General features: G+C 39.5%; 3 protein-coding genes across 5 annotated transcripts; 2 read left to right on the top strand and 1 right to left on the bottom strand.

Moving 5' to 3' along the window:
- Nucleotides 1-31,233: 31,233 nt before the first annotated feature.
- LOC113354362 (pentatricopeptide repeat-containing protein At2g36980, mitochondrial-like) lies at nt 31,234-34,867 on the top strand. Its single transcript, XM_026597709.1, has 4 exons — nt 31,234-33,475; nt 33,579-33,687; nt 34,175-34,285; nt 34,522-34,867. Exon 1 carries the CDS (start codon nt 31,515-31,517, stop codon nt 33,363-33,365), a length of 1,851 nt encoding a protein of 616 aa, XP_026453494.1. The 5' UTR covers nt 31,234-31,514; the 3' UTR covers nt 33,366-33,475; nt 33,579-33,687; nt 34,175-34,285; nt 34,522-34,867.
- A 211-nt stretch (nt 34,868-35,078) lies between these two features.
- LOC113352570 (F-box/kelch-repeat protein At1g57790-like) lies at nt 35,079-36,774 on the bottom strand. Its single transcript, XM_026596380.1, has 2 exons — nt 36,621-36,774; nt 35,079-36,081 (listed from the first exon to the last, which is right to left on the bottom strand). Exons 1-2 carry the CDS (start codon nt 36,671-36,673, stop codon nt 35,079-35,081), a joined length of 1,056 nt encoding a protein of 351 aa, XP_026452165.1. The 5' UTR covers nt 36,674-36,774.
- Nucleotides 36,775-59,204: 22,430 nt separating this feature from the next.
- LOC113350190 (protein BONZAI 3-like) lies at nt 59,205-64,248 on the top strand. 3 transcript variants are annotated; one of them, XM_026594293.1, is made up of 16 exons: nt 59,205-59,746; nt 60,409-60,456; nt 60,913-61,061; nt 61,167-61,215; nt 61,319-61,375; nt 61,539-61,718; nt 61,825-61,959; nt 62,187-62,248; nt 62,362-62,461; nt 62,547-62,661; nt 62,763-62,839; nt 63,027-63,164; nt 63,249-63,413; nt 63,501-63,614; nt 63,715-63,811; nt 63,905-64,248. In XM_026594293.1, the coding sequence occupies exons 1-16, from the start codon at nt 59,570-59,572 to the stop codon at nt 64,003-64,005; spliced, it is 1,764 nt and encodes a 587-aa protein (XP_026450078.1). In that variant the 5' UTR covers nt 59,205-59,569; the 3' UTR covers nt 64,006-64,248. The 3 variants fall into 3 exon arrangements, with proteins under 3 accessions (XP_026450078.1, XP_026450077.1, XP_026450079.1); XM_026594292.1 differs by having other exon boundaries at nt 63,246-63,413; XM_026594294.1 differs by lacking the exon at nt 60,409-60,456 and having other exon boundaries at nt 63,246-63,413.
- Nucleotides 64,249-72,089: the final 7,841 nt, after the last annotated feature.

The raw sequence follows: 72,089 nt of genomic DNA, 5'->3' as shown, positions 1-72,089 counted from the left end.
TGTTAGAGGTTTGAAAGTAAATGATCTTTGTTGAGGGGTAAATATGAGTTTGGTCATGCACATCCTAGTCATAACGATTACAACACCTTTTCCTAGAATAGAATGAGAGATAACTCCCTTTCCATTGTACTATGTCCTTCCTTATATAGGATTTTCCCAAAACCCTTCTTTCCATGACATCATGCCACATGTCATATAAGCTTCCTTATTTACAACTATTGTCATTCCTTCTAATATAACCTTCAACTTCTCCATAAATCCCTTCCTTGTCCTTTTCACTTCATGGACTTGGGCTTTAGTCCCCAAGTCCCTTATGTCTCATGGTGGGTTTGTCCTCCATTTAGGGGATTCCTATCCCTACCAAGGGGTAATGATTTTCATGTATAAACAATTTCAGTATATTTTTTTAAGCTTCTGGTAAATTCCAACTCATATTCTGATATTAATCAATTGGTAATTAAAGGAAGCATATTGTCAGTAATTGAAAACATGATATCTTTTCCTCTGGATTTGGAAGAATCAACTAAGGAGTTATCCTTTGAGGTAAGTCCCAAACACTTGGAGTAATAAAAATAGTCTAGAGACATGTTTGTACGTGAATACAGATTCTACAAGATTTTCAAACACAGATTTACAGTAGAACCTCTATATAAGAATATCCTAGGGACCACAAGAAATTATTCTTATATGGAGGTCTATCTTGAAATGATCAATAAAAATTTATTATATATGTATCTAGGAGAAAACATAATTACGCACAACAAACATCACAATGTACCTAGAGAACACAAATACTAGTTAAATTTTTGTTTAGTTTCACATGTATGATACGTAAGATAAATATAGGAAGTTTGCTATGAATACCTAGGAAATACCTAGGAAAATATAAATTTTGTTTAGTTTCACATGTGAAATTCGTTTAGTTTCACATGCATTAGTCAAATATACAAAGTTTTCTATGTAAGGCAATCCACAAAAAATTCAACAAGAAAATTGACAAATGAAATCATATGATCAAACATAGTTGAATGGTTCATACAAAAAGAAAACAATATACCCACTAAAAAGTAAAAGGATTTTTTAAATTGGTTTAAAGAATCTCTTCTTCTTAAATTTTGATGTACGATATGACCTATATTATCTAATACTATTGTGAATTATTCTTATATGGAGGTAACTTATTTTAAATGGGACCGAAAAAATTATGACTTATTCCAATGTGGAGTTTATTCTTACATATAACTGGCCCAAATCGGGACCAAATTTTTTTATTCTTATATGGAGGTTATTCCTATATGGAGTATTCTTATATATAGGTTCTATTATATTAGGTCTTTGCGTGTTTTCCTGCTCTAATACCAACTGAAAATACTGGGGGTACCAAAATACACTACCAACTTTTTCATAGGCAATCTGGATGGACAAACTCAACACGACTCCTATAGCTAAACTTAATCAAGTAATAGTGTCTAGAGTTCTCTCTCTATCTTTCTTGCGATTAGAACGTTTACAGAACCAAATCCGTGAATCTAATCACAAAGAGATTACTTGTACGGTACCAAAGACTAATGTCCAAGAATCAATCAAGTCGTATCCAGCATACTAGGTCAGACGTATCTACTTTGATTGATCAACGTACAACCTGTGATATTTCAATTATAAAGATAAACAATATAATGCGGAAAAAGAAATAACACAAACTCCAGAAGTTTTATTAACGAGGAAACCGCAAATGCAGAAAAACCCAGGGACCTAGTCCGGATTGAACACCAAACTGTATTAAGTTGCTACCAATGTAGTCAATATCGGCCGTATCGGCCGATATATCGGGGATATTTCGGATATCGGCCTTGGAGCGGTAGGATAAGCATTATATCGGCGATACGATATTTTGGCGATAATATCGTCCAATGTAGTCAATATCGTCCGTATCGGCCGATATATCGGGGATATTTCAAGATATTCTTGACGGAACTTTGGATGATTTGCAAGATATTCTTGGTGAAGAAAGTAGACCAGTTGGTATTATAAGTGCATGTAGCTATCGAAGTAAGTCTACTTACCCAACCGACTCTGAGTATGATGGATATGATACTGATTAATTGATGTTAGAAACTGATTATGGACTACTTGATGGAGCTAATGGAGTTCCTGAAGATGATGATATCTAGAGTGGCTCGTATGATTTTGAATAAGATTGTAATATCCTTGTTTAATTACCATTTAAGGTAGTAAACTTTAAAGTTGTTGAAGTTACTCTTTTGTTTCTAGTTTGAACTTTGTACTTGTTTAATTACCATTTTACGTAGTAAACTTTAAAGTTGTTACTCTCCTATTTCTAGTTCGATCTTGTTTATTTATCATTTTAGGTAGTAAACTTTAAAGTTATTGAAGTTACTCTTGTGTTTTTGATAAAATTGATGGTATCTATAAAATTATAGTCTCTAAATTTGGAACCTATATTATACCGATATTTGAACGATAATATCCCCGATATAAAGTCGTACCAGTGTATCGGTCCTGGCCGAGATAAACCGATGTCTGATATTAACTACATTGGTTTTTACAGAAACTAGCCTACTACCGATTAACTTCGCTCTAGAATGTAGTTGATCCCTAAAGTGTATCCCACCAATTAAAGTACAGTCGTGCTCCTTAAGCCTCTTGAATCCTAGCGGGACTCTACGCAATTGATTCCCTCAGATGTCGTCACACCAACTAAGAGTTGCTTCAACTTAATTGAAAACTTTGAACCAATCTTCCTCCCATAGATTAATCATATATAGTTGATTTCCTTTACGATCAAAATGTATTTCGATCAAGGAGGTTTGGAAATCGATAACAATAAACAAAGTTTAGCTAACCTCGAAATCCGGACTTATGCAACCTGAAGTGCAGCCTAGATTATTATTCACCTCACAAGTATAAAACTTGTGGAATCATAAAGTTTGAGACGAAGAGAACTTTGTGATTTCTATCTATCTTGTTCAGGTGATAAATCAACAATCGAACAAGATCAGGATACTCGAGTTATCAAGACAAAAGATAACTGGACATGGATTCACAAATCCCTGTGAAGTCTTTGTAATCGCTAAACCCTAAAATGGTTTCTGGAGACTCTAGATACAACTAGGACACTCCAAAAAGTAGTGTCGGGATTCAAAGATCATAGTTGCTTGGATTTCCACTTTTATAGACATTCAAAGCATAGGTTGCTTTAAGTTTAAGCTAAGATAGCTTTGGAACCAAGCAACAATATCCACTGTTAGATGAATCTTTGAATCTGATTTACATAAACAAGATATACACTATGATTAGGTGAAACCGTAACCGAACCATGTACAAAGACTATGTTTAACATGGTTAACCGAAACTATCCGATTTGAACGTAGGATCTTAATATTCATTTTCATGAACATATAAGACATTAACCTCGAGTCACAAACATGTGATTAAATAAGTCTAGTATTTTTAGAGAATTAATCAAATGCTAATTATCTCGTAGAAATAATTTAATCACACTTGAAAATATAGTCGACATAGTTAGTAGGTGTACAAGGTACAAATATCATTGTCGTTCGTGAGTCGGTTCAGTCATAGTACGTGTACCAGTTTGTAAAAATTTAATCAAACCAAGATCCGGAGTTAACATGACTATTTAGGTTTGCGTACCGGTTTGGAAACCTTAAGACTGTCACCGGTATCGGAGTTCACTAATCTAATTGGTTTGTGTACCAGTTTGGATACATAGCCGAGTTCGGGAACACATAACTATTTTAGTTTGCGTACCGGTTTCGAAACTAATCCCGGTTCCCCCATAGTTCAATAATGGTTTGCATACCAGTATGCATACCGATCCGGTTCACGAGTTAAACAGATTTTCACATGATGTGCATAAGAATATACGTACCATAAACTTGTAAGTCAATATATAGCTACTCCACTACGTGTACGAGTACATGTAATACGGGTTCAGACTTATAACAGTTTTCCCAGTTTGTAAGACTGATACCACTGTCTTGTATTTGAATCTATAGTAGTTTTATAGTTTTCTCTAAATCGATTCGAAATATTCCTGAATAACATCAATGACACATATCATTGTTCCAAGCTATTTTCAAATGATAAAACTTGAATCACGATTTTGATTCTAAACAATAAATTTTCCTTAACCAAAATTCATCAAGTATGAAAAATGTTCATTAAGCTTAGTCATTATATTTCGAGAACTAATTATCAAGATAAACTTGACTCGAAATTCTTGTTTATGCATCATAGTCTAATTAGTTACGCGACAGCGTCTTAAGGGTATAAAAGTGAATAAACTTGAGAAATAGGTGGTTCACTCTTCACTTACCTTTTGTTGATGAAGTTCTCCAAAAGCTTTAGTTGATCTTCGCCTTCAAACGGTAGAACATAATGACGACTGGTTCGTTTCTCAATTACTTCTATAATAGACCGAGACTTACTAATTCTAAACTAGAAATCAAGATATAGTTTTGACAACTGAATTTGACAACAAGCTCGAGATAACAACACTTGTGAGTTCGACCGAGCAATGCTCTAACAGTACTCTTGATGAAATAAGATATCTTACAAGTTGCTTGGAATCAAAACTTGAGATGAAAAATGTAACACCTACACTTTTTGCATGATGTATGCTCAAAGATGTGTCAGTGAACAAAATCAAGCCTCGTATTAAACTTTTGGGAGTACTAATAATGATGCGACACCATTATGTTGTGAGGCTTCCCAAAGGAAGTTGAGGATATTCTTCAAGGAAGTTTCCTCAAGAAATTTTGAGGATGTTTCCTCGAGGAAGTGGTAATTGGTGGATATATATATATATATATATAAGGAGGGATATTTGGTTGAAGGTGCATTAAGGAGGATTGTGCCAATAAGCTTATAGCTTAGCCGGTAGAGCATATATGATACGAAAGCATCATTATGATGCGTTGCTTACTCGAGGAAGTTTACCCGAGCAAGTTTACTCAATGAAGGTACTTGGTTGGTAGTGTTCCTCAAGGAAACATCATTTATGCACGAGCTTGTGCATATCTTGCGGAAGACCCTTTTTGGCTTATGCATACTAAGTTATGCTTGGATTTGGCATTGCAACACGAGTTGGCTTTAGTTGTTTGTCCCTACGATAGATGCATTAATTTTGGTGTTTGATCTCTTCGAGCCACGGATAAAAGTACGTAGGGAGCCGCAATGAGTTGTGGGATTAGTGGTCCAGCATCTTGTCGTTCTTGTAGACTGACAAAAGGTTATGAGAAGCTTTTGGAACTAGTAAAATATTTTTGAGAAGAAACGAATGATCATTAACTATTATATTATAGCTACCAGAATGAGTAATAGACATACCTTCTCTAATAGCAGTTTCAATGACATCTGAACCATCATAAGCAGAAGTATTGGTGATTGATGAAGGATCGGCTGTGATGTGATTTATAGCTCCACTATCAGTATACCATGGCTCTTTATCAAAGACATTTGTAGCATCTAACATATCATGCAAATTAACAGGTGGACATCTTCCTTGATATGAAAAATTAAATTTATAACACACACATAAACAAGTGACAATATTTAGAACATATCTGACACAAACTTATAAGATCAGCACCACAACCATATGTTCTTGAAAATAGATTTTGATTTGGATAAGCTTTACCACCTTTTCCTCAAAAACCACCATGACTAATACCAGAAGTAGATAGTAAACACTAACAGAATTAGGTTATTGTTGGAAAATCCTCTTTTCCTATAATTTGAAATATGTGAAGCTGCAAAAGCTTTACTTTGATCATCAAGCCTCGAGGAAGAAACAACCATTTATCCATTCATCAACAAGTTGTGTAACTCCTTACAAATTACTGGTGGTTAGTTTTCGTATACAGGACTTACAGTCACTTGGTAAACTAGGTAAAACAATACACACTAATTCATTACCGGTAATATATGAACCAGCAACAGCTAATTGGTCTTGTATATGTTTGACTTCCATTAAAAAAAGGTGTAACACTAGATCCAGTAACCCTAAGAGTTTGTAAATTAGTACGTAGTTGAATGACATGAGTAGGGGAAGTGATGTAGGACATCCTACTCTATGTCCTATTATAGTTCTTCTTAGAACTTCCTATCATATTTCTTTATTTAGGATTTCCTTTCCTAGTTTTAGTGTGCTTCCTAGTTTGGTTTGATTTCCTTTTCTAGTCCTAATTATATTTAGAATCCTTAAAGCCTATATATGAAGGCATAGGCATAGCAGATATATAAAATTCTACAACCAACATTATTATTTGATTAATATCAAACTTATCTTTTATTTTTATCTTTATTTTGTTATTACTTTTGTGAATCTATTGATCTCACACTAGTTTCTACCTTTTATCGGATCTTTGATCCAAAACATACGCTTCCGCTACGTCAAGTGGCATTAGAGCCACGGTTGAGATTCTCTTTTGAGTTTCTTGGCTTTGTGTTCTATCCACGGTTAAGAGCCTCCATTGAGTGCCTAAATTTTCAAGTTCTTCATTATGGAAAAATAATTCCTGCTAGATTCAGGGTAGATGGAATGATCACTGACTTTATTATTGATCCATCAAGTCCAAAAAACTATATATCTATTGGAGCAGAAAACTACTTTAAGAAAAGGAATTACGGCGAATGGTATTTCTTTGGCGGTCTTATTGAATTTACCTTCAACAACGGTAAGTATAGCAGTTTTGCTTATTGTGAACTATCTTGTGGAGAAAATTTTCATCTGATATTAGGCGAGCCTTGGCTTTCGAGTTTAGGTGATGTTTATAATGAAACTTTGCATAGTTTTGATTTTCGTCAAGGCAACAAAATACATCGTTTAATGGGATTACATGAACCAACACCATTACGACGTTGAACTGAAAAAGAAAAGTCAGATTTTTGGAAAGAATTCGGTGAGATACTTGCCTGTTTCCGAGAGAAGATATATTTTGAAGATCCTACACCAGCGTTAGATTTCCAAATGCTTATCTTAGAAGAAGAAGAAGAAGAAGAAGAAGAAAATAAGAGTGACGAAGAGAACTCTAGTGTTGCTGAGATTAATCATCCACGATCCATTTTTTTCGCATGTTTTCGACATAGCTATCTCTGTTCCTAAGAATGTGCATACTCATGAAATACTCGATAACGCCGTCAAGAATCCACCTCAGTGTTTTCAGATTGTTGATTTTTCTAATACTCCCATCGATCTAGTTGTGCCAAAGCCAAGCTTCAATAACCTCAGTTGTTATGTGAAGTTTCTGAATTTTCCTGCTTTATGGCCTAAACAATTCAAGTCAAAAAAGGAATCAAAATGCATCGTTCGTTGGGATGGACGCTCGCAGTACTTACTAGATTTGAAGGTGAGTCCTTCAAAATATGGCGGGCTTGTTCCTTCTTATGAATCACTTGAACTGATTCCAAATCGAAAGTATATCTCCAAGTTGATTTCGCAGGTTACCATTGATGTGGAACAACACTCAGGGCACACTTACTTTGAGAGATGAACTTGTTACTATACGTAGGGAATTGCACGGAAGAAAAGACAATGATATGATACGAGGGAATTTTCCTGCCGGCATCGGCAATACGAGAAGAAGATTAATTGAAAGGAAAGAGGCAGAGGATAACAACTTGATCAGGAGAAAGAAAGCTAAAAAATGGTTTCAAACAGCAGATGATAACAATTTCACTGATCGTGCTCCTCCGACAAGGGATTTCGGTGTTCTGGAGAAATATGTTCCTCTTGTTCATGTTTCTTGGATGTTTTAATTGTCTGCCTCAGTAAGCATTAAATATTTGTCAGTTCCGCGAACAAACTTGTACAAGTTCAAATCTCAGCTGGATACTTGCACTTGATTACTGATCTAATATCTAGTTCTTGTTTGAACTCTTCAAACTGGATGAATAGTTATGAAGTTTCATCTAAGACGTTTGAAATTTCAAAAGTATGCCAGGAAGTTTATAAATTTCTTCAGGGTGTTCTCAACCAATATTTTGATATCCCACGAAATCCTTCGTGGCTTGTGTCGTGTAAATTCTTTAAAGAGAAGAACAATTAAAAGAGACGCTACTGCTCAGTCCACTCTATGCCCTGCAACAACAGTCATGGCGAAAGGTTTATCTGAAGGTTTCCAGATGATATTGGTGGCAGATACACATCTTAAAAATGTTAATCTCCAGATGGAAAGATTCAAGGAAGGATCTAGCAGCATTTACTTCATACTTTGTGGAAAAACAATGGAGAAGCTTATGATGGCAGCTAGGTTTATTGAAAACCCACCAGATGTTTTTATTCAGTCTACTAGAACGTATGGGAAGGCGAATGTAATGAGATTTGCTTCTTATATTTGTGCTCATACACGAGCCGGACGACACGCCAGGAAACTTTCACTAATCAGATGCAGAAATCCTTCACTGAGCCGCATATTACCAACACAATAGCTTTTCTTAAGAGCCAACTCACTATTGAAACCGGTAGTTTGGCCATTGACCTCCTTGGTATAAATGTTGCAAGGTTGAAACGTGGTTCTTTGCTTTGCAGCAGGGAAAACTTCGGTATTTTCACTACAAGGGTTATAGACATACCGCTTGTTCTTATATGTACCGATGGATGTACCTACGGAATTACTGGCAGGAAACTTTCATCATGCCATCTGTGCAAGAATGTGCTTGTCCATGACCTCATGGGGAACAGAGCTTCTTCGAATTTTCTTATAAAACAAAGAGAATGTTTTATAGCTGTACTAAAGGTACGTAATCCAAGTAATCTGATGGTCATTATATTGAATTGGTCGAAGTACTTTTGTGATTTCTTGGAGGTGAAAGAAATTCATCATGGTGTTCCTATCCATGATTATGAGATTCCACGAAAACCTCTTTGGGTTATTCGTGTTGGTTTTCGCAATCTAAATCAAAGTTTTGCAGGAATTCTAAGACTTACTGGTTTATCTACTGCAGATTCCTGGAATGAGGTATCCAACACCATTAATACTTTGTTATCTTGTCTGCCTAAGTTGGTTTGTATGGTCTGGTCAACGAGATATTATATGGAAAGCTAGCAATATTGGTATACCATATGTGCCTGGGTACAAATTCTGTGTCAAGCGAGTACTGCATCCTGGAGTACATTTTCTTCACAAGCGATTAGATTGCTCTTTCAACATATGACTCGAGTTTTCAGAGTTAAGGAAGTCATAACTGATTGTCTCTTTGATGCTTTGAGAGTTGCGAATCAGAATCTCTATCGTTTAATTCAAGAAGCAACCAATTACTTAAACGTGTCTTATAAGAATCTGGAGACATTACTATTAAAAATTTCTCAAGTGCACCAAAATGAAGAATGCTTTTATGTTGTATGGTGCACGTCTTTATTTAATCTAAATCAGTGTCCCAATCGGTTCGTTTATATGGTTGGATATGCCGATCGTAAGATGGATATATGGGAAATGAAAATTGATCAGAGATTTCTAACTTGCATACAAGGAACTGGTTATACTTATGATGCACATCTTTATGCACACTGGTTCTATCTTTGTCTTCGGTATAAATATGGTTCAAGGTCTCAAGACAAGTTGGATTACTACCTCGTGGGGCAATCAACGTCAACTATTGTGTCTTCATTTCTAACAAGAGACTTTACCTCCAAGATGTCCCTGGAAAATGGGCAGAAAAGTTCTCCATCGAAAGGATTTGATAAGATTATTTTTCTCAACATATACATTTTTAATGCTAGCTTATTCGAGTATACTGGTGCATGTTTACAGAAGTTTCTACAAGCTAGTGATGCGAAGAATCTAATAAATGATGATCTTCATCATCGTTTTCTACCATATGATCCTGGAAAAGATGCTTGCTTTATTATGGCGAACTTAAGGTATCTGATTGATGACCAGAGTATACAAGTGGACTTTATTCAGAGTTTATCTAAGCTATGGTCTGAATTCAAGCATAAAAATCATCAAACTAGTACGGGGAAAGGATGTGGTACCCTTAAACGCATTAACAAAGATTGCGTTGTGGACCTGAGATATAAAGCACATGGCAGTGAATATTCGAAAAGTGATGAAAGTAGGCATGAATATCTTTGTCATTGTTTTCAACCTTATGACCCTAGCGGCGACGGTGTTGATCATGTTATACCGAACTCATGGTATCTAGTAGATGATGGTCTTCGTCGTTGTTTCCGACCATATGACCCGGGCAAGGATGTTTGTCTCCCTACAGTGAACTCGTGGTCGAGTTCTTTTCAAGAAGGGGGGCCTGATGTAGGACATCCTACTCTATTTCCTATTATAGTTCTTCTTAGAACTTCCTATCATATTTATTTATTTAGGATTTCCTTTCCTAGTTTTAGTGTGTTTCCTAGTTTGGTTTGATTTCCTTTTCTAGTCCTAATTATATTTAGAATCCTTAAATCCTATATAAGAAGGCATAAGCATAGCAGATATACACAATTCTACAACCAATATTATTATTTGATTAATATCAAACTTATCTTTTATTTTTATCTTTATTTTGTTATTACTTTTGTGAATCTATTGATCTCACACTAGTTTCTACCTTTTATCGGATCTTTGATCCGAAACATACGCTTCCGCTACGTCGGGAAGTTTGAGAAAACCTTTATTCGAATGTATCCCGTAAACCTTTTGAAGTATCAGATCTAGCAACATAACCAATAATAAAATCAGAAATTGTCGATTGAATCCATAGAATCAGAGTAGAGTACTTCAAATTGCCAGTTATAAGCAGAATTAACTTCACCATGATATTCGTCTTTAGGAGTGAAAAAATAAGCAGGACAAAATGAAGTTCCATCAGTATACTTTATAACTTGAAATCAAAGAAACAAAGGCACATTTAAAGCTCTCCATTACGGTCCTTCAACTTAATTGGAATAACTTATGTAATGGTATCGATCGAAAGAGTAGAAATTTTATTAGTGGCCATTATTGAGAAATCTGATTTAAAAACTAAGAGACTAAAACAAATCAGTTGTACGAAATTCAACAGAGAATCCATAAAAGATGTGAAGGTTTATATAACCTAAGACAAGAAAAGATAACTCAAAACAAGACGATAAGAATAATTCAATTGTGTGATTTCATTGATAACAATGACTCCTATATAAAGGAGTTAGGGTTACAAAAATATTCTAAAAGATATTCTAAAAGAGGTGAATATCTTCTCAAAACAAGTAAGTGAATATATACAAATATACAAGAATATACCCAATACCCCCCCTCAAGTTGGAGCATGAAGATTCAAAATGCCCATCTTGAGAAGAAGATTTTGAAACTGCTGACGACCCAAGGCGTTAGTCAGAATATCAGCTAGTTGAGAGGTAGTATGAATATAAGATGGACGGATAGTACCTCGAAGTATTTCGTCACGCACAAAGTGACAGTCAATCTCGATATGCTTCGTTCGTTCATGAAAGACAGGATTATTAGCAATATGTAACGCAGCTTGACTATCACAATGAATCGAAACTGGTTTTGTATGTCCTATACCAAAATTCCGTAATAATCCTTTTAACCATATAATTTCACAAGTTGTGGAAGCCAAAGCACGATATTCTGCTTCGGCTGAGGAATGAGAAACTGTGGTTTGTTTCTTCGTTTTCCAAGATATAGGAGAACCCCCGAGAAAGATAAAGTGAGACGTGAGTGAACGTCGACTAAGTGGACAGATAGCCCAATCTGCATCACAATAAGCGTCAAGAACTAACTTGGAATCAACACGAAGTAAAATACCTTGCCCCGGGCTAGATTTCAAATAGCGCACAACTCGAAGTGCAGCATCCCAATGTGATTGAGCTGGATGTTGCAGAAACTGGGAAAGAATATGAACAGAGTAACACAGATTCGGCCGTGTAAGATTAAGATAAATCAGTCTCCCCACCAACCTTCTATAACGAGCAGGATCAGGCATAGGTGAGTCTGATGCAAGAGCCAGCCGATGATTTTCTTCCATGGGAATATTAGCTGGTTTTGAACCGAGAAGGCCTGTTTCTGTCAAGATATCTAGAGCATATTTGCGCTGACAAAGGAAAATTCCTTTGGAACTTCTAGCTACCTCAATGCCAAGAAAATATTTTAATTTCCCCAAATTCTTCATATGAAAACATCTGCCTAGATATTCCTGAAATTCGCAAATAGCAGCTGTGTTGTTACCAGCAATAACAAGATCATCCACATACACAAGAATATACATGATAATATTTCCATGACGATAAAGAAATAACGAGTGATCAGAAGCACTGGTAGAAAAACCATATGTACGCAAAGCAGTTGCTAGCTTAGCATACCAACACCGGGGAGCCTAGCGTAAACCATACAAAGACTTACGAAGTCTACAGACTTTGCCAGATAATCCATTACTGAAACCAGGAGGAAGTCGCATATAGACTTCTTCATTTAAATCACCATGAAGAAACGCATTGTGTACATCCATTTGAACTAACTCCCAATTTTTTATTGCAGCAACCGCAAGAAGAGTTCGTACAGTAACCATTTTTACTGTGGGAGCGAAAGTTTCAGTGAAATTAATTCCTTCCTGTTGATGATTTCCAAAAACAACTAATCTGGCTTTGTAGCGCTCAACTGAGCCATCAGATTTTCGCTTAATGCGAAAGACCCACATGCAACCAATTGCAGACTTGTTGGCAGGAAAATCTTCAATTGTCCATGTACCATTGGAGATTAGTGCAACAATTTCAGCCTGCATTGCCTGACGCCATCGTGGATCAGCCGTTGCCACTTTAAATGATTTGGGTTCAACATCATTTGAAATAGCTGCAACAAAAAAACGATGTGCAGTAGAAAATGCATCCCAATTCACAAAATGAGTTATAGGATAGGGAGTACCTGAGGACTTGACTGGTATAAGTGAAGCTACAGGGGAAACCAAGGTCGTGTTAGACTTTTTTGAAACACCCTGCCAGTGAACAAAATCCTTATGCCTGACGTTCTCAAATTTTGTACGTTTACCCCGGCCAAGTTCCTCGTCTGCAACTATATTATGATGATCTCGACTATCAGCATTTTCTGTGGGAGAACGAGTAACAAATTCTGTACCAGACGCAGGTACAACAGAAGAAGAAGACAAGATACCATGAAGGTTTCTATAACCTAAGACAAGACAAGATAACTCAAAACAAGACGAGAAGAATAATTCAATTGTGTGATTTCATTGATAACAATGACTCCTATATAAAGGAGTTAGGGTTACAAAAATATTCTAAAAGATATTCTAAAAGAGGTGAATATCTTCTCAAAACAAGTAAGTGAATATATACAAATATACAAGAATATACCCATTAAGATGAACTAAAGAAATCAAACATGAAAATCAAAGATAAAATCGAAGACCAAAAAATTCAATAATTGACAGAAATTAAATCGAGGAGAAGATTGATGAAATGAAAAGCAGAAAGTCTCAAAAAATAACGGAGAAAGAAGTAATAGATGAAGAACCTCACATGTTGAAATTAATGAGTCGAAGCTTGAAAAGCAAGATAAATCTGATACCTTGATAGTATTTGATTATAGATGATAAAACCAAAATGTTTTTGAAAGATAGAAAAATGAAAAACAATAAATGTGAAAATCATTATACAGTCTATAACTTCTTCTTTTTTTAATATAGGCAAAGCAGAAAAACTAAGCTGCTCTCTCAATAGGATGAGGAGGCGCTGCATTGCTTTCGTGGACAGTAGAATCCTCATGGGTAGCGCTACTTTTTTGAAAATAAAATGTAGAGTCATTACTTAAAATATTAAAAAAAAATTAAAGGCACATCTGCTTGGGTGAAAGATGTTGTTCCGGTCTTCCTTCCATATTTGGAAATCCATTCTGCTCCGTCGTTGCCATCTCTAGGTGTGTACACATATATCTCACTATCAGACACGTGTATATAAAAAGATACGTGGAAAGCATGCAGGCCAAAACATCAAAACATGATGCGCTGCGAAACACCAAATAAACCCCGAGGAGTTACTTTATCTCATCCCCAAAAGAGAAGCTAAGATCAACGGTGGAGAGAAAGTTAGCTGACACGGACGTGACAGGGGCAGAAGACACTTGTCTGACACGAGCAGACCTCTCAACTACCCACATTAAACACTCTGAGCAGTGTACGTGTCGATCAAACTATGGAACGAGCGAGGATGCATCTGCGGGATCAAGGGGCAAACGCAGACCTCTGCGTGATAGACGCAAGAACACAAGAAGATAAGGTTCCAACGGCTTTCAGAGATGGGTCCCACATTCTAACCTTATAAATACCCCGTCTCCACCAAGAGGAAGAGGGATCGGAAAAATCAGGAAAGGAAGGAGAGAGAGATTGCAAGTGTAAGTTAATCCTTTAGAAGAGAGAAACATGTAAACCCAAAAGTCATTCGACTATTCGTGTAACCGTGAAGAATATAGTAAAACAACAAACCCCGTGGACGTAGGCCTTAGTGTTGAACCACGTAAACCTTGGTCTTGTTTACATTTCAGCACTTTATATTTATTTAACCCCGTGGATCTTTACTTATACGTTTTGCTTTCTTTGTTTGTACTTATATCCCGTGCGCAAACGCCTCGCATGGAGTTGTTAGATGAGGCTATGATAAACCCGAAGGTTTTGAGCCAAGGAATCAACACTAGGATATCATCATCACAAATCTCTTTAGATGATGAGGATTGATTGTGAGTATTCGGATGCCTTCGTGATTTGTGTGTTCACAATTTGGCGCTAGAAACAGGGACTTCGTCCCGGTAAAAGATTTATCTTGTCCTGTGATTTCATTTTAAATTGGCATATGATTGCTCTGATTTATCAGCTCGGACCGTATAGTTCATTTGTTAACTGTATTGTATTCAAAAACCCACCTTTTATCTTCGATAAGATTTATTGTTTTAATCCGTGGATTTACGATTTTCTTTAGATCTCGTACGAACCCGTCTCTCTGGGGGGTTTTTCGTAGTTTTTATACTAAGGATCTCCTTTAATAAAACTTTAACCCGTATATTGTAACTTGCGTGTATTAACCCTCTCCTGGAAGAATGTATTTCGCCAACTAACCCGATTCACGCGGATATTCCCGTTTTTTTGTTTGAAATTCCTTATGCAGAAAGAACGTATTGTGAGTAAAGGAGGCGAGTTTCTGCGAGATTTCATTGTCAACAAAAGGACACGTGATGGAAAAGACGCAGGAAGCAGGAAAATCCAAAGCTTTGTCAAAATAAACACCCAGGATAACCCCGGTCATCACCCGAAGCAAGAAGAAACGAGACAAAGCTAAAATGACCAGTCAAAGGCAAGATACTGTGGAAATCACTTCACCTATGAACGCTAATTCAGTTGCAGCGGCGGCTCTCAGAGCAGCGGCAACAAAGTACAGTGCGGCTGCGGTAGTCCCGAAGGCTGCAGAGGCTAGCAATACTTGCGCCGTGAATCAACTTAATCAACCAAGAGAAAGGGTGGATGAATCCAGAACATTCCAACCCGTGCACCTTCTAACTTTTGGAATGCCACCAACGAATGATCAAAATCAAACCATACCGGCGGCTCTAGCACCGCAGAGGGGCACTCACCCCAATTTGGAAATGCCAGCAACCGAAGCTGAACCTCTGCCACCTTTAGTACAGACCGTGGAGGAAGGCGGCACCATGGCCGTAGTATCACGCGCTGGGACTCCCAATCAGGGGTCCAACCAATCACATCGACTGATGGCTGAGCTTGAGGAACTGAAGAAGAGCCAGCAGGTTTACGCAGATGTTGTAGCCCTGTTGGCCAGAGAAAATCAAGATTTAAAGGAGCGGATTGCTCTAAGCACGAAGACCAGCCAACAACTTGATGAAGCAAACTCCAAAGCACCAGAGCCAAACCGAGACTGTAGAGTCGTCATAGCGGCTAATGAAGACGCGACAAGGGGAAGTAGCGTATCCGACCCGGATTATGACGACTGAGAGTCAGACGGTAACGAGCAGAAGAATTTAGGGCACCACTGCGCGATGGAAGAGCTACGAGATGAGATGATGGCCGAGATCAGGCAATTAAAAGATAAACAAGGCGGGGGGAGGTTAGAAGAGGTCATGAGAGAAGCTAACTCCACGCCCTTAACTCATCGCTTGGCCAACACCCCTATTCCACTGAAATGCCCTGTCCCAACGTTCGAATGCTACGATGGATCCAGTGACCCTGCTGCACATATTCGGTACTACAACCGTGTCTTAGCTAGATGGGGTCAGAACGACGCCGTACTCTGCAGATACTTCCCGTCAAGCCTGAAGGGATCGGCGTTATCATGGTTCGATAATCTGCCACCAAACTCCATCCACTCATACGACCAACTCGCAGAGAAATTCTTAAGAACATACATGTACAACAAGACTGTAAACACCGGAATGGATAAGCTATTTTCACTAGCGATTGGCTACAAGGAAACCACGAGGGAGTACACTAACAGATGGCACAAGATATGCCAAGCCATAGGAAGCGTGGACCCAGTGGTAAGCATCAATTGCTACAAATGGGGCTTAGACCGAATGAGTCCCCTATTTTTTGAAATTCATGGGAGCGTGCCTAAGACAGAGGGAGATCTTCGAATAATTATCGAAAAGCACGCTCGACTTGAAGAAATTCAATGGGAAAACCCGAGGGCATATCCGCAGAGGTCTCACCGCACCAATTCAGCGGAACAAACCAATGGGGCCAAAAGGAGTTGCTCAGGGGAGAGACCTCACGAAGATAGGAAGGAACGAAGGGATGAACGAAGAGCAGGTGACCGAAAAATCGAAGATCAAGTTTACACGAAACTCAACGCTAGCTATGCTCGTATCCTACGAGAGATCAAAGGGAGGGAAAACTTGGAGTGGCCATGGTCTAAGGGAAAGCAGCCCCCGAGATCCGAGAAGTCTAAAGATTACTGTGAATATCATTTTTTCAACGGACACCAGACCGAAAAGTGCAAGAACCTTAAAATAATGATCCAAAAATTAATTGATGCGGGAGAGATCAAACATTACGTACGAAAGGATGTTACCGAGGACAGATCCAAGCGAACCAAACCAGTCCAACTTCCGGAAGGAAACCGAACAATCAACACCATCTCGTGTTCTGAAGCCACAGGACCCTCACTTACAGCGCAGATAGGAAAGAGGTTACGGAAGCAATTCGAAGACCGCTGCGAATTATATAAGGTCGATGGGATAGTGGTGGACGAACACGAAGAATGGATGGAATCTCCTATCATCTTCGATGCCGAGGATATCGAAGAAGATATGGAAGACCATAACGATCCCTTGGTCCTAACGCTACCAGTAGCTGGATGTAACCTCAAAAAGATCCTCATAGACGGGGGAAGCTCCGTAAACGTCCTATTTTACGATGCATTCAAACGGATGAAGCTCCATGATGAACAGTTGATGACCTCTTATCGCACCATCTACGGATTCAATGGAGCACCCACGAAGCCCTTGGGAGACATCGTGTTGCAGGTTAACGCAGGGCCCATGAAACTGGAAACCCGATTCAGTGTGGTGGACACCCCTTCCCCCTACAACGCTATTATTGGACGAAAATGGATACATAAGCTCAAAGGAGTTGCGGTAACATACCACCAATATCTCAGATTTCCAACACCTGAGGGAGTAATGGAAATCAAGGGAGATCGGATCACTGCGCGAGAGTGCCAGGCCACTCAGGATCATATCAACAACGAGCAAGAAGAGCAGCGAAAAATCCGAAGAGTAAAAAATCAAGAAACCGCGAAAGAGAAGGCCATAGACCTGTTCCTCAAGGAAACTACAGGGAAGGGCTTGACGAAAGATGATAATGTCCTAAGCACAGAAACAAGTACTTCAACAACCAGCGAAGAACAGAAACACGCTAAATAGCAATTAAAGAACGTCCCAGTCCTCGGAAACCCGAAGCCTGTGTTCACACCAGTGGAGCCCGTAAAAGAAATCAACATAGGAACGGAAGAAAACCCGAAGATGATCAAAATCGGGACCATAATGGACGAAGGAAGGGAACATTCCTTAACCAAATTACTTAAGGAATACGCGGATGTGTTCGCCTGGAAGCTAGGAGATATGCCGGGGATTGACCTAAAAGTAATCCAACACGAGCTACGCATCAAACCGGGAACGCCCCCGTTCAGGCAGAAAATACGAAAAGTAGCTCCAGAGTATCATGAGGCAGTAAAAACAGAACTTCGGAAACTACTAGATGCAGGATTTATCAAGGAAGTCAAGTATCCTACCTGGATCTCCAACATGGTCATTGTTCCTAAGAAAAATGGAGGGGTTAGAATATGCATCGACTTTACTAATCTCAACAAGGCATGTCCAAAGGACAGCTATCCCCTGCCGAGCATAGACCAACTGGTAGAAGCAGTAGAAGGATATGAAGAACTGTCATTCATGGATGGACATTCTGGCTACAACCAAGTAGCCATGGCAGAAGAAGATCAGCCACACACAGCGTTCTACACCCCACATGGCCTTTATTGCTACACTAGAATGCCTTTCGGACTTCGAAACGCAGGGGCAACATACCAAAGGATGGTCGATGCTATCTTCAAGCGATGGATTGGAGGAACCCTAGAAGTCTACGTTGACGACATGCTCGTCAAAAGCAAGCTGCGTAAAGATCACCACCAGGACCTGAGGAATATCTTCGAAGCAATGAGACAACATCACATGAAAGTGAATCCGGAGAAATGTACTTTCGGTGTCACCTCGGGGAAATTCCTCGGTATCTGGTAACAAAAAGGGGCATCGAGGTAGACCCAGCAAAGATTCAAGCCATAGTAGAGATGCCGTCCCCAAAGAATTTAAAGGAAGTACAGAAACTCAATGGATCTATAGCAGCGTTGGGCAGATTTATTACCCGGTCTTCGGACAAATGCAAACATTTCTTCAATATTCTCAAAAAAGGGAGCAGGTTCGAATGGACCTTTGAATGCGAGGAAGCATTCCAAAAAATATAAGAACACCTAGCCTCAATCCCGATCCTGCAGAAGCCAGATCCTGACGAGGTTTTGGCACTGTACATAGCAGCAACAGAGGACGCAGTCAGCGCGGTATTGGTCAAAACCAATACAAAGATAGAACAACCTATCTATTACGTCAGCAAGACCCTCAATTCTGCGGAAAGAAACTATACTAAGATTGAACAGCTCATCCTCGCATTGGTGTGGGCTACTCAAAAACTGAGAACCTGCTTCCTAACTCACCTCGTCAGGGTCCCATGCAAATCACCATTGGAAGCAGTCCTCAAAAGCACGGGAAAAGTGGGCCGAATAGCCAAATGGAACACCCATCTGGACCAATTCAACATCATTCATGAAATTCAACATTCTCGGAAGTCCCAAGTTCTGGCGGATTTCTTAGCAGGACTCCCCCTTGACAACGACGAAGAGATTAAGGGAATACCAGAAGCCGAGGAAGAAAACAAGGATCCAATGGATATCCTCGAACCTGCGAGTCAAAGACAATGGGAAGTCTTCGTCGACGGATCCAAAAATAAGGAAGGAGCAGGAATAGGCATTGTCATTATCACCCCAACCGGAGAAAGGATTATACAGGCACTTAGGTTGGAATTCAAAGAGCATACCAACAACATTGTTGAATACGAAGCTGTCGTACATGCCCTCCGTATAATAATAGAGATGGGGGTAACTGATGTAAGGCTGACAAGTGATTCGCAGCTTGTCATACGACAAATAGGGCTCGAGTATAATGTGTACGATGACACCCTCTCAGCTTACATGGCCTTGGTCCAAACATTGGCATCACAAATCCCGAACATTAAGTTCCGGCACTTATGCAGAAGAGACCTCAGGCACGCGGATGCCCTAGCATATATATCATCCATGCTGAGGGATAAAAATGTCGAAGCTATTAAAATAGCAAGGGTATACGAGCCTTCGATTGCATCTCAATTCTCCTTCGCTACCAATCAAGATACAGTAGAAGAAAATATCGAAGACCAGGTAGGAGAAGACATCCATAATGACTTTGACGAAGAGGATATCCTGTCAAGAGCAAATCAAGACGAAGACTTCAGCAACGAAGATGACTGGAGAGTGACGATCCATGCCTTTCTCGAAAAAGGAATCTTACCTGCGGATCAGAAACAAGCTAGGAAGATACTCTCCAAAGTGGGAAGATATGATCTTCGGGATGCGGTCCTGTACAAGAAATCCTTCCTTGGACCATTACTACGTTGCTTGTCCCGGAAAGAGGGGCATCGAATTCTAAATGATATCCATTATGGTGACGCGGGGAATCATAGCGGCATGAGATCACTAGCTGACAAAGCAAAAACGCAAGGATATTACTGGCCGACAATGATACAGGATGCCGCGAGGATGTCCCGACGATGTGAAGAATGTCAGCGCTTCGCAAAAAAGATCCACGCGTCGGCGACAATGTTAAACTCCGTCGATAGCCCGTGGCCATTTGCAAAATGGGGCGTAAACATCGTCGGGCCTTTCATCGAAGGATCAGGGAAAAGACGATTTTTGATAGTATCCACGGACTACTTCAGTAAATGGGTGGAGGCTAAGGCATTGGCCAGGATCAGAGACGCGGATGTGTTTACTTTCATATTCCAGAACATCATTTGCAGATTCGGTATACCCGCTGAAATTGTATCTGATAATGGCAAGCAATTACAGGGGAAAAATATAGACATGCTCTTCGATACTTTCAAAATAAGAAAGAACAAGTCCACTCCCATATACCCTCAAAGCAACGGACAAGCGGAAGCTACCAACAAGACCCTCGCCCTTATACTCAAAAAAAAAATTAGACGAGCATAAGGGAAGATGGTGCGAACAACTTCACAATGTGTTATGGGCATACAGGACAACACGAAGATCTGCCACCGGGGAATCCCCGTTTCTTCTAACTTATGGAGCTGAAGCAGTCATCCCTACGGAAATCCTCATGCCAACCACGAAGACCGAAGCTTGGGAGAAAAATCTCACAACAGATATGATGTTAGAAAGGTTGGACGACTTGGAAGGAAGAAGGGAAGTATCATTACAAAAGATGGAAAATTATCAACGAAGACTAGCAAGGGAGTACAACAAAAAGGTAAAGCTTCGGAATTTTGTAGAGGGGCAGTATGTGTTGAGAACAATCCCACGGTATCAGCAAGAAAAGAAATGGGGAAAATTAGCACCTACGTGGGGAGGACCTTTTATAATACACGACGTTGCGGGTAACGGTTCCTACTACCTTCGTAATCTAAAAGGCGAGGTCCTCCGGCATCCTTGGAATGCTAAGTGGCTCAAACCATACTTCCCATAGAAGCAACGCAGACTTGAATCTGCTTGGAGTGTACCAGAAGAAGAAGGGAGCCTGACCGCTCCACATGTTTCTATCTCTGGAAGAGGAATTGCAGGCCTCAACCTATCAATCAAACAAGCTTTCAAATTATCAAGTCAGCGGAATCTATCGACAATATTGGGGAAATTAGTTAATCTACAATCTCTCAGGGCTCCCCCATCAGTGTCCATAAGTGTAAGACCAGGGGGAAGGCACCCAGCAGAAAGAGATACCCAACCAATCTTAAGGCAACGGGTCGACGGAATGGGTGTGTAAATATTTTAATCCCATATCCTAGAACGTTGCCCCGGCCCCCACCGTCTGGGAATCCTCTAACCCAGGATTCGCCAGCGGGGTGACAGGTCTCAAGACGATCACGAAGGTGCCTTCCTTCAGTATCGCACCCAAACACTTAAAAAACTTTGTTTTGTTTTTTCACAAATGCTTAAAATAAAAACAAACCAACATTGCAGGTATATCAAGAAAAGGATCCATTTCATAAAGGATGATTACAAAAAGTGAAAGGCCAATTCAAGGATACACATCAAAAAATATTCCTTTTACAGGATATTGGCAAAAAATATTCTTGTTACATGATTATAAAAAGGGAAGGATAATGATGCCGCGGTCTCTACAAAATGTTGCGGTTTCTACCTAGATTGCCGCCCCATCGGCAGGATTGTTCCGAAGACTTGAAGGGACGCTCCCACCAGAAGAGGGTCCCGAGGAGCCAGGCAAGGCAGAAGGAACTGGACGACGAGGATAGTTCTTCACGAGACCATGCTCGTTCTTTAGGCCAAGTTCTATCCTCTCCAGCATCTTGTTCGTCTCCTCGGCCAATTGACAACGAGCCTTGTTCTTAATAACTGTTGTCCGCTGTTGGGCTTGGGATAATAACGAAGATAGCCGATTCACTTCTCTAGAAGCAGCACCAACGGCCTCCTCGCGGGTTGCCGCTAAATTCTTGAAATGATGGGTCTGTTCTTCCTGCTGCGCTAAGGAAGATTGAGCCTTTTCAAGTTTTTCATTTGTGACGCGAAGGTGTCCCTCGAGCTTTGAAAAAGACAACACCACGGAGTTAGCGCAGAAAAAACACGGTCACACTCGATGAAATAGGATTATACCTTCGACACAAGCCGAAGCCTCTTCATACTCATTAACAACCGCATCTCGCGCTTCATCAAGATGGTCATATTCCGCGGATAATTTCTTATAGTCTAGTTGAAGGTTGGTGAGAGTAAATTGACAGGCATCTAATTCTACCTGCTTCATCGAATCCATGTGACGAAGGTGGTCGACCTCTTTATTTATCTCTGAGACCCCTTTGCTAAGTCTGTACATACACACTTCAAGATTCCTCTCAGACTCAGCCTGACGAGCTACGTCGGCACGGGACGCGGCAAGAGCATTGCTGAGAGCGCAGACTTCGGCACGGGCATCATCTCTTTCTCTGACAAGACAGAGCATACTATCCTTAACTCCTGGAAGAGGAATGGATCGAGCCTGCTGTAATTCTTCTTCCAGCAGCTGAATACTAGACTCCAGCAAGGAAGTACGCTCACGGTCTTCCCGCAGACTATCACGTGTCTACAGCAGTGTGCCATTAAATAAAGCACGATCATGGTTGTACAGATTTTTCATGTCGACCATCTGAACATGCCTCGCGCGCCATACCTCAGCCCGAGAATCCCATTTCTTGGCTTCATTCTTAATTTTCTCAACAAGATCTCTAATACGAGATTTTTGCCGAGCTCTTTCGTTTCGAAGCCATATCAGCTCGGGGACGCCACCCACTGGAGATAGGGTGGGGAGACTCAGACAGAACAACTAAGAAATAGAGGAATGACGACATGCTGCGAGGGAAAAAGAACCAAACCTGTGAAAGATGAAATTTGACTGCGAGTTTTCTCTAACTCAGCGCGAACAACAACAAGCTCGGAACGAAGACCGGCCTCTGCTTCACCCAGCTTCTCTTTCTCCTTGAGGCTTTTCTTCAGCTCTTCTATTTCCACCTCGGCCGCAGATAATTCCTTTTCTCTGTGACGAAGCTTAGCCTCGAGCTTCAGAGATTTCTCTTTGAAGAACTGATACAACACGTGGTTATAATGCTCACTCCTCATCATCTACACATCAAGACGACAAACATTATTTCACCGAAGCATTCGATCGTCACGAAGAAGTATGTACGAAAATTTACCTCCAAGACACGCTGCTGCGGAAAGCCATATTGATACCCGTCGGCGATGGCCATCATATCTGCAACGGAAGCAGGAGGCTCCGGCACAAGGGTAGCTTCGGGAACACTCAAATTTTTTCCCCAGGCTTCAGACACCCGCGCCTTCGAAGACATCTCCATCATGCGATGGGTATACGCAGTAGATTCCTTTTCCCCAGCAACAACAGGGGCGGGATGAGGGACAAATAGAAGATTCTTTTCTTTGAACCAATCCATTACGGCGTCCTCACCCTCAGACGTCGGCGACTGTGGAAGATTACCAACAGGCGCATCAATCGAAGGCTGACACTCCACGACTTGCGGTTCCTACTATTGACGTAATCACCGAAGGAGTTATTGAAATTCTCAGGAGTATACCATTCCTTCTCCGCGGGATTGGGGACGTAGCAAGTCATCGACGTCTCCCCCTTACTCCGCAGATAGCACTCCTTCAGGGCGCGGAGATAATTCCCCGATAGTTGGGATACGGAACGGCTGTGAGTATTGGTGGAAGAGCCTTCACGACTAGCAAGCACGTCATAGTAGAAGGAATCACCTGATTTGTACAACGGCAGCATAAGACCAGCTTCGAACGCTCCAACCGTCGTTAACAAATGAAATTCATCGAACTCATACTTTGAGATAAGCTCATAAGTAATATCATCCTCAGGGGCATAGAAACGAACCCCGAAGGCTTGAAGCTCATGCTTTTCCTTGAATATTTCGAGATCAATATGCTTGAAGGTTACTTTTTTCTTACTAACCGAAACACTGCGTATCAAGGGGGCAGCCTCATCCTCCTCGGCGGGGCCGGATGAACTAATGAACGCTTCAGAAGCTTTTCTCTTCACAGGAGGATTCTTTGAAGATTCAGCCCTCGGAACTACACCCTTCGTATTCTTCCCTTTAAAAGTTGGAGGGGACGGCAGATGATGCTCGGGCACTAACGAACGTAGAGGAGGAACATCAAAAGCAACAGCACGAGGCGGAGCCTGCGTACTCCTAATATCATCACGAGGACGAGACGCTGCGCGATCGAAGACTCTTCGGGACCCAGAAGGATTTGTCGGAGGAATCTCTTCCCTAGAAGACGAGGCCTTCGCTCCAGAAGAAACTCGACTTCGACGAACATCATCTTGAGACTCTCTACGCGGAGGAGATCTCGATAGGCCAGAACCAGGAGTCTGATAAGGAAGCCGCGGACGGTCAGACATGGCTGCGAAAAGATTAAAATCAAGAACAAGTTACACACATTCAAAAACATTACCAAAGATCAAAAAACCACATCAATAGCAATACACACACGATAACGCAGAAACCCTAAATTTAATATACATGCTCAAAATTCCATAAAATTCACACCCTCAAAAACTCAAATACAAGCAAAACAGTGGCCTCCTTGATTTAAGATGAAGAACAGGGGCAAACTAGTATGCAAGCATTAAAAGAAGTTCTTAATCACAAACAAGGAACAACAGTAGCAGAGAATTTACAAATCAACACAGCGTAAAACAGTGGAAACAAAGAAAAGAAAAACTTACCGGCAAAAACAGAAGCAGAAGAAACAAACAGTGGAAGCGGGCGTGATTAATGCTAAGGTGGAGAGAATTTAAGGTCACAGGTTCAATGAAGACTGACAGAGAATTTAAGGTCACAGGTTCAATGAAGACTGACAGAGAATTTAAGGGCTGAAAAACAAAGAATGAAAACTGAGAGAATGTTTAGGAAGAATGAAATTAATTTTCTTTCTCTCCTTAATATACCCGAAAGAAAGAGAAGGAAATTAATGGAGGAATGGGAAACATGCCCGTTACATAAGCAGTTAATGCACGAATAAAAGACGTGCCCGAGTATCTAGGAGAAGTTATTAGGAGTGAGAAGAATATGCGACGATGGTTTTTCTTCAAGGCACCCATTAGACATTCAAGCACGAAGAAAAGGGGCAAATTGTGTACACATATATCTCACTATCAGACACGTGTATATAAAAAGATACGTGGAAAGCATGCAGGCCAAAACATCAAAACATGATGCGCTGCGAAACACCAAATAAACCCCGAGGAGTTACTTTATCTCATCCCCAAAAGAGAAGCTAAGATCAACGGTGGAGAGAAAGTTAGCTGACACGGACGTGACAGGGGCAGAAGACACTTGTCTGACACGAGCAGACCTCTCAACTACCCACATTAAACACTCTGAGCAGTGTACGTGTCGATCAAACTGTGGAACGAGCGAGGATGCATCTGCGGGATCAAGGGGCAAACGCAGACCTCTGCGTGATAGACGCAAGAACACAAGAAGATAAGGTTCCAACGGCCTTCAGAGATGGGTCCCACATTCTAACCTTATAAATACCCCGTCTCCACCAAGAGGAAGGGGGATCGGAAAAATCAGGAAAGGAATGAGAGAGAGATTGCAAGTGTAAGTTAATCCTTTAGAAGAGAGAAACATGTAAACCCAAAAGTCATTCGACTATTCGTGTAACCGTGAAGAATATAGTAAAACAACAAACCCCGTGGACGTAGGCCTTAGTGCTGAACCACGTAAACCTTGGTCTTGTTTACATTTCAGCACTTTATATTTATTTAACCCCGTGGATCTTTACTTATACGTTTTGCTTTCTTTGTTTGTACTTATATCCCGTGCGCAAACGCCTCGCATGGAGTTGTTAGATGAGGCTATGATAAACCCGAAGGCTTTGAACCAAGGAATCAACACTAGAATATCATCATCACAAATCTCTTTAGATGATGAGAATTGATTGTGAGCATTCGGATGCCTTCGTGATTTGTGTGTTCACACTAGGTATGTGACGGCATTCAAAGTAATCAAAATTCCTTGTCAGCTCCTTGGGTTCCTCCAAAAGAGTTATGCGCTGCCAGTCGATGTTTTCGTTTGTTCCGTTGATGTAGCTTATCACCTCCATGCTATCTCCTTCTAGAATTACCTTTTTTAGCTGATGCTTTGTGGCCCACTGAATGGCTGATAGTGTGGGTTGACTTACATCCATATCTGGTGATGTTACGAGTGCTGAGATGCATTCCGCGTTCCTAAACGTCCCTGTAAAATCACGACAAATATATCCCGACCCCACTGGACCATTAGCATCCACAAATGAACCATCAAAATTCAACTTAACAATACCCATTGGTGGTGGTATCCAGTCCGTAATAGTAACCATTTTAACCTCTTTAGTTGTATTTTTCATTCTTTGTACCCATCCGAGTGAACTAGTATCTTGTTTTCAGTCAACCTAATTGTTTCCGATGGGTTTAATTTAATATCAGTAAAGACCAAATTACACCTAGCTTTCCAAATATGCCAAGTGATAATCGCAGAAGTTATGACCCAATCATATGTGTTTTCCTCCCACTGATCCGGATTAGTAAACCATCCAGAAGTCCATCTGTGTAACTTTTGACCATCTCTAATTCTCGAAGAGTGAGAGAGCCCAAACCAAACTTCCCTTGAGAATGTACACTCCATAAAAAGATATTGGACTGATTCCATATGGTTACTCCACAAAGGGCAGTTTAACGATTCTAAGTAAATTCTAGTACCTAATACTTCTCTAACTGGCAGATAGTTGGAAAGACATTTCCATAAGAATTGCTTGCTTCTAGGGATAGTCTGAATCTTCCATAATTTGGCAAAAATATGAGAGTCTACTTGCACTTCCATGGGGTCCATGAGTTATTTTGTACATCGAGCTAGTGGTGAACTTGCCAGACTTGGTAGCGCCCATCTAAGAGTGTATGGGCCTTGTCTAAGATCGATGGACTTAATCCTGGTGCTAGTTTGTTCATCAAATAACGAATCAACAAAAAGAGAGTTTCACTTTTTCCGATCAATATTAACCAAGTATACGATTTTGAGATGGGGAAATTAGGAAGAGGTCCAAAAAAGATAATATTCTTATTGCCAAGCCCACAATTAATTTTGGGTACCGTGAAACCCATAATTATTTCCGTGACACCCATAATTATATGAAATTCTTAAAAATGTATGCATGACGGATTATGCATCCGCATGACAGGTTATGCATTAGGGGTATAATTGGCAACGCAACTTGGATATAACATATCTAAAAATCCGTGCCTTGGAATGTTACAAATTTTATATCGTTGGAAATCTTTTTAAAAGAGCTACGCAACGAGTACAAACAAGAATATCAAATTTTTGTTTTTAATGAAAAAATCGGAGGTGATCCTCATTTTAGGGAAATTTTTTGAAAATTTGATACTTAACCATTATGCAGTCACCAAAAACAATGCATAACACATTCTGCAGACGCATAACGAATTATGCAACCATTTTTTCGACTGCATAACAAGTTATGTATCTGCATAACAAAGTTATGCATCTATAATAAGTTATGTAACCATTGTTTTGGTTGATTTTAGCCGTACATATAAAAAAATGATGCATAATGCAGTATGCATCCATATTTACGGATGCATATCAGGTTATGCATCTATTTTCTCGATGCATAAAGGATTGTGCAACAATTTTCTCGATGCATAATCCATTATGCAGCCATGTTTTCGTATGCATAACAGGTTATGCATCCATTTTCATGACTGCATAACATGTTATGCATATATTATTGTAGGTGCATGACAAGCTATGCAGTCCTTTTTTTTGTTGGTTTCTATACCAACAAAAAGGTTGTTGCATAACGTGTTATGCAACTATTTTCTGGACTGCATAACAAGTTATGCAGCAATTTTTGTAGATGCATAACATGTTATTCATCTGTTCACTGTACCAAAACCTATTATGGTGCATTATCATCTCTCCACCCAACCACAACACCTTATCATCTACCCTTTTCTTACTAAGAAGCAAGCTCTGCTCCTCCATTATCGAGCATCACTACATATCTGTTCCACACCAAACTCATCTCTCGGCGAGAACCAAGTCTTCCTTATCTTCCCATTATTCCTCTCTGCCATCAGTGAACCACAATAGCTCAGCTTCGTTGAACCCACTATTAACCATGAACAACATTCATTGCCATCACCAGCGATCTTCTCGAGCTCTTCATGCTTCCTGCTATCCTTCGTAATTCTTGGTCACCGCAGACTAGGCTGGAAGCAGAGGTCGTTTAGGCCTTTTTACGAACACTTCTCGTGCAGTTTGATGGTAATGCAGATATACAACTTTATCTTGATTTCGAAGGCCATTCCATCTCCTTCCCCGCAAATTTGGATTACATACAAACCCAGTGTACTAAACATTCATACAAACTCTGAAAACATTCATAACAAAACCATCAATATCAGTAGCAACAAGAACAGTTTCCAGCACCAACTCGTTCAACTTCCTCTCTCGATTCATTCTTCACTGAATTCTATTTCGAATTCAGCAAAACCCATTCATCTTAACCCAATGAAGGACTCGAATCTCTTCTTAGCCTCCTCCGTTAGTTCACTGCAATAAGTTACGGCAACAGTTTGAATTTCTTCAGCTGCTTCTTTGGCCATAAACCATATCAAACTCTGATAAATTCTGACCAGAATCCCGTGTCCATCTTAACTTCCTTTTTGAATTCGAATTCCAGCCATTGCAGACCCTCAAACACTCAAATATATTTTAATCCTCGCCACTCAGCAGCGGGAATCAATGGCATCAATCTGTTCTTCATCCCCGTCTTGTCTCGGCTAATAATCATATATGAATCTTCTCCAAGTTCTGAACATCAGAAGCTATAATTCCTCTTCATCTTATTCTTGACTGCAACATATTTGAAATCCCCATCGATCTCAACTCGACTGAATCTTTTCTCGTCTGTGTTCTTCTCACAGAAGATGATGAAGAAGAGAAAAGAACGAAACATAATTTCAGAAATTATGGGTTTGAGAATAATTTTCTTCCATAAAATGGGTGCGCGCCCGTGTTTTTATGAATGTGGGTTTCATAGTAGAAAAGTCTGGGAGAATGGGTCTCCCTGTAGTTTTCACTTTTGAGATCAAAGTCAACATTTCCATATTCATTTTTTTGGCAGAAGTGGCCCCACCATCCCGGAACCCAGGCATTGGTCCAGATGTTGAGGGTTGATTGAAACCCGAAGTCCTAAATAGAGTTAGTAGCAACCTTTTGAAGTCCTTGCCTGATGCCACTCCAGGCAATATAGCCTCCTTTAACATTTTTTCCAGAGATAAGACAGGAGTTAGGGAAGTGTACAAATTTTAGAACTTGTGCCACAGGGAAGTATGTTGTTTTACCATTGGCCATGCCAGTTTTGTCAGCATATTCATTGACCTTTTTCAAGTTTTTGAACCCCAATCCTCTGTGGATTTTGGGTTTCATAATGAATACCCATGATTTGATGTATAATCCTTTTTTTCCTTCGGATTTTCTCCACCAGAAGTCTCTTTGAATGGAAGTTAAGGTGTTGAGAGTTTTAACCGGGATGGGGAAGCAGGTCATTCTATAAATAGGAGTGAAATCTAGAGTGGATGAGATGAGAACTGATCTGCCAGCTTGGTTTAAGGATTTACCTCGCCATCCTTTCAGCCTCACTTTGAATTTAATGATGAGATTATCAAAGTTTAGATGCCTAGGTCTCTGAAAAAATAGGGGTGTCCCTAAATATGTTTCTTTAGCGTTCATCTTCCTCACCTTCAGTGTTCTTAACAAGATTCGACGAAATCTGTTGGGAAGGTTGGGTATGTGAAAAGCGCCAGATTTACTCAGGTTTATCATTTGTCCAGAAACAAAGCTGAAGTCAGTTAAGATCTTCATTACATTCCTAAATTCTCTTATACCAGTCTTAGTGAAAATCAAAATATCATCGGCGAACAAAAGGTGTGGAATATGTGGACAAGTCTTGGCTATTTTGATCCCAAAGATTTTTCTTTTGTTTTCCGCATCTTCAATCATCCTAGATAAGGCTTCCATGCAAATGATAAACAAGTACGAAGATAGCGGATCTCCCCATCTTATACCCCTTATAGGGTGAAAATTCTCTCATAAGGAACCATTTAGGAGAACTGGGACAGAAGTAGTGCTAATGCATTGATGAATTAGATCACACCAGCGGTCGGAGAAACCCATTTTCTTGAAGATTTTAATAAGGTAGTTTCACTCAATTCTATCAAAAGCTTTGCTCATGTCGATTTTTAAACCCTGATATCCTAATTTCCCTTTTTTCCTCTTTTCATAGCACGAGAGATCTCATATACCATTGTCAATCTGCCTCCCGCAGTGACCGAGGGAGGGGGTAGCTAGGGTGTGCTATAGCCCACCCCAAATCTCAACGAAACTTATTTTGACCCTTCAAAATGGACACAAAATATATATTAGCCCCCATCTGATAAGTAAATAGTCACTTATTTAAACTAAATTAGCCCACAGCAATGAGATGAAACAAAAATCTGTTGCATCTTTAGCTATTTGCTCCATATATAATCTCAAAATTTTGTAACGGCCTGCGGCCGTCTAAAATGTTAGTATTATTCGACACTCAAATTTACCTCCACTAAGGTTAATTTTAGGCTATGCTCTTACCTTTACAGTTTTATTGCGTTTAGTATTGTCGCTATTAAGATGAGTAGATTTAAGTAATCATAGAAAAAAAACATTAGCCCACCTACACATAAATTTCTGGCTCGGTCGCCGCCCTCCCGGGGACAAAAGCAGCACAGACTCTAACTTATAGAAACTGTAGTTATACAGTTTGCACACACTTGGATAGAACATGTGAAAACACACTTAACCTGCACCCTCTTCAGTTATCTATCCTACACTGCACATCATTAGCTGCGGTATTAGGAATTTTGAAGAAGAAAAAGTGCGTCGGGACAAACTAAAGAAGTTTTTCTTCATAGTCTTCTCCAAAAGAAAAAATATATGCTTGTCTTATTTGTTGATTACTTAAAAATGTGAAAACTAGCGTTCTACAGTCTTTCTCAGGAACATACGAAATACATTCAATGTTTCAAGTTACATCAAAGATTGTTGCCTTAGCAAAATCAGGTAAAATCACTTTGGCACGAAAGCTGTTCGATGAAATGCAGCACAGAGACACAATAGCTTGGAATGCAATGCTAACTAGTTATTCTAAATCGGGTCTTTATCAAGATGCTTTAAGTTTATTTTCCGAAATGAGATTTTCTGACACTCCACTGGACGATTTCACTATTACGTCTGCTTTGAGTGCATGTGCTGATTTGGGGGATTTCTATCATGGAAGCAAAATTCATGGGCTTGTTGTTAGGTCTGGATTCCAATCTTCATTACCTGTGTGTAATTGTCTCATTCATATGTACGGGAAATGTTTGGTTCCTTTGAATGCGTGTAGAATGTTTGAAGAAATCACTTGTCAAAATGACGTTTCTTGGTGTTCTCTATTGTTTGCTTATGTGAAAAGTGGGGAATTGGATAGAGGGCAGTGGGTTTTCGATAATATGCCAAATCATGTAGAATTTGCATGGAACATACTTATTGCTGGTTATTCTCGAACTGGGAAGTTTGAGTTATGTTTGCAGCTGTTTAGAAATATGAGAAAAACGGCATCCAAGCCTGATCTTTGGACGTTTACTGCACTTATGAACGCTTGTGCTGAATTACCCAATTCATACTATGGTCGAATGATCCATGGGTGCATTGCGAAGACCAGATGGATATCTGAAGTTGAAGTTAACAACTCCATATTAAGTTTTTATGCTAAAGTAGGCTGCTGTGAAGATGCAGTTAAGATCTTTGAGTCAATAGAATCCCATACCCAGGTTTCTTGGAATGCAATGATTGATGCTCATATAAAAGTTGGAGATGTTCATGAAGCTCTTGCTGTGTTTCATCAAGCACTAGAGAAAAATCTTGTTTCGTGGACTACTATGATTACTGGGTATGCAAAAAGTGGCTATGTGGAGAAGGCTCTTAGTTTCTTAGTTGACATGACAAGAAACCTTCTTCGGCCTGATGAATTTACTTTTGGAGCTGTTCTTCATGGATGTTCTAACTTGGCCTTTGAAGGACCTGGTAAGGTTATTCATGGTTGTATAATTCGATATGGATTTTGTTCACATGCTTATGTTGGAAATAGCTTAGTTAACATGTATGCAAAGTGCGGAGACATAGACGGATCAACTCGTGCATTCAGTGATATTATCGATAAGGATTTAGTTACATGGAATACAATGTTGCTCGGATTAGGTTTACACGGACGAGTTATTGAAGCTTTAAGATTTTACGAGGAGATGTTAGAATCGAGAATGATGCCTGATAAAGTAACATTCATTGGAATGTTGATGACTTGTAGTCATTCAGGTTTTATAGAAAAAGGCAAAGCGATTTTTGAATCCATGGAGTCAATTTATGGAGTTGCTCATGAAGCTGATCACGTAGCTTGCATGGTCGACTTGCTCGGAAGAGGTGGTTACTTACAACAAGCCAAAGAATTGGTTGAAGAGCACTCTCACAAACTTCAGACCAGTTCAAACGAGACTCTACTTGGTGCTTGTGCCACACATGGTCAAATGGGACTTGGAGTATCACTTGGGGAGGATTTGAGGAGTTTGAAACCCGAAAGAGAAATTGGGTATGTGTTGTTGTCAAATTTGTATTGTGCAAATGGTCTATGGAAAGAAGCAGAGAAGATAAGAAAAATAATGTTAGAACGAGGAGTGAAAAAATCTCCTGGTTGTAGTTGGATTGAAATGAAAAACGAAGTTATGGTGTTTGTTGCAGGGAATGAATCTAAAAACCACGAAATGAATGAAATGTATCAGATGTTAAGAGTTCTAGAGTCTGATATGCGAAATCCTAGTTATTTTTGTATTTGAGAATTATAACACTTCTTATCGTTGTTGAAATCCACAACCGAAACTATGGAGTGGGAAGATGATGACAATATCCAACAGGTTTCATGATAAAGTTACAACAGAGTTGGAATGTACGTGAATCCTTTTAAAAGTGTGTTCCTTTCTGTAAACACAATCTCTAATCCGTTGCTTCAGTTGTATATCTGAGATATCTATGTGAATGCACATTTTCAGGGCTGGGAAGTCAGGAATTATCTCACGATCTTGTTGCTGAGGTTGCTACAGGGTTGAAAGATTTTGATTGCATCATTGCTGGTCCAGATCTGGGATCCACATTCTTCTGGTGAGAGCTCCTAAAATCTCTTGCTTTACAGACACTTCCTTTTATAGAGTTTTTATTGGATTTTTCCTTGCTATAGTTTAATTTTCAGTTGGACTAGTGTGATTGTATCTCTTAAGTTCTAGTCTATCAGATCCAATTCTGCATGAGACATCATAATCCATTTTTTGTGCCTTCGAAAAAATGATGCCAAGAGTTGTTATGTTTTCACTTGTTCCTCTTCAGCTCAAGTATGTCTGTAAAATAGATTACAACCTAAAAGGCTATTCCATAACACTCTTAGTGCAAACGTTAAGATCGCAAACTGTCTACATGTCCTATATGTCATAGATGGGGTATGATATGCAGAAGTCAACCAGTATTTCTTTGATAACTTCTGCTCCTTTTTAATTTTGCTTTTAATGTGGTATCTTATTTATACTTTTATAAGGTGGTGTTTTACTTTTTGCGTCACTTTTTCATTCTACTTATGTTCTTGATTTGGATATAGGGTATTTCTTGGCTGTTCTTTACTCCAAATGTAGACAGAGTATACACGTCCTGTTCAGAGAGAGTTCTGAATGCTGGAGTAAACAGTCAAGATACTTCTGAGGAATATCGGGTAAGCTTTACACCAATGCTGTTCTTGTTTTTTGTGTACTGGTTTCTGCTAATAACAATTTGTCAATTTGGTTGGATCTGTTGTATGTTGAACTATCATGATGATATGCTATCACTGGCCGAAAGGCCTACACGTAATTAGTAGCTTATTTATCAAAATTATTCTATTAAGATGACTCCGCTTGACCTTAATGAAATTCTGAATTCTTTCTAAAAAGGGAAATTTGATGCATGTAGTTGTTTATAAAGCTGAGAGAGATGCCATGCATCACTTACATGCCATCTCTCTGGCATGAGGTGGGAGTTTACAACTTGATACCAGTTCAAATCCAATACTTCTTGAGGAATAGTATGACAAACAGTTGAAGCCAGAGTTGGATGACATATAAATGTGTATGGGTTGCGCATTTGGGTGATGCCATGATAGTAAGAAGCAAAGAAGGTAGGGGAGAAGAAGAAAAAACACTGGATGAGAAGTGATATAAAGTCAGTGATTGATTGTTGGGGTAAGATGAAAACAAAGTTCATAATGTAACCAAATATAACTGAAATGTGAAAGCTACTGAATTTCCAAGAATTTGATATTGCCAAATCTTTGTTTTGACATGATAATAATTCTGCTTCTTTGCATATATTCGATATGCAAAACTGAAACTGAAAGTAGAATGTTTTCTAGGACAAGGGGCAAACAGATTAAGTACCCTAATATTCACTGACCATGAAATTGGTCCATATTACCAAAACAAAGGAATTGATCAAATATGCATGCTTAAACGTTTTCTATGAAAATAAACTTAAAATGACCAACTGTTCTGATTTAGAGGAAGTTGAAAAAATTGTGGATTAATCCACACTCCCTTGTTATGGCGGATATCCACACCTTCCTCTTCGACAGCCTTGATCACCTGGTTACTTATGCATGTATTATGTTCGCCTATTATCTCCGTCCCACAAATTGTAAGTGAATCACCTTTTTCCAACCCCAATTTTCGTTTCAGTTCAATTTTCGGGTCTCTGTTTTTCCATGGTATTGGAGAAGACCCAGGTGTGTTACTGGGTACCAAGACGCGGTGCATCCATCTCTTTTCTTCAACAGAGAAAACAACATGATGGGTTTTTGACACCAAATTTAGTTCACCACCACTGCAAAATTCACCACTACTGCAAAATGTCATGAATGTAAAATTCGGGTCTGGTCCATAAATAGTCTCTTCATACTGAACCCATACATTAGATCCTCTTCGAAGAACATTTAACACCAATTGGGTACTACTAGTTCTGGTGCCAATAAAAACCATGCAGTCTGGAGATATAGGAGTTGATGAAAATGTTGCAGTATGATCATCAAACAATTGCTGAGTAGGAAACTTTGGAAGCTCTATTTTTGCATGGGAGAAAGGACGGTAGAAGAACAGCGATTCATTTCGGTATAGAAGAAGCCAACCTTCCTTTGATGCTATGCAAGTCGCACCATCTAGTTCCGGCATACGAATATTATAAACTTTATCTGATAAAGAATCAAGTAAAGAACAGTGTGAACCGCTACCATAGAGTAGAAACCAAGGTTTGGTATCAATTTCTGACTGAAGGTCAGCTGAAGCTTCTGAAGAAGCTAAGCGCCACGGTTGACAAACACCACGAAAACTAAGATGCTCGGGCAAGCCTAATTTACCAGCAATTTCCAAAAGAAGTTCGGGAGGAAGGTCGGACCAAGGTTTGTCATTCAAATTGTTAATGACTTCGGTACGTAAGCAGATTATACCCTCTTTAGTCATCACGTTCTTCGCCACTATTTCACTGAGGTAAATGATAAAGAAAAAAACGTGTAACCAGAAAAATATATTGAAGAAGATCAAAAACTGAAAGAAAAAGAATAGTAATTCGGGAGAATATGAATCTAGCATTCTATAGAAAAGAAAGGACTAGTCCCCATCAAATCTCTCTATATGCAAATATAAGAATGGATTAAACATTAATGTCTCTAAGAAGTCCCTGTTAGGATGAATCGTTATCTCGAATAGAATTAAAAACACTTCATACATGTAGATGGCTCAACAACAACATCTACATTAGGGCGACATATTCAAATTTAATGTAGCATCATCAGTTTCGGAACGGTGTTTTACATTAGGGCGACATCCCGTCAGCTCAGATGACTATATTTAATGTAATCTTACTTAAAAAGAAATTAACTTTTTTTTTTTTTTTTTGAAGGCCTAAAAAAAAAAGAAATTCTAATAAAAACGAACAATATTGTGTTGATGACAGATATAGAGCGCTTAAAAAAAAGAAAACAGATATATGATTAGGTTTTTCTTTTATTTTATTATGTGTACCTTGAGTGATGATGAACTGGTTGTTGAGAGTCTTGAGACCCAACCACTTCCATTGTAACTGAGAGTCTTGAATAATAATCTGATCCCCCGACTAAATACAGATCCTTAAATATATTTCTTCATCTTTCCAAACGCTTCTCATTTTTGTATTTTAATATTACACGCTCCTTGTATCACGAATTTTATTTTTTATTTTAATATATAGAAAATAGAGAAAAGCAGTGGTTAAAACTTAAAACATTACCCTACTAGAGATGGTTTATACGCGAGTACACTTTATAAGCCAAATAGTTATATTTCTTAAAATATATAAATGAAGGCATAAATAAAATTTCCACGTAGGATTTTTAGCACCACTATTTAAAATAATTTTTCTGGCTGAAATATTTTTATCGTGCCCGTGTGATCTATATGTATCTCAGTCAATCGCATTTTAACCTCCAAAATATCTATTTTACCCATCAAGATAACATTCACTATTCGTATGTTTACAGCTTCTCTAATGAATCGTGCGTGAAAGAAAATATTGAAATTCTTTATTTTTCTTAAAATCCTTTTCCAACCTTACCTTTTCAAACTGACGTTTAGATGACGTGACCTAGTTTTGGATATAGATGTCAAATCCAATGTTTAAAACTGGAAATTCCCATAAAAGATGTTAAGTCATCCTAGTCAGTTTTTATTTAATCAGAATTAATTTAAATTTTTGATATAACTATTTCTAAAATGATGTTGTATCAATTCCTTTTAGTCGCTCATCGAAAGGCGGCTTCAACTTCTTTCTCTTCTAACTACTCTTTTATCGTGTAGTTAGCATAGGTTCCCCTTGCTTTAACAGTGGTTGTGTAAGTCCAATATCTGAGTAGGGTGCGGGAGTAGACATTGATAAAGCAATGAATCTTTTCAGACTCATAAAAGTTGATTCCTTGTTATTCTCAGTTAATGATTTTCAGAACTTCATCCTACAATGGGTTTTAATATATTATAAGGTTTGCATAATACTACCACCTAATGTGGAAAAGAGATATATGCTAAAAAACAAAAACAAAAAATGATAGCATTTCCTTTCTGGAAGAGGAAGTAGTGTTATATGCTATTTTGGGTTAATATTAGCATACATATAAAATTGTACAATTCAATTTTCCTGCCATATGGACCACCAAATGTCTACATTGTTTTTTCCTTTTTTTTCTTTTTACAAATAATGAGCTTGGTAAATTCTGGAATCATATCCGGAAACTTTCAAGCATTACCAAAATTCAAATGTTTTGTTGGAAACTAGTTTCTGGAGTGCTTCCTTTGAGAAAAAAATCTCCCACTTTAATAAGCAGTGGTCTTATCCCTAAGGCCAACCACTATATATGGCAAGAAATATCCCTTCGTTATCCCCTGAATGCAGAGAAATGTATAGAAATTCAAGTTCTATGATCTTCTATATTTCTTTAAAGAAGGGATATCCCTTCCATGCATTTAGAAGTGGATCAGATCTGATCCACCTTATAGGGAAGGGAAATCACACGGAAACTGAGTTTTTAGGTAAAAAACTACTTTACGGAAACTGAGTTCCATGTGATTTTTCAACGGATACTTAGTTTCCGTTTGAGAAATTTTAGTTTTACCCTTTTTTTTTTCCGCTTTTAACTCTTTTATTTCCTATAATATATCTCCATTTTTTTCTCTTCAATTTTTTTACCGATAAATAATAATTATCAAAACTCGTGGAAATAAAATTTGGAAAAAAAAGAAGAAGGAAACTCTACTACTGAGTTTCCATGCAATGTAAGGAAGAGATGATAGTAGGCCATAGTGGGGTCGCTTTGTGACCCATATCTCTTCCCTACAATTAGGGGATAGGGAAGGGATATCTCTTGCCACAATGCTTGGTCTAATGTAGACTCTGCAACAAAGATGTTTTTGAAGATGAGGTACATTTATTTGTTGAATGTGATTTTGTTAAAAGTGTTTGGTTTGCTTCTTTTTTAGTCAATATTTTTTCTAACAGTTATGAGAATGATATTAAAAAGTAATTTTGTAGTTGGATGTTTACGGATTATATGAAACCCTATTTGAATTAAATATTCATTATATATGTGTGTACATATCTCATCATCAAACACGTGTATATAGGAAGATACGTGAAAAGCATGCGGACAAAGTCATCAAAACATGATGACACACGCCCATAGCCAAGAATCCCATCCCGTCGGCGTCAGATCCTTGCCCGAACAAATCTAAGGGAAGAAGTTAAAAGATGTACCGAAAACACGATGCACTGCGGAGCACCAAATAACTCCCGAAGAGTTACTTTATCTCATCCCCAAAAGAAGCCAAGATCAACGGTGGAGAGAAGGTGAACTGACATGGACGTGACAGGGGCAGAAGACACTTGTCTGACACGAGCAGCGCCTCAACTACCCGCATTAAACACTCTGAGCAGTGTACGTGTCGATCAGCCCGTGGAACGAACGAGGATGACTCTGCGTGATCAAGCAATGAACGAAGACCTCCGCGTGATGGACACAAAGCACAAGAAGATAAGGTTCCAACGGTCCTCAGAAATGGGTCCCATACTCTAACCCTATAAATACCCCCTCTCCACCAAGAGTGAGGGGATCGGAAAAATCAGGGAGAGAAGGAGAGAGAAGGATTGTGAGTGTAAGTTTGTCCTTTACAATATACAGACCTATGTAAACTCCAAAGTCGCTCGAATATCTCTGTAACCATCAAGTACATAGTGAAACAACAACCCCGTGGATGTAGGCCTTAGTGCTGAACCACGTAAATCACAGTCTTATTTACATTTCAGCACTTTATATTCGCCTAACGCTCCATGAGTTTTATTTTTATATTTCGTTTTCTTTATCTTCCCCTGCGTAAACGCCCCTTGCGATGTTATTAGATGAGGCTATGATAAACCCGAAGGTTTTGAGTCAAGGATTCAATACAATTGTATTATCAATGTGAGTCTGTACCTAGAGTGCGAACATAGTTTGTGAACATATTGATGCCTGCGTGATTTATGTTTTCACAATTTGGCGCTAGAAACAGGGACTTCGTCCCGGTAAAAGATTTATCTTATCCTGTGATTTCATATTAAATTAGCATATGATTGCTTTACTTCATTAGCTCTAACAGTATTTACCTTTTGTTAACTTTACCATATTCAAAAACGCACCCGTTATCTTCGATAGCTCTGGCAGTATCTGTCGAAGCAATTTAAACTGGTTAAAAGATTTATTGCTTAGATCCATGGATTTACACTTTTTAGATCTCGTACGGACCTGTCTTTCCGGTGGGTTTTCGAAAAATTTCAAAAAGATTTACGTGCATTTTCAAGGGGATCCTTTCACGTTTCCGCGTGCATTCAATGAACCCGCATTTTTAAAAGTTCTATGTGGCCTTCGGCAGTTTTTCCCTGTCTTGGAGTAAGGAATTTCGTAAACTAACCCGATCCGCACGGACACTTCTGTTCCTCGCTGTTTGAAATTCCCTTGTGCAGAAAGAAAGCGACAAAAGGACCTACGATGGAAAAGATGCAGGAAGCAGGAAAATCCTAAGCCTCGTCAAAGGAAGCACCAAGGACAACCCCGGTCATCACCCGGAGCAAGCAGAAAGGAGACAAAGCCAAAATGACCAGTCAGAGGCAGGACACTGCGGAAATCACTTCACCTATGAACGCTAACTCCGTTGCGGCCGCGGCCCTCGGAGCAGCGGCAACAAAGTATAGTACGGCAGCGGCAGCCCCAAAGGCTGCGGAAGCCAGCAAAACTTTTGCTACGAATCAATTTCACCAAAAAAAAGAAAGGGTGGATGAATCCAGAACACACCAACCCGTGCACCCGCCAACCTTCGGAATGCCATCAACAAACGAGCAGAATCAAACTGTGTCGGCGGCTCTAACACCGCAGATGGGCACTCCGCCCGATTTGGAAATGCCAACAATTGAAGCTGAACCTCCCCCACCTTTAGTGCAAACCATAGAAGAAGGCAACACCATGGCCGTAGTAGCACGAGCTGGGACTCCCAATCAGGGGTCAAACCAATCACATCGATTGATGGCCGAGCTCGAAGAATTGAAGAAGAGCCAGAATATTTACGCAGATGTTGTAGCTCTGCTGGCCAGAGAAAACCAGGATTTAAAAGACCGGATTGCCCTAAGCACAAAGACAAGCCAAAAACTCGATGAAGCAAATTCAAAGGCACCAGAACCAAACCGAGACCGAAGAGTCATCGTAGCAGCTAATGCAAACGCGGCTAGGGGAAGTAGCGCATCCGACCCGGATTATAACGACGGAGAGTCAGGCTATCACGAGCAGAATAGTGTAGGGCACCACCGCGCGATGGAAGAGCTGCGTGATGAAATGATGGCAGAGATCAGGCAATTAAAAAGTAGACAAGGCGGGGGAAGGTTAGAAGAGGTCATGAGAGAGGCTAACTCCACGCCCCTTACTCATCGCCTGGCCAACACCCCTATTCCACTGAAGTTCCCTGTCCCGACATTCGAATGCTATGACGGATCCAGTGATCCCGCTGCACATATTCGGTATTATAACCGTGTCTTAGCTAGATGGAGTCAGAACGACGCCGTACTCTGTAGATACTTCCCATCAAGCCTGAAGGGATCGGCATTGTCTTGGTTTGATAATCTCGCCAGACTCCATCCACTCCTACGACCAACTCGCAGAAAAGTTCTTAAGAACTTACATGTACAACAAGGCTGTTAACACCGGAATGGATAAGCTCTTTTCACTGGCAATTGGCTACAAGGAAACCACGAGGGAATACACTAACAGATGGCACAAGATCTGCCAAGCCATAGGAAGTGTGGACCCAGTGGTAAGTATCAACTGCTACAAGTGGGGATTAGACCGAATGAGTCCACTATTGTTGAGATTCATGGAAGCGTGCCTAAGACAGAGGGAGATCTTCGAATAATTATTGAAAAGCACGCTCGTCTTGAAGAAATCCAGCGTGAAAACCCGAGGGCGTACCGCAGAGGTCTCACCGTACCAATTCGCAGAACAAACCAATGGGGCCAAAAGGAATTGCTCAGTGGACGGCCTCACGAAGACATGAAGGAACGAAGGGATGAACGACGAAAAGACGACCGAAAATTCGAAGATCAAGTTTACACGAAGCTCAATGCTAGCTATGCTCGGATCCTGCGAGAGATCAAAGGAAGGGAAAATCTGGAGTGGCCATGGTCTAAGGGAAAACAGCCCCCAAGAACCGAGAAGTCTAAAGATTACTGTGAATATCACTGCTTCAACGGACACCAGACCGAAAAATGTAAAAACCTCAAAATAATGATCCAAAAATTGATTGATGCTGGCGAGCTCAAACATTACATACGAAAGGATGTCGCCGAGGATAGATCCAAACGAACCAAGCCAGTCCAACTTCCAGAAGGGAACCGCACAATCAACACCATCTCGTGTTCTGAAGCCGCAGGGCCCTCACTTACAGCACAGATAGGAAAGAGGTTACGGAAGCAGTTCGAGGACCGCTGCGAATTGTATAAGATCGATGGGATAGAGGTGGACGAGCACGAAGAGTGGATGGACTCACCTATTATTTCGATGCTGAAGATATCGAAGAAGATATGGAAGACCATAACGACCCCCTGGTCCTCACACTACCAGTGGCTGGATGTAACCTAAAAAGATCCTCATAGACGGGGGAAGCTCAGTGAACGTTCTATTCTACGACGCTTCAAACGATGAAGCTCCATGAAGAACAGCTGATGACCTCTTATTACACCATCTACGGTTCAATGGGACCCACAAAGCCATTGGGAGACATCGTGTTGCAGGTAACGCGGCCCATGAAAGTAGAAACACGATTCAGCGTGGTAGACGCCCCATCCCCCTACAACGCCATTATTGGAAGAAAGTGGTACATAAACTCAAGGGAGTGGCAGCAACTTACTACCAATATCTCAGATTCCCTACACCTGGGAGAGTAATGGAAATCAAGGGAGATCGGGTCTCTGCAAGAGAGTGCCAAGCCACTCAGGATCGTATCAACAACGAACAAGAAGAGCAGCGAAAAACCCGAAGAAAAAATAAAGAAGCCGCGAAAGAGAAGGCCATAGACCTGTTCCTCAAGGAAACTACAGGAAGGGTTTGACAAAAGATAATGTCCTAAACACAGAGACAAGTACTTCAGCAGCCAACGAAGGACAGAAACATACCAAATAGCAATCAAAGAACGTCCCAGTCCTCGGGGACCCGAAGCCGGTGTTCACGCCAGTAGAGCCCGTAAAAGAAATCAACATAGGAACGGAAGAAAACCCGAAGATGATCAAAGTAGGGACCATAATGGACGAAAAAGAGAAGATTCTCTAACCAAATTACTTAAAGAATACGCGGATGTATTCGCCTGGAAACTAGGAGATATGCCGGGGATTGACCCGAAAAGTAATCCAACACGAGCTACGCATCAAACCAGGCACGCCCCGTTCAGGCAGAAAATAGAAAAGTTGCACCGGAGTATCATAAGGCAGTGGAAAAAGAACTTCGGAAACTACTAGACGCAGGTTTCATCAAGGAAGTCAAGTACCCTACATGGATCTCCAACATGGTCGTCGTTCCTAAGAAAAATGGAGGGGTTAGGATATGCATCGATTTTACTAACCTCAACAAGGCATGTCCAAAGGACAGCTATCCCCTGCCAAGCATAGATCAGCTGGTGGAAGCGTAGAAGGATATGAAGAACTGTCATTCATGGATGGACATTCTGGCTACAACCAAGTAGCCCTGGCAGAAGAAGATCAGCCACACACACGTTCTACACCCCGCATGGCCTTTATTGCTACACTAGAATGCCCTTCGGACTTCGAAACGCAGGGGCAACATACCAAAGAATGGTCGATGCTATCTTCAGGCCATGGATTGGTAGTACCTTAGAAGTCTACGTTGACGATATGCTCGTCAAAAGTAAGCTGCGCAAAATCACCACCAGGATCTGAGAGATATCTTCGAAGCAATGAGGAAACATCACATGAAAGTGAATCCAGAGAAATGTACTTTCGGTGTCACCTCGGGGAAATTCCTCGGATATCTGGTAACAAAAAGGGGCATTGAGGTAGACCCAGTGAAGATTCAGGCCATAGTAGAAATGCCATCCCCGAAGAATTTAAAAGAAGTGCAGAAGCTCAACGGGTCCATAGCAGCCTTGGGCAGATTTATTGCCCGATCCTCGGACAAATGCAAACATTTCTTCAATATTCTCAAAAAAGGGAGTAAGTTTGAATGGACCGCAGAATGCGAAGAAGCCTTCCAAAAAATCAAAGAACACCTAGCTTCAATTCCGATCCTGCAGAAGCCGGATCCTGATGAGGTTTTGGCATTATACATAGCAGCAACAGAAGACGCAGTTAGCGCAGTGTTGGTCAAAACCAATACGAAGATAGAACAGCCTATCTATTACGTCAGTAAGACCCTCAATTCTGCGGAAAGGAACTACACAAAGATCGAACAACTTATCCTAGCATTGGTATGGGCTACTCAAAAGCTGAGAACCTACTTCCTAACTCACTTCATCCGGGTCCCATGCAAAGCACCACTGGAAGCAGTCCTCAAAAGCGCGGGAAAAGTGGGCAGAATAGCCAAGTGGAACACCCACCTGGACCAATTCAACATCATTCATGAAATTCAACATTCTCGAAAATCCCAAGTTTTGGCGGATTTCTTAGCAGACCTCCCCTGGACAACGACGAAGAGATTAAGGGAATACCAGAAGCCGAGGAAGAAAGCAAGGATCCAATGGATATCCTCGAACCCGCGAGTCAAAGACAATGGGAAGTCTTCGTCGATGGTTCCAAAAATAAGGAAGGAGCAGGAATAGGCATTGTCATCACCACCCCAACCGGAGAAAGGATTGTACAGGCACTCAGGTTAGAATTCAAAGAGCATACCAACAACATCGTCGAATACGAGGCAGTCGTACATGCCCTCCGTGTAATAATAGAGATGGGGGTAACCGATGTAAGACTGACAAGTGATTCGCAGCTTGTCATACGGCAAATAGGGCTCGAGTACAATGTGTACGATGACACCCTCTCAGCTTACATGGCCTTGGTCCAAACACTGGCATCACAAATTCCGAACATCAAGTTCCGGCACTTATGCAGAAGGGATCTCAGGCACGCGGATGCCCTAGCATATATATCACATGCTGAAGGACAAAAGCGTCGAGCTATTAAAATAACAAGGGTATACGAGCCTTCGATTGCATCTCAATTCTCCTTCGCTACCAATCAAGATACAGTGGAAGAAAATATCGAAGACCAGGTAGGAGAAGACATCCATAACGATTTTGACGAAGAAGATATCCTGTCAAGAGCAAATCAAGACGAAGACTTCAGCAACGAAGATGATTGGAGAATGGTGATCCATGCGTTTCTCGAAAAGGGAAGCCTACCCGCGGACCTTAAACAAGCTAGGAAAATACTCTCCAAAGTAGGAAGATATGATCTTCGGGATGGGATCCTGTACAAGAAATCCTTCCTCGGACCGTTACTACGTTGCTTATCCCGAGAAAGAGGGGCATCGAATTCTAAACGACATCCATTATGGTGACGCAGGGAATCATAGCGGCATGAGATCACTAGCCGACAAAGCAAAAACGCAAGGATATTACTGGCCCACAATGATACAGGATGCCGCAAGAATGTCCCGACGGTGTGAAGAATGTCAGCGCTTCGCCAAAAAGATACACGCGCCGGCAACAATGTTAAATTCTATAGATAGCCCGTGGCCATTTGCAAAATGGGGCATAGATATCGTCGGGCCTTTCGTCGAAGGATCAGGGAAAAGACGATTTTTGATAGTAGCCACGGACTACTTCAGTAAATGGGTGGAAGCTAAAGCCTTAGCCAGGATCAGAGACGTGGATGTGTTTACTTTCATATTCCAGAACATCATTTGCAGGTTCGGCATACCAGCAGAAATCGTGTCCGATAATGGTAAGCAATTACAGGGGAAAAACATAGACATGCTCTTCGATACTTTCAAAATAAGGAAAACAAATCCACCCCCATATACCCTCAAAGCAATGGACAGCGGAAGCCACTAACAAGACCCTCGCCCTTATCCTCAAAAAACAATTAGACGAACATAAGGGGCGATGGTGTGAACAGTTGCACAATGTGTTATGGGCATACAGAACAACACGAAGATCTGCCACTGGGGAATCCCCGTTTCTCCTCACTTATGGAGCTGAAGCAGTCATCCCAACAGAGATCCTCATGCCAACCACAAAGACCGAAGCATGGGAGAAAAATCTCACAACAGACATGATGTTAGAGAGATTGGACGATCTAGAAGGAAGAAGGGAAGCAGCATTGCAGAAGATGGAAAATTATCAACGAAGACTAGCAAGGGAGTACAACAAAAAGGTAAAGCTTCGAAATTTTGTAGAGGGGCAGTATGTGTTGAGAACAATCCCACAGTATCAACGAGAAAAAGATGGGGAAAGTTAGCACCTACGTGGGGAGGACCTTTTATAATACACGACATTGGGGAAACGGTTCCTACTACCTTCGCAATCTGAAAGGCGAGGTCCTCCGGCATCCTTGGAATGCTAAGTGGCTTAAACCATATTACCCATAGGAGCAACGCAGCTTTGCATCTGCGTGAAGAAGACCAGAAGAAGAAGGCAGCGTGACCGCTCTACATGTTTCTATCTCTGGACGAGGAATTGCAGGCCTCAACCTATCAATCAAACAAGCTTTCTAAATTCAATCAAGTAAACAAAACTATCAACAATATTGGGGAAAGTAGTTAATCTACAATCTCTCAGGGCTCCCCCATCAGTGTCCATAAGTGTAAGACCAGGGGGAAGGCACCCAGCAGAAAGAGATACCCAACCAATCTTAAGGCAACGGGTCGACGGAATGGGTGTATGTAAATATTTTAACCCCATATCCTAGAACGTTGCCTCGGCCCCCACCGTCTGGGAATCCTCTGGCCAAGGGTTCGCCAGCGGGGTGACAGGTCTCAAGACGATCACGAAGGTACCTCCCTTCGGTATCGCACCCAAACACTTAAAAAACTCTTCTTTTGTTTTTAGTGTCCTTCCTCACAATGCTTAAAATAAACAACAAACTGATATTGCAGGTATATCAAAAAAATGATCCATTTCATAAAGGTTGGTTACAAAAAGCGGCAAGGCCAATACAAGGAATACACATCAAAAATATTCTTTTTACAAAATACTAGCAAAATCTAACGGAAGGATAATGATGCCGCGGTCTCTACTTAGATGATGCCGCCCCATCAGCAGGGTTGTTCCGAAGAGTTGAAGGGACGCTCCCACCAGATGAGGGTCCCGAGGAGCCAGGCAAGGAGGCAGGTACTGGACGACGCGGATAGCTCTTCACGAGGCCATGCTCGGTCTTAAGGCCAAGCTCAATCTTCTCCAGCATCTTGTTTGTCTCCTCAGCCAATTGACACCGAGCCTTATGCATAATAACTGTCATCCGCTGGTGGGCTTGGGATAACAACGAAGATAGACGATTCACTTCTTTAGAAGCAGCACCAACGGCCTCCTCGCGGGATGCCGCCAAACTCTTAAAATGATTAGTCTGTTCTTCCTGCTGCGCTAAGGAAGATTGAGCCTTTTCAAATTTTTCATTTGCAACGCGGAGTTGTCCCTCGAGCTCTGAAAAAGACAACATAAGGGAGTTAGCACAGAAAAGACACAATCACACTTGATGAAATAGGGTTATACCTTCGACACAAGCCGAAGCCTCTTCATACTCATTAACAACCGCATCTCGCGCTTCATCAAGATGGTCATATTCCGCGGATAATTTCTTATAATCTAGTTGAAGGTTGGTGAGAGTAAATTTACTGGCATCTAATTCTACCTGCTTCATCGAATCCATGTGACGAAGGTGGTTGACTTCGTTGTTTATCTCTGATACCCCTTTGCTAAGTCTGTACATACATACTTTGAGATTTCTCTCAGACTCAGCCTGGCGGGCTATTTCAGCGCGAGACGCAGCAAGGGCTTTGCTTAGAGCCCCAACTTCGGCTCTGGCATCGTCCCTTTCTCTGGTAAGACACAGCATGCTCTCCTTAACTCCCGGAAAAGGAAGGGAGCGAGTCTTTCGTAATTCCTCTTCCAGAAGATGTATCCTAGACTCCAACAATGAAGTGCGCTCATGGGATTCCCGCAGATTCTCACGTGTCCACAGCAGCATACCATTGAACACAGTACGGTCATGGTTATACAAATTCTGCATATCAACCATTTGAACATGCCTTGCGCGCCATCCCTCAGCCCGAGCGTCCCACTTTTTGGCTTCGCTCTTAATTTTCTCGACCAGCTCTTTGATACGAGATTTTTGCCGTGCCCTTTCGTTTCGAAGCCATATCAGCTCGGGGACGCCACCCACTGGAGATAGGGTGGGGAGACTCAGACAGAACAACTAAGTAGTATGGAGGAATTACGACGAACTGTGAGGGTAAAAGAGGAAAAAGAACCAAACCTGTGAAAGCTGAAACTTGGCCGCGAGCTTGCTCTAACTCAGCGCGAACGGAAGAAAGCTCTGAACGAAGACCAGCCTCCGCTTCACCCAGCCTTTTTTTCTCTTTAAGGCTTTTCTTCAGTTCTTCTATTTCCACCTCAGCCGCAGATAATTCCTTTTCTCTGTGACGAAGCTTAGCCTCCAGCTTCAAAGATTTCGCTCTAAAGAATTGATACAACACATGGTTACAATGCTCACTCCTCATCATCTACACATCAAACGGCAAACATTATTACACCGAGGGATTCAATTGTCACGAAGAGATATGTACGAAGACTTACCTCCAAGACACGCTGCTGGGGATAACCATATTGGTACCCATCAGCTATGGCCATCATGTCCGCAACAGAAGTGGGAGGCTCCGATACGAGGGTAACTTCGGGAACACTCAAGCTTTTCCCCCACATCTCAGATACGCGCGCCTCGGAAGATAGTTCCATCATCCGACGGGTATAAGCATCTGAATCCTTCTCACCAGCAACCACCAGGGAAGGATGGGGGACAAACAGCAGACCCTTTTTCTTGAGCCAATCCATTATGGCATCCTCACCCTCAAACGTCAGCAAATGAGGGAAATCCTCGGCAGGCGAGTCAACCACAGACTTCCCCTTTGCTGATATTTCCCCATCGGCACAAGTTTCGGCATCAACATGCGCATTACGATCATCCGCGCCCTCATTCTGAACAGCAGCGTCTTCCTTACCAGAACCCCCGAGCACATCCCAATCATCATTGGGGGAAAGCAAAGAAAAATCTTCAGGAAAATCGAGAGCATCGTCAAAGAGTTCCCCTGCGGAATAAATCCTGTCAAAGGAGAACTCTTGAGAAGTGGTGGGGAGAGTTTCCGCAGCCTCACCAGCAGGAGCAGACATATCAGCGATAACACTGCCGTCAACCACCGCGGTATTATTTCTCACTACAACATCATCACAACCCGCACTAATCTCTTCCTCGACATTAGGAGGGTAAGTATCAGTGCGTTTTTCCCCATCAGACATTCCCTCATCCTCGGAAAACTCTTCGTTCACCGGACTGGTAACTTCTTCATGAACCTCAGCCTCACCCGTCACAATGGTAGAAGACTGCTTCGGCCCAATCTTTTTCTTCTTAGACACCTGCAAACCAACACTTTCCACAAAAAGAGTTATTTTTTTACAAAGTTTGATTTTCAAAAAAGGAGGGGCGCGGCCAGAATCTGCAATAACCATACCTTGGCAGTAGTGGCACTCTTCGGTGGAAGTATAGCACCAGAACCTTCCTCCTCGTCTCCTTCAACGACGTCGAGGGCATAAGGAAAGTTCATGTATTCGAAATTTAAACGCCAGGGACAGAAATATCCATAACGAGCAGGAGGAGATTCACGTGGCCTGCTACTCTCAGAAGGACGCCAACCGCGCGGACCGGGAATCCAACCGTACGCCCAAGGACCAACAATTTCAATAACAGTGGCGTGCCACTCATAATCATGGTCACGCTTGATCCTTTCACGCGCGGGAAAAAGTTTCCGCTGACTAGACCCCTCGGTGCCTGGAACATACTTCAGTTTGGCATCGGTCACCTCACTTAACAGACGAATTTCGCCCCGAGGAGCAGCGAGGTTCCGAAGGCTAACACTCCACGGTTTACAGTTCCTACTATTGACATAATCACCAAAGGAGTTGTTGAAGTTTTCGGGAGTATACCATTCCCTCTCAGCGGGATTTGGAACGTAACACGTCATAGTCGTCTCCCCCTTACTCCGCAGATAATACTCCCTCAATGCACGGAGATAATTCCCCGATAATTGCGACACGGAACGACTGTGAGTATTGGAGGAAGAACCTTCACGACCAGCCAGCACATCATAATAAAAGGAATCACCAGACTTGTACAACGACAGCATAAGACCCGCCTCGAAGGCTCCAACCGTAGTCAACAGGTGAAACTCATCAAACTGATACTTCGAGATGAGCTCGTAAGTAATATCATCCTCAGGGTCATAGAAACGAACCTCGAAGGCTTGAAGCTCATGCTTTTCCTTGAAAACTTCAAGGTCAATGTGCTTGAACGTGACTTTCTTCTTGCTGACCAAAATGCTGCGTATCACCGGGGAAACGCCATCCTCTTCCGCGGGATCGGACGAACCAACAAAAGCCTCGGAAGCTCATCTTTTCAAAGAAGGATTCTTAGACGATTCAGCCCTCGGGACACCACCTTTGGAGTTCTTCCCTTTGAAAGAAAGTACTGGAGGCGGTGGCAGAGGGTGCTGCACAGGCACTACAGAACGAAGAGGAGGAACATCGAAGGCGCCACCACGAGGAGGTGTCTGCGTACACCTAGAATCATCACGAGGACGAGAAACCGCACGATCGGCAGCGTATCGATACCCGGAAGGATTTTTCGAGGGATCCCCTTTCCTAGGAGGAGAGGCCTTCGTCCTGGAAGAAGAAACTTTAATACCACGGGGATCCATTTGAGACGATCTAGAGAGATCTCCCCCAGGCGGATATGAATCAGAATCTCTGCGCGGAGGGGATCTCGGTAGACTAGAAGCCGGAGTTTGATAAAGAAGCCGCGGACGGTCAGACATGGCTGCGAAGAGGTACAACAATAACAAGTTAGAAGCAAACACGAGGGCATCACCAAAGATCAAAAAACAACAAAATTACCAATCCATCTCCACATAGCACAGAAACCCTAAAACCCTAAACTAAAAAGTCCAATCAATACAAGTAAAGCAATGGCCTCCTTGACTTGAGACGAAGAACAGGGGCAAACTAGCATACAGGCATCAAAAGATATTCTTCATCACAAACAATGGACGACAGCAGCAGAAGTGGGAGGCTCCGATACGATCAACAGCAGAAAATTTACAATCAACACAACTTAAAACAACAGAAACAAAGAAAAGAAACCTTACCACCACAAACGAAATCCCGAAAGAAGACAGCAAATCAGAAACAAAGAAGAAACGAGCGTGATAAATGCTAAGACAGAGAATTTAATGGTTGAAGAACAAAGAATGAAGACTGACAGGGAGAATGAAATTAATTTTCAAGGAGAATGAAATTAATTTTTCTCCCCTCCTTAATATACTCGAAAGAAAGAGAAGTTAATGGAGGAATGGGAAACGTGCCCATTAAATGAGCAGTTAATGCACGAATAAGAAACATGCCCAAGTATCTAGGAGAAGTTATTAGGAGAGAGGAAGAATATGTAACGACTGTTTTCTTCAATGCTCCCTCTAAACACTCAAGCCCGAAGAAAAGGGGAAAATTGTGTGTACATATCTCATCATCAAACACGTGTATATAGGAAGATACGTGGAAAGCATGCGGACAAAGTCATCAAAACATGATGACACACGCCCATAGCCAAGAAGCCCATCCCGTCGACGTCGGATCCTTGCCCGAACAAATCTAAGGGCAGAAGTTAAAAGATGTACCGAAAACAAGATGCACTGCGGAGCACCAAATAACTCCCGAAGAGTTACTTTATCTCATCCCCAAAAGAATCCAAGATCAACGGTGGAGAGAAGGTGAACTGACATGGACGTGACAGGGGCAGAAGACACTTGTCTGACACGAGCAGCGCCTCAACTACCCGCATTAAACACTCTGAGCAGTGTACGTGTCGATCAGCCCGTGGAACGAACGAGGATGACTCTGCATGATCAAGAAATGAACGAGGACCTCCGCGTGATGGACACAAAGCACAAGAAGATAAGGTTCCAACGGTTCTCAGAAATGGGTCCCACACTCTAACCCTATAAATACCCCCTCTCCACCAAGAGTGAGGGGATCGGAAAAATCAGGGAGAGAAGGAGAGAGAAGGATTGTGAGTGTAAGTTTGTCCTTTACAATATACAGACCTATGTAAACTCCAAAGTCACTCGACTATCTCTGTAACCATCAAGTACATAGTGAAACAACAACCCCGTGGATGTAGGCCTTAGTGCTGAACCACGTAAATCCCATTCTTATTTACATTTCAGCACTTTATATTCGCCTAACGCTCCATGAGTTTTATTTTTATATTTCGTTTTCTTTATCTTCCCCTGCGTAAACGCCCCTTGCGATGTTATTAGATGAGGCTATGATAAACCCGAAGGTTTTGAGCCAAGAATTCAATACAATTGTATTATCAGTGTGAGTCTGTACCTAGAATGCGAACATAATTTGTGAACATATTGATGCCTGCGTGATTTATGTGTTCACAATATATTCTCTGGTCAATTTGGATTTACAGAAGTGCAGTTATCTTCGACAAAATAATACCTACTCTTGTAAGCATCTTTACAAAAATTTCATTTATCGTCCATCTGCTAAACCTAATAGGAACATAAATACTCCGTCAAAGTCCTTCATCAAGAGAGCTATGATTGTCAATATAATTAGAAAATCCAATTTGATGCTTCATTAAAATATTTTGATTATGGCATCGGTTTTGCTATCATTATATATGACCCCATAGGGATTGCAAGAATTGTCACCGCGGGATCAGACTGGGCCTCGTGCCCCTTAGATGCAAAAGCAAAAGCATTTAGTGAGACTATCAAGTTAAGTGACGGCTGGAGCTGAAGACTTGTTACATTCAAAATGATTAGAATAACCTGGTCAAGACTCTTTCTGAAAATCCAAACGATGAAAATATCAAGATACGTAGACCTTTGTTTAGGTTTCATAGTTCCTCTAATATTACGCACTTAAGCAAAAATTTCTTTTTGTTGTAGATAGATTAGCCAAAGAAGTTAAAACTAATATAATCGGGCCTATTTTTTCTAATAATCTTCTTGAGGATAAAAAGTGCTCTTTTTTCATTAAAAGAATGGAACATCTCCCAAATATAAACATTTTCCTTCTTAATAAAAGTTTATTTGCATTAAAAAAATGTATAATAAAAGTTTCTTTTGAACCCACATATGTAAAAGTCTCTTTTGAACCCATATCTGGGATACCTCTACAAATTAGAGGATATAGAAAAAAAGACAAAATAGAGACACTAAGAAGTAATATTGCTTATATAAATTTTATTTTTGGAAAAATTACCCGACATTGTAAGGGATTGAAGCGATAATGCAGACTGTGGGTATTTTTATACCAGAAATTCGATAAAACTGTCGGCATGAAATTCATTGATAAGTTAATGTCGACTGTAAACATGAAATATTTTTCGACAGAATATACAATTTAGTCGGTATAATATTCAACTATAATACACTACCGACAGTAACATTCGGCGTGGTACTCAACTAGAATATAATATCGATGATAACAATCGTCATGGCATTCATCATCTCACTGATGGGACTTTAACTAATATTCCTACTCTAATTTTAAGTCGATAAGAACACTCCGAAAATGAATAGAAATCACTAATCTTCTTCTCATTGGTTTGAAATATGATGGAAAAAAATAGCTAGATTTTAGATATGAAAAAGAGTCGTAAATAGGAAGAAAGAAGGAGAATGAAAATTGGGGATGATAGAACTTAGATTTTGGTTTAAACATTTAATTAATGAAAAAAAAAGATAAAGGGTCTGTTAGTATTTCATCACTCAAAACCTCCCCTATGACAAAACTCAACCACATTTAGTTTTGAGTATCCCCAACTTCCAATCTCTTTCCAAAGAAACCTAACGAAAACCTCAAAAACCTAGTCGTTGTTTCCTCATATTTTCTCCCATGGGGCAGATTAAGCAAAACTTCTCGAATCCTTGCTCTTCTCCCCTTTCTGATCTCTTTTAGTTTGATTTTTCTGTCTTTTTTTTCAGTTTCCTTTTTCCAGTTCTTCTCTATGCTTGTTTTTTGTTGTGGGTTTTTCCCTTTGTTCTGTGGTTTTGATTCATGGGATTGGTGAGCTCCCTTTGTTCTCAAAGGAAATAATTACACTTTTAAATTCTCAACCAGATTACATATGTAACAAATCAAGCTTTTTCGGTTCCTAAATCTTCTTCATCTACAACAACACTTATAGTGGAAGTAGCAACAAAATCACCGGTTTCAAAAATGGAAAAGACAAAAATCACTATTATTACAACAACAATATCAAATACAGATGCAGCAACACAAGTCACAGAAACTTCAGCAACAATCACAAGATCAACAATCACAACATCTCTCTCTAAGAAAAGCAACATCAAGACCATATCACCAATGGGTGCTATTGATTTTGGTTGTTTTCGGTTACCTTGTTACTTGACCCGAAATCGTCCGCATATGTGAGTGGATGCAATTAGTGCATTTTCATACCAACGAAACCCTGAGAGATGGATGGATTATTTAATGATCTCAACTCTCCTGACTTGTGCACAATTATTATTTGTTTTGGAAAAAACTAGTTCTTACCAAACAAGACCATCTAAACCTTTTAAGAAAATAAGTAAAATTATTGAGTTGATTGGTGTGGCTCTCTGTTGCAATTCTAGAGTTGTTTGTTTGTCTAGTTTTAAGAATTGTTCAAGTTTCTCTTTTATTTATGTATACTCATATTGCTCATAAGAACTTGCCATTTTTGCTGAAATGGAAACTAATCTCTGTAATGAGGCTACCCCTGTAAAAATGTTGTTTGAATGAATGAATTTTCCTAAAAAAAAAAATCCCCAAATGGGGTATCCCTAAATCTGAGTTCTTTCCTGAGGAAATTATCGTTTGGTCCTTTTTTAGGTGGTCCAGCGGGAAAAAGGCGTTTCATGTTTGGTCCATAATTTTCATAATTTTTCTATTGCCATAATGATTTGATTTGAGTTCATGGTCTCTCATAAACTCTGAACTTCCTACTTATTTTCTTGTAGGAGTTCATTCTGTTTGATGAACTCTCAGGTGTTTGGTAATGTTTTTTTATAGATTTGAGTTTATTCTTAAAAATGAAGAGCAACAAAAATTCTTTATTATGAACAAAAAACAGAATTCATTCGTCAAAATGAACACCAAATCAAAGTTCATTATTATGAACAAAAATTATAGTTCACTTTTTCAAATGAACACCTAGACAGAGTTCATTATTGAACAAAAACCAGAGTTCATTTGTCAAAATGAACACCCAATAAAAGTTCATTAATATGAACAAAAATCAGAGTTCGTTCGTCGAAATGAACACCTATCAAAAACAACCTAGAACAAAGTTCATTCTTTAAAATGAACACACACAGAAAAACAGAGTTCATTCTTTCAAATGAACACCTAATAGTTCAAGATCTAAAACAGAGTTCATTCTTTAACATAAACACACAACAAAAATCCATAAAAATTGAAAGTTCATTTAAAATCGAAGAACAAATATCAGAGAAACGTAAATCTTCATCGTCTTCATTATCTTCAACAACAACAACAGCAACAGAAAAGAAAAAACTAAAAATCTTCATCATCTTCAACCACAACAACAACAATAGTGGTAATAAAAAACGTAAAAATCTTCATTATCTTCATCCTCTTCATCATCATCGTCTTCATCATCACTATCGTCTTCTTCATCATCATCGCATTCGTCATCACCATCGTCATTTTCATCATCATGGCATTCATCATTATCATTATCACCTTTATAAGGAAAAAATAAAGAAGAAGAAAGAGAGAGAAAGTAGATTTGAAATGAAAAAGAGAAAAAAAAAAAGAGAGAAAACAAATTCTAAAATGATTCCCTTCTCTTTTAATAACTAACTATATATATTTATATTATAAGGGACAATGGTTTTTTTCTCATTGGACGGTCATCTATAGTTTGGATACATAAAAGACGTCCATGATCAAATCATTAGTGCGTGTGTTTAGATAGACAGTTTCGGTACATAAAGGACGGTCACGATCAAACCACTACTATATGTTTTTACATATGGATGAACATCTATAGTTTCCCCACATAAACAACACTCCAAATGGTATATCGCCATTATTTAAAGCATAACACAAATGAACATTATTTAACGGTTAAAAATTCCTATTACTATTTACCTTCATGAGTCCATCGGTTACACATTCCCAATATCCTCTTTTAGTAGTCTCATTAATTACCCAGTCATTGACCAATGGAGAGAAGCCTATATAAAGTTGTACTGAACATCTTGTGATTTTCCAAAAGATAAGAGAGATGTAATAGCTTATCACGTTTCAATCTCGCGTATGAATTTGGTTACTCAATCTTCATTCATCTTCCCAAATTTTTAGAGTATATGAATTTGGACGGTCATCTATAGTTTGGACACATAAAAGACGGCCATGATCAAATCATTAGTGCGTGTGTTTAGATAGACAATTTCGGTACATAAAGGACAGTCACGATCAAACCACTACTATGTGTTTTTACATATGGATGAACATCCATAGTTTCCCCACATAAAGAACACTCCAAATGGTATATCGCCATTATTTAAAGCATAACACAAATGAACATTATTTAACGGTTAAAAACTCCTATTATTTATTTACCTTCATTAGTCCATCAGTTACACATTCCCAATATCCTCTTTTAGTAGTCTCATTAATTATCCAGTCATTGACCAATGGAGAGAAGCCTATATAAAGTTGCACTGAGCATCTTGTGATTTTCCAAAAGACAAGAGAGATGTAATAGCTTATCACGTTTCAATCTCGCGTATGAATTTGGTTACTCAATCTTCATTCATCTTCCCAAATTTTTAGAGTATATGTTCTAAAGCACGTTGATATTTTAGGAAGTATCTCATCTGTTACACAAGGACACACTCTAGCTTACGAAGAAGTCCCCTGCAAAAATCCGCCTATTTACTTGAAAAGCTTTATGCCAGATTGGTTGGAGAATATATTCAGTTTACCTCCTCCATAGATTTTTCTTTTGCTTAAATCATAATCAGGTGAACCTTTTTTTAGGGAATGAGTATTTGCAGACTTGCAACATCTCTCCACGTTAACCATTAACCTGTTTTTATTTTTATCATTGTCGGTAGCTCTCACTTGAAGTAGAGGCAGATTTTTGAAAAAAAAATCATGTACGAGTGTTGTGCCACATTACCCAAATATTCACGTATCCAAATCTGTTCTTTTGTTAAAATTTTGAGAACTAATGAAATGACGATACCCGTCCACTAACTAATGTTTTTTTTCAAATTCGTTGCGAGCTTAACCCGAAAACAATTGTGAACGGAAATGTATTCAAAGCAAATGGTTGGTTCAAAATTTGGATGTGTTTTCGGTTGTTTTTTATTTTGTTGTTAAACTTCATCATTACATTTCATACGCATTTTTAGTTTTGTGTTGTACATTTGTCCAGTTCATTGCAATTGAGCATAAAATATTAACATACAATGGTAAAATGTTCATTATATACGGGTAATGGTCCAAAATTTATTTTTCATTTCCATTGGATTCCTTCCGTCTAAGGTGTAAATGGTGAATTTTCTTTTTAGGTTGTCCCATTAGGTAGAGCATATGTATTTTTGATATTATTAAAATTATTTTTCTTTGCATATATCCATATTTATGGTACATATGTATCACACCAACTAACTTGATATTTCTATTATTATTATCTATAATTCAAATCAGAATGGGTTTTTGAGTCTTGGATGGTCGGATAACATTTTGAGAGACAAACGTTGCATCCGACCATCCCAATCTCATCCCAGATAATGACATCTGACGGATGTAAAATTTGTAACCTCCACCAATTATGGATACATGCATTTCTAACCCTCATAATTATTCCATTAAAAAAATTAATGTGCCAAAAAAAATAATCTTACAAATAAATGTTACAACAATGTAAAACCCACATTGTTTGTTCAAAAAAAAAATTTAGAAAAATTGACTCATATTTTTTTAAAATCGAATTAGCCCACCTTCATCAACCTATAGAGAAAAAATACCATTAGAACATCTGTGGTTACAACATGTAAAAATTTTAGTATTTCATTATGATTTTAATTGAAAATGGAAATGTTATTTTATCATAGGCTTAATTTTAATTTTAGTGAAAAAATAAATGTTATTTTAAAACTTATAATTGACCTAGATAGGACATGTAGACTCGTAAGCTTGCATTCTTCCTAGCCTTGCAAATGAGACAACTATCTATCTTGGAATCACATTCCTTATCAAAGCTACACTGACACTGAAACCCTAATCTTTTCATAAATCTCGACCTCTTGGATGGTTACCTTTCTCCTTTGCATCTACTAGGTTTATTTTGTTATCTTCTTGATCTTGATTGTCTTTTCCTCCATAACAACACGATTGAGCATCGTTATCTAAACCTTCAATTACTGACCCATCGCTATCACCAAATCCTTTTTTTATCATCATGATTCACCTCCATCTTCTTAACTCCTGATTTGGTGTTGCAAATATCGAATATGGAAAACGTGTAGAGTGGTGTTATATCTTCATCCGAAAATAGTTGCAAATATCGATGAAGATTCAGCATAATGGTCTGAATAGATTACAAAGAAGTATCAAAGATCACCAATTTTTGGGGATCGACTAAAAAATATAATTTTAGGCCAAAATAAAATAAATTACCTGGCATCTTTTTTCAGAAATTATTATTATAATCGATTACAATTGTAACCTAATTTATAATGAAAATATCCAAGCCTTTCACAGCTGCAAGTTCTCATGGGTCAAAAAAGGTATTATTATAGTTTGTAGCATTTATTTAAATCATTATGACCAAAAACTATTTTGTCTCATGCCGTACCGTTCCGGCACGGGTTATCTCTAGTACGGTTCTAAAATACAACGCATTTTTGTCATTATAAAAAGATAATTACATCATTTATGACGTCATCCCACATGGATATTATCCATCTTAGGACAAAACAATAATTTATAGGACCAAACAGTAATATATATTTTTTAAAAGGACCAAACAGACAATTGACATGACCAAACGCACTCTATAATATTATTTATAAGACTATATGGTATTTTGTACTCCTTCCTTTTCATAAAAACCCAAAAAATAAATAAAAATGAAGTAGATTTGTTAGATCCCATTGGAATCACCCTACCCCTCCGTCCAAAAAGTCCAAGTCATCCCCGTGTCAGAAAACGCGTTATATATGTTGGGCAACAGACATTTGAAGTCCCAAGCGAATTATCAAACACCCCTCGCAGTTAAATTAAGTACTACAGAGTTAGTAGGGGAAGACTAATCTTCTCTAACTGCTTCCAAAATCTAAATACCGATTTCTTAACAAGGGCATATTTTGTTACATAATTACTATCATCGCATGGAACGGCCAGATATATACTATTATATCAGCACGCGAATCCAGCGAATTCCGTTTTTAGAGGAGCTACAATTTCCTCGTTTCTTTCAAACTTTCCAATTTTAATAATTCTTTCGTCTTATCACTCAAATTCTTCTTTTTCTTCTCCGAAATTGTTTTTCATCGAATTTTCAAATTCTCTTGAAACCGGTAGAAGTGACAGAAACTAGATAGAGAGAAAGAGAGATAGAGATGGGCGGATTGTGTTCGGACTTGAAGGGAGGAAGGCAGGGAGTAGCAAATTCACAGCATACAGCTTTTGCTTCCAACCAAAGAGGTGCAGGTGTTAATGCAGGAGGAGGACATAATGATGCTGTTGATACTTTCTTAAGATCTCGTGGTGTTCATACGCTTTATACCCAAATTGAGGTATTCCTCTTAAGAAAACCCTAAAATTAAAAAGAATTCATGTGATATTTTGGATAAGTTTTAGTTTTAGGGATTTTGTGCAAGTAATCTACTGTATCTGAACGCCTTTACGTTTTGTCGTCTTCCGATGAAATTTTGATGGACTGATTGGGATGCTATTGAAAGATTCTTTTGTTTCTGGGAAGTAGATGTAAGTTTAGTAAAGTATTTTACGAGTCAACCCGGTAGATAGGGCTTTTGTATACCGTGTTATTTCTACCAGTTTCAAAATGATAGGTTTGTTTCATGTATAAAGTCTAATCGGGACCGGAGAATTCTATTTATTGTAGAGATATTATTTAATTTAATGAAATTAAATTGTAGTTACACTATTGGGCCAGGGTTTGTAGTAGTTTTCATCACACTGATTCCATTAAACATTCATGGGAAGGTGAGTCAACCCGGTGGTAAACTGACTGGACCATGTTCTAACATAGATCCACTATTTATATTTAAAACATGTTCTCGATTAAACGCTGTTGAATTTAGTACTGTATGTCATAGCAAATATGTTCCTCGCATTTAAGTCAGTTATCAGTTGTGATTTTTAAACATGTCCAAGATGAAGATGATGCCTTCTCTGATATTGATGGTTTATCTACTTCTTTTGAATCTATCTGCAGTTGTCCATATCTGCTTCGAAGCTACGTGATATGGACATTCTCTCGAAGGTAAACTTGTGGCTGCTCTTTGTTGTGGTTCCAACTAATTTCATTGGCAATTTGAAACGGGTTAACGCTGTGAATATCTGTGAAAAATATTAACTAGTCCATGAAACTTGGTTGTCAACTTGTCCTTCAATACATTTGACTTGCTTAGTGCCAAATTCCTGATAGTTGAATTTCTGTTAATTTTTGCATTTTATTTTTTCCCCTTATTGCTAATTCTCTATTTTGCGGGCTCCTGTCTGTTTCCAGTGCTTAAGCTTTGACTCAGTAACTTAGTGCTTCAGAAAGAAAAAAAAGTAACTTAACCTTTGACTCGGTAAAATATTAGCTACAAATCTACATATATTGTGGGAAGCTTAATGCCTACTTGTCAGTGGTTATTGTCAAGTGTGCATGTTATTATCTGTTTATTCAATAGGGGTAACCCTGATCTTATCTATACTTCTAAATTTGTTGTAGAGTGATCCAATGGTGGTCGCCTATGTAAAGAAAAGAGATGGACAACTCGAGGAAATTGGTCGTACAGAAGTAATAATGAACACATTGAATCCTATCTGGGTTCAAAAGGTTTCAATTGCTTATCAGTTTGAGATTGTTCAGCCATTGGTGTAAGTCACTGTTAAGTAGGATGATGTTCATCTTATCCATTTGTATTCTCGTTGTCAGGTTAATCTTCTCCCTACTTTAGCTGATCACTTAATCTTGTTTTTCAGGTTTCGTGTGTTTGATGTTGACACTAAATATCACAATGTACCAGTAAAAGTATATTTCCTTTTGTTATTTCTTAGCTTTTTCTTGTGTATCATTTTATTTCCAGGCTTCATTAGTAAGCTCCCTTAATATCTATATCTTGAACTCATTGCAGTCGTTGAAGCTGAATGAGCAAGACTTCCTTGGAGAGGCTAATTGTGTTCTGTCAGAGGTAGTGGTTTGATTCTCATGGGTTTAATATGCAGAAAATTCCCCTCACTTACATTATTTTATTTTTTTGATTAGATATGTGTGTAAACTAAACACTTTTGTGCTTGTATGTCTAGTTATAGATGCAATATCACAATATCATTTTCTTTACTTCATCATGGCAGATTGTGACCAAGCATAACAAGAGCTTGACACTACATATTCAAGGAAAAAATGCTCATGGTGGAATTAGAAACATGGGGACCTTGACTGTCCATGCAGAGGAAACAGTCGTTTCAAGGCTAGCTGTTGACATGACATTCCACTGTTCCAAATTGGAAAACAAGGACCACTTTTCTAAAAGTGTAAGTAAACACAATATTTAAATTTAAACATGACTTTTTGCATTTGCAGAATTTATTTTGTGTTTGAGTATCTGACTTTAATTAATTTTGCCTCTCCTTTTCCCAGGACCCTTTCTTGAGGATATCAAAAATTGTTGAGAGTGGAGGTTGTTTTCCTATATGTAAAACTGAAGTGATTGAAAATAATTTGGATCCGACCTGGAAGCCTGTGTGCTTGACTGCACAGCAATTTATAAGCAAGGTAAGCTTGTAAATTTCTCTATTGTTCTTTCAATCCTTTTTTAACCCGTTCTTGTTAGGTGCAGATGTTGATCTTGGCATATGGAGTAGATGAAATAATTTCTTGTTCATAGTGATTTAGACAATGCTGGTGGGCAATTTCCTGGTGCTAGAATCTGATACGGCTCATACTGATGAGCTCTTAATTAATCTCCATTTTATTCGCTTATCAGTTCCAATTTGATGCAGGATAATCCTTTAATAATTGAGTGTTTTGATTTCGATAACAGTGGCAACCATCAACTTATTGGGTAAATGATTAAAAATGCTCATTTCATTTCTTTTCTGCATGTTTATTATTCATCCTTTTAGGTTGCCTTCTCTATACGGAAGTATTTAAGTTTCTCTAAATTTATCCCATCAGAAAACTTCAGAAATCAGTAGCAGACTTGGAAATGCTTTGCCAATCGAAAACTGGTGCAAATTTTCATGCACCTTCTTCTCACCAACCAGATAATATGAAGGTATATCTCAATGTCTTTCACAAAGACTGTCACCTGATGAATAATGCTGTCTTTAACTCGAGTCTGGTCATTTGTTTCTTTCCAGGTGCTGAAGAGTCAACTGCATGTGCAAATGTATCGTGAGAAAACGCAATATACATTTTTGGATTACATTTCTAGCGGATTTGAGCTTAACTTTATGGTTGCTGTTGATTTTACAGGTATGCTGGTGTTTATAGTTTTTGGAACTTGTTTCCTTTAGTCCTATTTCTCTGTTTTACTTTGTAGCTAATGGTTTGATGTGGTTTCTCCCTTTGACCAGCTTCGAATGGTAATCCTCGTTATCCCGGTTCCTTGCATTATATTGACCCTTCAGGCCAATTCAATTCTTACCAGCAGGTGAAACCCATGTCTATATGTTAATATATTTTCTTAGTCTCATTCATCTCCAGAAGTGATAAGTCTAAAAAAAATCCCAAAATCGTAAAGGAGGAAACTTAGGATATTGGATTATTTTTTGGTGGAACAACTTGATACATGCTTATGGAAGATTTGCAGTTCCGAACTCTTACTGACTTTTTCACAGGCTATACACGAGGTTGGAGGGGTCATACAGTTTTATGATACCGATAAAAGTTTCCCTACATGGGGTTTTGGAGGAAAACTAGCTTGGAGTGGAGTATCACATTGTTTTAACTTGAATGGAAGTCCTAATATGTCTGAGGTGACTGTCACTCTTGCTATCGCTCTATTTGGTAGAATCTGGGCTACTTTTTTCATGGTAGTTTTTTTCCATTTCAAGTAGCAGGTTGAAGGTGTAAATGGTATCCTGGCCGCGTACTCTAGTGTCTTGCAAACTGTTACTCTTGCTGGACCCACTGTATTTGGTCCGGTGATCAACACAGCTGCTCAAATTGCTGGCCAGTCCCTTGCACTTAACCAGAACAAATACTTTGTCTTACTAATAGTTACGGTAAAGATAATCTTCCTTCTGTTGCATATCTGTTTCATGTCCTACAAAATTTACTGAAGGTAATTAATTTAAAACTTACTCTTTTAGGATGGTGTACTTACTGATCTTCAAGAAACAAAAAATGCTCTGGTGAGAGCGTCTGACTTACCCTTATCGATACTCATAGTTGGAGTTGGAGGGGCTGATTTTAAACAAATGGAGGTAGTACTTGTGCTTTCTTGTCGAATAATTAAAATTATTCTCGAGCTCTTAGATTGATTAATTCTCTCAGGATTGATGGTTGTCCTGAATGACTTGGTAGGTTCTAGATGGTGACGACGGAAAGCGGTTAGAGAGTGACACCGGACGGGTAGCTACACGTGATGTTGTACAGTTTGTTCCAATGCGTGATGTACAAGGTAATTACTGTTATTTGACCTGCTTGGATGCCTGAATGTTTTTCAAGTCCTCATTTATATCTTGAAACCGAACTGAACCTTCCGATGACACAGGTGGACAAATCTCTGTTGTTCAAGCACTCTTGGAAGAGCTTCCTTCACAATTTTTGACATACATGCGCAGCAGGGGCATCAAACCTCGCTTTGCGGACTAAACTGTCATAGCTTTAAACCCCACGAGCTCCCAAGCTTACAGATACTGAACCTTCGCGTGTTAGTGACTTGATTTGGATTTGTGTATAATACTTACTTGTGCAGACCCATCAACTGTTAGATATTTAGGGCCTTACCAGACACATACTAGTTTTTACTGTTTTCCTTGCCTTCGGCATAGTTTGGCAGCTACATTCTTGTACAAATGGGACCTAGTTTGTGGATATCAAGAGATTTTTTTTCACGTTGTTTCTGTGAAATGGCAGCCAGTATATGGGAGCCCTGGTAGTTGCTGGAAACTTTAGGTGCATGAATTATCAGTAATCAGGTATGATCTATCATCGGTTGTCGACCGTCAAATATAATTTCACTTTCTTATTTAACTACAATAATATAGTGAGTGGTAGGAAAGAGTTCGTATTCACAGAGAGGCTTTTGTTATGTAATTTTCAGTTTCTAAGATAATCAAGGGGGATTTTTGTTTTAGCAAATAAAGTAAAGCAACGCAAATAGTTGGAATAATCAATAAGGAGAAGATATTGGTCACGGGATATTATCATTCACAAACATGTATTTTCATCAATGACTAGAATTGATATTTTAATCTCGCATTTATTAAAAGTCCTAGGGTAACTTGATCGCAAGAATATCCCGCTAATTCCCTAATTTCATCACAACCACATTAAAAGATGCATATGTGAATTCTTCCTAGAAAGCAACCCAAAGTGTAAAAGCACAATTAAGTTTAACTCCCTAAAAACTTTAAGATTTATGAAATAAGACTAATCAAAGCAAACAAACGTGTAAAAGCACTAATTCGTTTTAACCAAGGTTATGATTCATATGTGACTAGTAGGATATATCACTACAAGCACTACCCACAATTATGCTACTTAAAATCAGGGACAAACAACTTTTTCGTATTGAAAACCCTAATATAGCTCTAGATATGAAACCAAATCGGATTGATTCCGGACTTAACCAATCAAACAATCAAATCATATGATAAAATAAACCATGAATCAAAAGCAATAAAGTTGAGATAAAACTAATTCACAGAATCAAATAACATGCTTGAGAAATCAACTTTTATCCCATATCCAATAATTGTATCTAGTTACTCATAATAATGGAGTTCATCATAATCATAATCAATAAAATAATGAAGATGAAAACAAACAAAAGCAAACCCTAGAAGAAGTTCTCTCCAAAGCTCCAAGTAGAAAATAATACGTGATCCCCAAAAGAAGTAGAAACTTTCTCTTTTTGTAGCTTTCCTCTTTCCAAAACTAGGTTTTCAAAGCCCAAAGTCCAATACAAAGATTCCACTAAGCCCATATGTGAGGAATACACATGTGAAAATATACCCAAAAAGTGGTCGCCGGAAAACTGGTAAAATGACCGGAAATTGGCCGGGAAATTGTTCAGGTGACCGGCAAGTCCACCAGGTCACCGGTCAAACGTGAAGTCAACTCAGTCAAAGTCACTGAGTCTGAGGCTAAGTCAAGGCAACTCAGCAGAGTCATTTCTAGTCAGCATCTGACTGGTCTTGGCCACAGGCCTGAGCTGTTGCACTGCTTGATATTGTACTGCATCATCATTGCGCTTCACAGTTCCATTCCATTTCCTCCATATGCAACTGCACCAGTACCAACTCGGCTTCACTACCACCTCCATAGCTATCACCTGCAACTGCAAATAACCCCACTGTAATCCCAGCTCATTCAACTCATTCCCTGGCTTCAAACATTTCTGCAATTGCTCAGGCACCACAACAGCTAGCTCATACAGCTCCACCAATCTACAACCTCGCTGTAGTTTCTGAATCAAACCCAGCTCTCTGAATTCCCTGTACTTTGAGTTCCTTGCATATTCAGTTCGTTCCAACTATTCACACATTCCAACAGCAGCTGCATCTCTTGCCATGCCCTCATCTTTCAGCTGAGTTCCAGCATTCACATCAGCACCAATACAAACTGCCGCAAGCACCAGTTGTTACCAGTTTCATTGCCTCATATCAATTTCTGCAGCTCAACCTTGCCACCAAAGTCTTCATTGCTGTAGCTTCACCTTTTCAAACCCATTGCAGCGACTCAGCTGTAGCTTCATCACTGCAACAACTTCCTCTTCTCTGCTCATATCTCAATTGCGAGCAAAACATACAACTACATCATCAGTTCAACCAACAATCCATTTCCCATACGAACTGTCACAGACTCACAGCCCATGCCTGCTATTCCATTCAAACACAGACCAGCATACTTGTGCCACCAATTCCATCTTCATTTCAGCTTTCCCTGCTTGCCAACACAATCAGCTACCACCAGAACTGCAACATCTCCACTTCAATTCGCTTCCCCAGTAACTGCCATCTTCTCTATTACGACAGCAACTCCATATCAGTCATGAACCAGCACCCCTTCCACTGCACCAGTTCTCATTCCATCACTCCAGGCCACCTGCAACTCCTTCTGTAGCTTCATCATTGTCACTGAGCCACACACTCCACTGGTGACAGCTTTAAGTCCCTAGCCTGTAATTCAACACATCATAGTCATTCCCACTTCAGCTCTGCACACCACCGCCTGCGACACAACCATCTACACAGTTCATCATCTCAGCCTTGCAATCTTCCATTCTAGCCATGTCTGCCAACTGAACCAACACAACCAGCTACAACTGCCATCCATTCCATTGCAGCATCTACAATCCATCAAATTCATGTCTCAATTGCACTTTCAGTCACATCCAAATCTCAGTATCACCAATTCCTGAACAACCCACAACAGAATCCCATGAATTTCAGCATCAACACACAAAGCTTCAAATCTCATGGTAAACCCGAATCTGAGACAAACCCATATTCCTGATTCATCTCAAATCCTCTTTCTCGCCTTCACCAATTCTCGATCCATAAGCATCTCCAAAACCTTAATCTCCAGCTCTTCAGTTGTTCATCATACTGCAACAACAACAACACAAGCTCCTATTTCCACCTGCAATCATCCACCAGAAATCTTCCAGTTTCACCATCTACAGCTCTTGAATCTTCAACTGAGCAAAACCCACCTCTCAAATTTCATGAATCTCTTCCTGTTCAAACCCTAAGTGATCTCGTTCTCAAACCACCAGATTTAAAACCCATTCTTCTGAAATTCTCGATTTCACTTCCCATTTGTTCATCACCAGTTCCTCTTCCTTGAATTTCTTCACCAGTAGCAGCATCTCTGATATAACTAGACACAGAACCTCTCCTCTCTGAGCCGCCATCTCTTCTCTTATATTATTGAAACTGCCTCTTTCTCTAACACAGATGCAAAAATAACTGAGAAGAAATAAATTCCTCTCAACTTAAGGGTTATGTAATAAAGCTGGAATGGCTATATACACCCCAATAGTATCCACCCAAATGACAGCCCCTTATCCATGGACGAGCTCTCATTAGCACGGCACTGTGAAATGACATCTCTGCCCTTTCCGCTCCAAATTGACATTTTCTCCTTATTTCGCTTCGAATAATTCCAAAGTACCTAAATACTCAAAAGCAAACATAAGATACATATTTTACAAGAAAAATAGCAAAGAAAGCATAAACAATAGATATAAAAGTAGGTGTTTTAGACACCTATCAAATTCCCCCACACTTAGACATTGCTAGTCCTCGAGCAAATCAAACAAAACAATTATAAAACATACATACAACTCTGTCTCGTCGAACCTATGGTCACTTTTAGCATAAATAACAAGCCTTTGAACCCCTAGGAGTCCCTAGTGGACGAGTTATAGTCTCGTGAAGGTTTACAAGAGGTTTGCCTACAAAACCTATTTTTCAAACTCCATCTACCTGTGACAAATCCATGAATGAATCCAAAATGGTTGCAAAAGGAGGTACCTTGTTATGAATCCAAATTAATATATATAAATTAAGCTATGTTAAGAAAGTCGAACAAGCCACAATCTCGGAAACTAACAAACCACAATCACAAATGAATAGATAAATAAGATGGAAATAGATATAGATGGTTGCGATGTTTACTAAAGTGATCGATGTTTCCCATATCTGTCTGAAGGTCACTGCTAATGATGAACCTATGAATCCTATTGGATTGAGGTACTGGTCTGAATTCTAATATCAACACACTGGCATATACAAAGGAACCAGCAGTCAATAAACTTAAATCTAGATCGAATCACTGGCATATACAAGGGAACCAGGAGTCGATTTTATTGTACCATAACAAATTATTTTTTTTGGCATCATGATTGGATCTTGTGGATTCAAGTGCATGTTTCTTGTCAGCAGATTACACGATAGTTCCCTTGGATCCTGCACTCCACGCTTGCTTAGGTGACGGAGACAGGGAGAACACACACATATTTCTTTATCCAAGTGTCAAATTTATTCCGTTTGGTCAACTGGTCGGTCTTTTTTTTTTTTTTTTGCAGTAACTCAATCACACTATTTCATCCTAACAACAATAACAAGTCGATGTTAGTGACCCACAAAATCACATAGATATAACATAAAGGTTGCAAAAGTAAAAACAGAAAGTGATATGGTGATATTCCGAGCTATGGTAACAACTTTCATATTATTTCTAACACTTGAATAATTTTGTCCCTTGTAGTTAATGGGTTTCTCAACTCCCGCAACCAAAACGGTTTCATCCACATAGATTGGTGGTGTCATCCTAAAGGCACATATTTCTATGTTTTGGAGTATCATTTTTGTTTTTGTTGTTTTGTTTTCATTTTTCATTTTTCAGTTTTCAGTTTTCTATTTAATTTTATTTTTTACTAAAAAGCATCAAACTCTAAAAACATATAAATGCTCCCCCACACTTAAACTTTACATTGTCCTCAATGTAAATTAACTCATCCAAAGTGAAGTTCAAGGTGGGAAATTACGCAAATAATATGCAAAAACAAAGATAAAAATACTTAAAAAATAAAAAAGATACAAAACTGATGTGATTTATAGATAGTGGTAAAAGTGGTTCGATTCTCAGACTTGCGAAGGAAATTAATTAGACTTAAATTCTAATATTAAAATATAAAACTCACTAAAAATTATAGCAAACTTAATCAAAGTTGATATCAATATTAAAAGAACACCGAGGATAAGATTCCACTATTTTCCAAGTTCAAAGTGATTTAATCCAATATTTATATTCATGCAAATTTTTCGTTCAATTTGATTCTAGAAATATTGCAACAAGTAGATTCTCAAAATAACAAGTGTAAATCCGAAGCATAGAACATCAAAAACCTAGGTCCAAGCATGCTCTATCCAAAGAAATAACAATTGCTTAACAAGAATCATTCAAACAATTCTCACTCAAGGCAAAACAATCATAAAAATAATTGCGATAAATAAATAAATAAGAATATACCACTTTTTGTTGGAAAAATAGCTTCCTCTATCTCCTTAGAAATGGGGTTTAGCTCCTCATATTAACCACTTGCTCAAAATACATGTTTGTTTCTCAAAAGTTGATTAAAAAGGAGAGAAGGTATAAAAAGCGTGTTTGTAACAGATATAATTGTTACGAACCACTGTTACAAAGTACCCCAACACAGAACTGTTGCTAACTCTGAATAATTGTTACAGAAATTGTGACAAAGTGATTGAATTTGAAAGAAAAGTCCACGGATTCTGCGACTGTTTCTTACTGATGTTCTGTGTTCTTCTTCTTCCTCTCGCCTGTATCTCTGCAACTTGGTTTTTTTATGCTCTGATATGTTCTAAACTTCCCCAAAGTGTACGTAGCTCTTCTATGAACTATCCCAACTCCTTTTATAGCCCACAGGTCGATTAAACTTCAAGAAATCTTCGGCTATTCTTATCTTTCCTCCACCTCAAGTCTCGGGATTTCTTTCCCTGCCAAGCTTCTCCACGAGGTTCTGTGAGTTGTAAACTTCTCAAATAAGGTAAGACAGAGTCCCAAATATAGTTAACCTCTCCAGAATCACGCCAACTCCCATATATATAACCAAAAAGTCCGATAATAACTTCACTTCCCTGTTTCGCTCAAACCGAAGATTTGTCACTGTTTTATCGAATCTAAAGCTCATACCAATCTTGTTTTGACTCATCAACTAAATTCCAATCCATCTCCACGTCAAACTCCGACTAAATCTCCTCCTAGTCATCAACAGAACTTCGATAAACATCCAGCTCCTCTATTTCGCTCCAACATGGTTTTTCAGCCCAAAATACTTGATCCAAACATACACACCAACCCTGTTATGATTTAAGAAGTCCATCCCAACAAGAATATGCAGCTGAATCACTCCAAATCCGATTCATGAAATCTCAACAGTCCCGTGAAACTCCACATCTCTGATTTCTTCTTCCGGCTTATCTGGCCCAACTCATTTGATCCGATCACACCTACCAGCCCTGTTTAGTCATAACAGGATATATCCAATCCAAAGAGCCCATTGAATCCGGCCAAAACTCCAGCAAAATCTCGCCTGAAAATTCCGCTGCAAAACTGAATTTGAATTCAGTTTTTCCCGCCAAAATTCTGGTGAAGATAAAGGGTGCCCCCTATCCAGAGTAGGGGTGTAGATAGCAGCTCTCTTGGGGGTGCCATGGGGTGCCCCTTATCCAATTTTTGGGTGCCAATATCATTTCCTCCAGGTGCTTTAGACAACTTTTCGAGCCGATTTTTCCAAAAATGTTTATTGGCCAAAAATACCTACACACACATAAAACACCATAATAAGTACAAAAATGTGTCTATCAAATACCCCCAAACCTATTATTTGCTAGTCCTCGAGCAAAACTAAAATAAAATCCTAACTCACTGTCGCAGGCATCATCGATTGCATTTAGCGGATGCAATAAGCCTTTAAACCCCTAGGTGTCCCTAATCGCCGAGTTATAGTCTCGGGAGGGCTTACCAGAGGTATACCCACAAAACCTTTACTCCAGATCCTAGCTATCTACGCAGAACCTTGGAAGGCACTAAAGAATCTCCTTGGTTGGCATACTTATTGACTACATGAGGAAGTACCCTGATGTGAAATTCCAATTGTTGTACACGAGTTTGCACTCAAGCATACTAAAATTCATATATAAGTGACAGAGCTCTACTCAGATAGTCTCACTATGGACATCAATATCCGGAGTCAAAACTAATCACATGGATAGATCAAGAAGATGGATATAGAGAAAAACATAGATGGTTTTGATGTTTACTAGGTGAACGGTGTTTCTCATATCTGTCTGAAGGCCTCCGCCAAAATGAACCTATCCTAATGGACTGAGATACTAGTCTGACTAATATCAACACAACTGGCATATACAAGGGAACCAGTGATTGATAATCCTAACTCTAGGTCAACACAACTGGCATATACAAGGGTTCCAGTGGTCGACTTTATTGAATTTATTCGTTGGTCTGGTCTCATTTTTTTTTTTTTTTTTGTATCTCAATCACTCTAATTCACCCTAGCATTGGTAACAACTTGAATCGTGAGCCCCACCTAATCACTTAGAGAAACATAGTTTAAAAACAAAATAAAATAAAAACAGAAGTGAAAAGGACTCAACGAGATATGGTGAAACTATCATGTTATTTCTAACACCTGAGCTCTGTGCTTTTATGAATAGACTCTTTAGATGTTGCCATCTAGTCAGATTGGTTCCTCAACTCCTACAACCAAAATGCTTCCATCCACTTAGATTGGTTAGTGCCATCCTTAATAGGGATAAATTTCTAGGCTCTGGAGTTTATTTATTGCAACGAAAAGGTAACAAAAAGTTCTACCCCACCCCCAAACTTAAATCTAACATTGTCCTCAATGTTTCTAATCAAAGAACAGTACCAAAAATATAAGTAACATGAGGAAATAGTAAAGAGAGAAGTCGGAAAGATAGTACCTGGGTGAAGTGTAACCAAAAACCTACAAAAATATATACAACATACAAAATCGCCTCGATGGTCAATCAAGGTAAACAGGGTCCTCCAGAGGGACCTCCTCAACATCACCTGTAGGAAAAGGCTCTAAAAAGGGCTTCAATCGCTGACCGTTAACCTTCGAAGAACTACTACCATCTGGTGTCTCAATCTCAACA

Source organism: Papaver somniferum, chromosome 2, assembly GCF_003573695.1.
Source record: "Papaver somniferum cultivar HN1 chromosome 2, ASM357369v1, whole genome shotgun sequence".
NCBI classification, from domain to species: domain Eukaryota; kingdom Viridiplantae; phylum Streptophyta; class Magnoliopsida; order Ranunculales; family Papaveraceae; genus Papaver; species Papaver somniferum.
The sequence above is the reverse complement of the archived record's forward strand: the minus strand, read 5'-3'. Positions and strand labels throughout refer to the sequence as shown.

Coding starts and splice junctions, on each gene's coding strand:
- LOC113352570 (XM_026596380.1), bottom strand. CDS start 36,673: ATGGAAGTGGTTGGGTCTCAAGACTCTCAACAACCAGTTCATCATCAC. Junction 36,082..36,620: donor CCAGTTCATCATCACTCAAG/GTACACATAATA, acceptor CATTTACCTCAG/TGAAATAGTGGCGAAGAACG.
- LOC113354362 (XM_026597709.1), top strand. CDS start 31,515: ATGTTTCAAGTTACATCAAAGATTGTTGCCTTAGCAAAATCAGGTAAA.
- LOC113350190 (XM_026594292.1), top strand. CDS start 59,570: ATGGGCGGATTGTGTTCGGACTTGAAGGGAGGAAGGCAGGGAGTAGCA. Junction 61,376..61,538: donor CTAATTGTGTTCTGTCAGAG/GTAGTGGTTTGA, acceptor TCATCATGGCAG/ATTGTGACCAAGCATAACAA. Junction 62,249..62,361: donor GGCAACCATCAACTTATTGG/GTAAATGATTAA, acceptor TTATCCCATCAG/AAAACTTCAGAAATCAGTAG.